Source organism: Littorina saxatilis, linkage group LG1, assembly GCF_037325665.1.
Source record: "Littorina saxatilis isolate snail1 linkage group LG1, US_GU_Lsax_2.0, whole genome shotgun sequence".
NCBI lineage: Eukaryota > Metazoa > Mollusca > Gastropoda > Littorinimorpha > Littorinidae > Littorina > Littorina saxatilis.
Genome location: NC_090245.1, coordinates 57796034 through 57846813, shown reverse-complemented (window position 1 = coordinate 57846813; position 50780 = coordinate 57796034). Strand labels below are relative to the sequence as shown.

General features: G+C 42.1%; 3 protein-coding genes across 4 annotated transcripts in view; all 3 read left to right on the top strand.

Annotated features, from left to right (window-relative positions):
* LOC138975152 (ubiquitin-conjugating enzyme E2 Q1-like) overlaps nucleotides 1-13435 on the top strand; it is an 18052-nt gene extending 4617 nt beyond the window's left edge. The window contains exons 7-10 of one of the 2 annotated variants that reach the window (XR_011458531.1): nucleotides 532-625; nucleotides 4914-4990; nucleotides 7456-10499; nucleotides 11102-13435. Coding sequence is in view for 1 of the 2 variants with exons in the window: in XM_070347819.1 (XP_070203920.1) it covers nucleotides 532-625; nucleotides 4914-4990; nucleotides 7456-7596 (312 nt within the window). In the remaining variant the exon portion in view is untranslated. Of the gene's footprint in view, nucleotides 1-531; nucleotides 626-4913; nucleotides 4991-7455 lie in introns of both variants that reach the window. The other variant, XM_070347819.1, reaches the window with a different exon arrangement.
* Nucleotides 13436-17583: 4148 nt separating this feature from the next.
* On the top strand, nucleotides 17584-42720 carry LOC138975144 (uncharacterized). Its single transcript, XM_070347808.1, has 11 exons — nucleotides 17584-17652; nucleotides 20537-23038; nucleotides 23496-23646; nucleotides 25443-25660; nucleotides 26094-26198; nucleotides 28583-28691; nucleotides 29223-29387; nucleotides 29937-30132; nucleotides 30626-30774; nucleotides 38061-38446; nucleotides 40331-42720. The coding sequence occupies exons 1-11, from the start codon at nucleotides 17598-17600 to the stop codon at nucleotides 40360-40362; spliced, it is 4068 nt and encodes a 1355-aa protein (XP_070203909.1). The 5' UTR covers nucleotides 17584-17597; the 3' UTR covers nucleotides 40363-42720.
* Nucleotides 42721-43948: 1228 nt separating this feature from the next.
* On the top strand, nucleotides 43949-48539 carry LOC138975135 (transcription factor MafB-like). The gene has a single exon (XM_070347798.1). The coding sequence runs from the start codon at nucleotides 44280-44282 to the stop codon at nucleotides 45336-45338; it is 1059 nt and encodes a 352-aa protein (XP_070203899.1). The 5' UTR covers nucleotides 43949-44279; the 3' UTR covers nucleotides 45339-48539.
* The last annotated feature ends 2241 nt before the right edge of the window (nucleotides 48540-50780 follow it).

Here is a 50780-nt window from a genome sequence, read left to right as displayed (position 1 = left end):
TGAGTACGTAACCTTGAGATTTATGGGTCATTGGGTGTTTTTCCAGGTACCATTTAGCCTGCAGATTCATGATCTTACTGATCTAAGGAACCCACCTTCATTCCTGATGCAAACCTCACCCTTCCCTTTAATGCCCCTGCATTCTTCGATTTTTTGCTCATATCATCAGTAAAGTTGCCTCCATTTTAAGACTTCTTCTCAATCAATCAATCAATATGAGGCTTATATCGTCCCCCGAAAGCGGCGTATGGCTGCCTAAATGGCGGGGTAAAAACGGTCATACACGTGAAATTCCACTCGTGCAAAAACACGAGTGTACGTGGGAGTTTCAGCCCACGAACGCAGAAGAAGAAGGCTTATATCGCGCGTATTCCGTGGGTACAGTTCTAAGCGCAGGGATTTTTTTTTTATAATTTAATTTTTTTTTTAATGCAATTTATATTGCGCAAGACCTGATTTTCTCAGATTTTTTAGGTCTTCAAAGTTGGGGCAACTACTGTGCCACTGATTAATTTCTGCTGACCATTACAGGAATGCATTGAAATGGAAATGCAGTTCCCAGGAGACTACCCTTTCAGCCCTCCTTTCTTGAGAGTCCTCCGACCCAGGTTCAAATTCCTCACTGGTCAGTAGCTACTGCCACTTTAATTACTGTTGTTGGTTTGTTCAGTGTTCTCTGTGAATCTTGTCATCGTAGATTTTATAGTTCAGAGTGTCAGCTTGTATGAGGCATTACATTTTGATTTTTGTCTCTGCTGCGACAGTTTTTTTGGTTCAGTAATTGCAGGCCTGAAAGAAGCGAGTATTTTACTCGCCATGGCGAGTAGAAACATGTACCGTATTTGATGGATTACAAGACGCACCGTTTTATAAGCCGCACCCCCGACCTTTAACAAAAAAATTGGGATGAGCCACGTATAGGCCGTGTCACTATATTAGCCGCCGTCAAAAAAAATTTAATCAGATTGTGTCAATCAATCAAAACAACCAGGCAAACGAAAGTACGGTATTTGGCGAAATCGGCTCCGAGAATAAACAAGTGAAACAAAGAAGAAAAGTGAAAAAGTTTGAAGAAAAATATCACACACACAATTTGTAACCAACACACACATGTAGTCCCGCCCGGAATAAGCTTTTTTGGGATGATTTACGACTTTTGCGCACATTTCGAGCAGACGAAAACACAACATGGCGGCTCTCGCTCCTCCAACTATCGCGAGACACAAAAAAACGAAATCTCGCGCGCGAGATCCTGATACATCCGGTGTTTCTCTGTACGCTATCTTGTCACGACGACTTGTTGACAAACGAAGATTCGCGAAAGAAAGAGAAAAGCGCCGAGTCTTGAGTAGAGAGCTAATAAAGTACCGGTAATCGCTAATCGAGCGAAATGAAAATCCGCGGCGTCTTCCATTAGGTGAATGCTATTCAAGTTTAGGTAACGTTTTAGCCGCATCTTTTTATAAGCCGCAATGCGATTTAAAAATAAAAAAATCTGCGGCTTGTAGTCCGTCAAATACGGTAAATGGCGAGTAGAAATGTTAATCTATTTGCCAAATGCGAGTAAAGTTGCTGAAACAAATGGTTGGTTTGGCGAGTAAAATTTGCTCTCTGGCTAGTAAATTATGAGAAGTACTAGCCAAAGGCCAGTGCCCCATTTTGTGGACTTTCAGCGCTGAATTGGTCAGTGTGTCCCACAAGACTTTTAACATATACATTTCTGACTCTGTATTTACGACGGCTTGGTAAGAATTTGAGTCATGAATGGTACTTTCTGCAATGCTGGTCTCATTTTGGAGTCCTTCTGTTTCATGCTCCTCAATTTCACACAAAAACTGAATAACGCATTGTTGGTTGCGACCTGCTCAAGAATTTTCATCGATGTTGAAGATGTGTGATAAAAGATATGCCCCAAAATGGGGAAAAATCATGCAGAGTGGTTACCTTGAATGGTAGTCAAGTACGATAGTAAATTGTAAAAGCTTGACTAAATGTAAAAATTAAACAACAGTTCTGCATAGCATGTTTTGCTCACATCAACTGACTCTGTGTTAAGCTATAGCTGTGCATCAAAATACCAACAATGTTTTTGTTTGAAAAAGGGATATTGGTGTTTGAAATGAGAAAAATCCACACAATAGGCGCTTCTGGGGTACTGGGCGCAAGTCAAAGAAAGTACATGTAAACAGAATGGAAATACATTTTCTCGTGCGGTGAGATCAAACAGTCTGCATTCTGAGAGCTGTTTGGCCTTGTGACCTCTGGTCAATGACCATGTTTTTAGCTGAGACCAGCTGCCTGCCCTAGTTCACAGACACTGCCCTTCTGACCCCGGGTCAGTGACCTAGTTTTAACTATGACACCGACGCCTTTGTGTCTGAGAAAAAAAATTATGGGCTGGTCACAGAAGCAGAAACATGAATATTACTAGAGTGGGACGGTTCCCTTTCTTTGTACATGTATAGCTATAGCGATGTTGGTACATCTGTACTCTTCTTTAGCCATACACAAGGCGATACCGGTCAATTAGGCGCAGGGGTCTGGAGCAAATTTTTGATTAGTGCTTTTGTGAACAAGAAACAATTGACAAGTGGCTCTATCCCATCTCCCCCCTTTCCCCGTCGCGATATAACCTTCGTGGTTGAAAACGACGTTTAACACCAAATAAATAAATAAATAGGTGCAGGGGTATAAGTTGAGGAAAAATGTTTCGCCTTATAGTCCCGAAAGTACGGTAAGGCTGCGTCATGCAAGTTTGAAGGTTGAGAAAATAAATAAAATAATAAAACAAATCTACATGATAAATAAAGTTAGAACAGTTAAAGTGAAATCAATGCAACGTTATATTTCCTTATAATTATGGTGTCACAAATGTCACACCCATTATGCTGTAAATATTTATGTCATAACACCAACTCATGTGCAGTAAAACCCGGCCCACTGTTGATGTATCGCTGCTAACAGCATCAACAATTAAAGCAGCAAAGTTTTTGTACGTAAATGCTTGGTTGGAAGAGAAACTATTTTTGTTTTACATCTGCTGCCCATGCAATGAAAACGACAGTTATCCTGTCGCAACTGTTATGGTTCATAGACAAAGAAAATTAATGATGACTTTTTTACGAATGTTAATGAGTCTTAAAACTGAAACTTCGCACACTTTTAGTGTTTGATGATGTCCAGATAATATTATGGCGCAAGTCTTATTGACCTAGCTCAAGTTTTGAGGTCAATGTAGGGTTGATTTCAGGTTAAAAAAAATGTTTTGAAGCTAGTGTTTTGAAACTTCACACGCTGAAACTACATTTAAAATAGTCTGTTTAACAGCAACAACATTTTTTCACTTTTTATATTTAGTCAAGTTTTGACTAAATATTTTAACATCGAGGGGGAATCGAAACGAGGGTCGTGGTGTATGTGCGTGTGTGCGTGCGTGTGTGTGTGTGTGTGTGTGTGTGTGTGTGTGTGTGTGTGTAGAGCGATTCAGACTAAACTACTGGACCGATCTTTATGAAATTTGACATGAGAGTTCCTGGGTATGAAATCCCCGAACGTTTTTTTCATTTTTTTGAGTCACTTGAGAAAAAGTGACTCTATGTAATCGGTCAGTGTTAGTCTGTCCGGCCGTCCGGCCGGCCGGCCGTAGACACCACCTTAACGTTGGACTTTTCTCGGAAACTATCAAAGCGATCGGGCTCATATTTTGTTTAGTCGTGACCTCCAATGACCTCTACACTTTAACGATGGTTTCGTTGACCTTTGACCTTTTTCAAGGTCACAGGTCAGCGTCAAAGGAAAAATTAGACATTTTATATCTTTGACAAAGTTCATCGGATGTGATTGAAACTTTGTAGGATTATTCTTTACATCAAAGTATATACATCTGTAGCCTTTTACGAACGTTATCAGAAAAACAAGGGAGATAACTAGCCTTTTCTGTTCGGCAACACACAACTTAACGTTGGGCTTTTCTCGGAAACTATAAAAGTGACCGGGCTCAAATTTTATGTGAACGTGACTCATTGTGTTGTGAATAGCAATTTCTTCCTGTCCATCTGATGCCTCATATAATATTCAGAACTGCGAAAGTGACTCGATCGAGCGTTTGCTCTTCTTGTTGATAAATGTCTTTGATGACGTCATATCCGGCTTTTCGTGAAAGTTGAGGCGGCACTGTCACGCCCTCATTTTTCAACCAAATTGGTTGAAATTTTGGTCAAGTAATCTTCGACGAAGCCCGGGGTTCGGTATTGCATTTCAGCTTGGTGGCTTAAAAATTAATTAATGACTTTAGTCATTAAAAATCTGAAAATTGTAAAAAAAAATAAAAATTTATAAAACGATCCAAATTTACGTTTATCTTATTCTCCATCATTTGCTGATTCCAAAAACATATAAATATGTTATATTCGGATTAAAAACAAGCTCTGAAAATTAAATATATACAAATTATTATCAAAATTAAATTGTCCAAATCAATTTAAAAACACTTTCATCTTATTCCTTGTCGGTTCCTGATTCCAAAAACATATAGATATGATATGTTTGGATTAAAAACACGCTCAGAAAGTTAAAACAAAGAGAGGTACAGAAAAGCGTGCTATCCTTCTTAGCGCAACTACTACCCCGCTCTTCTTGTCAATTTCACTGCCTTTGCCATGAGCGGTGGCCTGATGATGCTACGAGTAAAATGGCATTGCGTTTCATTCTGTGAGTTCGACAGCTACTTGACTAAATATTGTATTTTCGCCTTACGCGACTTGTTTGTTACTCTTTTCACAAAAGGGGACCAGCTTAGTAGAAAGTGTAATATGTAAACAAAACTTGCTTTTTTTTTGTAAATGTGTTTATGTTTATTTGCTGTGTACTGCATGATTAATTTTGTCTGATAGGTTGATTGGTTGATTGTGCAGGCCATGTAACAATTGGAGGCAGTATATGTATGGAGATGCTGACCAAGTCTGGCTGGAGGCCCTGCAATGATATTGAGGTGGGTGTCAATTGTGACCCTCCACCACGAAATGAGTCGCATGTCACCTCGCGCGGTTCTGCGCTAGGCTTAATACAAGTCCGGGGAGTGTCTTGTAACAGTGTGAGGGTCACCTTAGTCACAGGCATATAAGTCAAACAGTTTTCGCTCTTTTCTAAAACGGTTTTCACCACTGGATAGAGCATAAAAAACTCTTTAGGAAAATGTAAAAATATGAAAATCATGCAAAGGTGACATGCGACACACTTCGTGGTGGAGGGTCACAATTTGTGTGTATTGTGTGTGAAGGGGAGGGAAGAGAGAGAGAGACAGAAAGCGTTTGCTTATACAAAGTTATAGCTGATTATGTAAAAACGTTTGATGATCCAGGGAGTTTTATTATAGCATCTCAGGGCAAATGCAACAATGAAGTATCTATGCTCATTTTCCCTTTTAAAAAAAAGAAGAAATCCTTGTAGCTAGAAGAGCATGGGTTGTACAGGAAAGAGACTTGGTAGTACATGTACTGTAGATGCAAATATTACCCCAAACTGCTATTTTTGACTCCCCTGAGTAATCTGGCCGGCTGTGCATGGACAATAAACTTAACATTAAAGTTATCTCGGATGTTTTTGAAGCTAGAGCTTTGAAACTTTGCACACTTCTAGGGTTTGATGATCTCCTGACATGACCCTAATTTGGTTGACCCTCATCAAATTGAGGGGTCACAGCAGGGTCATGTTTGATTAATAAATGCTTAATATTGAGGATTTCTCTGATGTTTTGAAGTTACTGGGCCTCAACATTTTATACATTTGTAGGTTTTGGTGATCTTTAGAAATTACATAAATTTGGCTTGTTTTCGTCAAATGTATCACTACTACAGTAGACTCCGCTTAATAAGGTCACCTTGGTGCAGGACAAAAGTGGCTATATTAAGCGGGTGGATTTAATAAAAGGAACTCATGGTTTTCAGGCAAACAGAGCCTTAAAACAAAGGAGAGACATTCTGTGTGCATCTCTTTTATTAAACAGAAAAACATCCTTACAAAAGCTAATAAAATAGCATTAGAGAGACAACTTGGCGATTTTGATAAACAGCTTATTCATGAAGCAAATAAAGCAAAAAGCGCTCAAATCCGTTCTTGAGAAAAGTTTATAGCAGAGGGAGAGAAAAATACGAGATATGGTACATGTATGGTCACAGATTTGTCAGCATCCCACGTGAAACTCCCAGAATTACAGCACCTTCCCTGATAGAGACAGACGGCAGAGCTTTAAACTTTTCTAGGATTGCGATCTTTTCTACAGGGGTCATGTCTGTTCTCTTGCGTTTGGTGGCCATGGTTACTGGTGTCCAGATTCAGACAAAACACTTGTTGGCAGTGTATGTGACAGAAATGCGATCATAAACAATCATGCACATGAACAAAAGCTCAGAAGTATGCTTCTGTTGGAAGTTGTTTATGACCACTGACTTGCACTTAACGTGATTTCAAACTCACAAGAGGCTGGCCAAAACGTCTCAGGTTGTTTGAAAACCAGTCATGCATTAGCTGCGGGTGATCAGACAGCGATTACAGACTCACTGTTACGGCTTTTCACACCTAACGCAAGCGGGTGATTTTAAGCATAAAACATAAGGAAAAAAATCCGTGCAGTCAGAAATTGGCCTCAAAAAGCGGGTGGCTTTATTAAACATGGCCTTATTAAGCGGATTCTACTGTATTACTACTAAAACTATCCGCTGAACTATCAAGGTAACAAGTCTCTAATTTATCCAAATATGATGTCATTGTTAGATTTGAGGTCACAGGGATGGGGGGTCTTAAAAGGGAGGGAGTATTCTATGGGGGGGGGGGGGGGGGGGGGGGGGCTGTAATTGGACATGACGAAGGGGGGTCGTATAATGCAGTTGCTTTTCTTGTTGTGAAAGTAAGTGGGAAAAAACACCCATATTTTTGCAACATATTATGTAAGAATTGTTCTGAACAAGGAGAGTTTGTTCCCATGTCTGCACAATTGCAAATGTTAAGATATGATTCACCGGCTTTGACTAATGTGAATAAAGGAATAAGACAGCAAAACAAGTTGGATCAAACATTATGAATACAGAATGGGGACATTGTTTCAAGCTTCAGTGGCTTGCACAGATTACTTTCATGCAGACTTTTGTTTTAGAAAGCTTGCGTCAACTAGGAATTTACAGTTTTTTTACCAGAACATTCCTCAAAACACTGGAAATGCAATTGGTAACCAGTCATACATACTGGTTGTTACTTCTTTTCCTTGGTTCCTTCCTGGCAAGCATAATATAATCTCTGTGTTTTAGACTTGGTTTTCATGGTCAGCTTAACAGAGTGACCTTTTTTTGTGAGAGCCGTGATTCGTGTAAAGTAATACCAGTTTTGGGTATTGGCTAGCACAATCACTAGTTATATTTCAGAGTGCAACGATAATATAATCACATTTGTTCTTTTCTTCAGGGGATCCTGGTACAGGTGAGGAGTGAGATTCTGAGCGACCCCAAGGCGTCATTACACCAAACCTTGGCGGACTCATTGTACACTGAGGCAGAAGCCAAGGATGCCTTTCAGCGCATGGTGGAACGATACGGCTGGAAGTAGCGGATCTCAATCAAAGTTGCTGAAGGCTATTTCTCTAAGACTTTTGTTTTACCACGAAGGGTGCCAACTGTGTAGAGAAAATATATGAAAAAGAAACTGGGGAGAAAGGTCTAGAGTGGTAAGGGGAGGTGGTGGAGGTATATCAAGTCTGAAACGTTCTGGTTAGAAAACAAATTAGACGGTCTGTAAGCTATATCTTTCTTAACTTCTCTCTTTCTTACTTTCTGTCTGTGTTTTTTTTAACTTTCTGTCTGTCTGTCTGTATCTTTTTCTCTCTGTCTTTCTTTCTTCTTTCTTTTTGAGTGAGCATGGGTTGGTTCTTTTTTGTAAAATCTTAGTCTTCTAATTGTATGATTGTCCAATCTTTGGGTTCTCTTTTAAAGTATACAACTCCTGGCAATCAAAGGGTTAGGCCTTAGAGTGTGTTCTTGTTCATGCGCTTCAGAATGAGAAAAGGACATTTCCGGTATAGCCCGTCAATTTTGTAAGGGGGAGGGGGGGGGGTATGGAAGGCGAAAAGGGTCAAATGATCGATGAAAAGGATCGATTCTTTTCGCGTTTGACCCTTTCCGCCCGACACGCGGAAAGGGTCAAATGATCGGTCAAATGATCGATCAAAAGGATCGATCCTTTCGCGTTTGACCCTTTCCGTCCGACGCGCGGAAAGGGTCAAATGATCGAGTAAAAGGATCGTGCAAAAGGATCGATCCTTTTAAACGATACTTTTGAACGAGCAGTTTCATCGCGCTGCCGTTTCGGAAAATCATGGAACGGATTAGCACAAAGAACGAATCTAGAAAGTAAAGTAAGTAGATTACGTGTTCTGGTGCGGCGTGAAGGAGCATGAAATATCAAGAGAAATAAACAAAAAGTTCTTCTTGTTTTAGCGAGTACATTTAGGGGTGTGTAGTTAAAATTACTGTGTGAAAAGTGTTTGGCGCGAAGCGTTCGTCTGCAACAGATCTAGATGTGCCACTTTCAGCACATATACAGGAACGTGTACGGGTAACCTCATCAAATCTAGTTTTTACGTCACGCGTTTGAGCCGAGATCTGCAGTTTTGGTAAACAACATATGATTTGGAACATTGGAGAGAAAAAGTGAGTCACGGGTGACGGAATATCTACACTTACACGTACAGGTCTTTGCTACACGTTCGATCATCTAGAACACTGGACGCACGTACACGCGAACTGAAATCTGAAGTCAGTTTGCCACCAAAATGTGAACTCCAGACTGTGTGCCGGTAAAATTCCGGTTCCACTTTTTGTCGGCACCGGATCCAGTAAAAGGATCGATCGTTTGACCCTTTCCGCGCAAATTGTGAAAAGTGTTATCCAAGGATTTCTGTGAGGTACATGTACTTTCTCTGTCCACAGATACTTAAGTGATTTAGAAATTTCGTGACAGCTGATTGTGTGAAAGAGGTGTTTGTGTGCAGAGTGTCAATTACAACGGCTCACCAACAGAATCTGAATTTATACTATTTAATTATGTGTAGTGAAATGTTATAACGTGCTGTCATCTGTCTTCTTTTACTTCAACATCAGCCCAAGGGCGGGGATGTAGCTCAGTCGGTAGTGCGCTGGATTTGTATCCAGTTGGCCGCTGTCAGCGTGAGTTCATCCCCACGTTCGGCGAGAGATTTATTTCTCAGAGTCAACTTTGTGTGCAGACTCTCCTCGGTGTCCGACACCCCCGTGTGTACACGCAAGCACAAGACCAAGTGCGCACGAAAAAGATCCTGTAATCCATGTCAGAGTTCGGTGGGTTATAGAAACATGAAAATACCCAGCATGCTTCCTCCGAAAACGGCGTATGGCTGCCTAAATGGCGGGGGAAAAAACGGTCATACACGTAAAATTCCACTCGTGCAAAAAACACGAGTGTACGTGGGAGTTTCAGCCCACGAACGCAGAAGAAGAAGAAGAACATCAGCCCAGAATCAACTGAGCTCTGTCTTCTTAATATGACCAAACTTCAGATATTGTTCACATTTTTGTATACCGGTTTGTTCACAAGCACATGATCTTACCAGCCCCCAACCACCATTACCTTCAGTCTACGCGAGGTGATACATATATGCCCTTTCACCTCTTCTACAAATAGACAGGGACGCCCCGCGGGTTAGGGGGAAGAATTTACCCGATGCTCCCCAGCATGCCGTACGAGGCGACTAACAGATTCTGTTTCTCCTTTTACCCTTGTTAAGTGTTTCTTGTATAGAATATAGTCAATGTTTGTAAAGATTTTAGTCAAGCAGTATGTAAGAAATGTTAAGTCCTTTGTACTGGAAACTTGCATTCTCCCAGTAAGGTCATATATTGTACTACGTTGCAAGCCCCTGGAGCAATTTTTGATCAGTGCTTTTGTGAACAAGAAACAATTAACAAGTGGCTCTATCCCATCTCCCCCCTTTCCCCGTCGCGATATAACCTTGAACGGTTGAAAACGACGTTAAACACCAAATAAAGAAAGAAAGAAAGAAATAGACAGGGGGTATCCCGGACTAAAAATAGTATACGGGATTGTGGGACAGCTGTTCTAGGGCAGTTATGTACTAAATTAGATTTTCAATACACCACGCTAAGCCTTTGGAATAAATTAAAATGAATAAAATACGAGAATTAGAGAATTACGAGTTCTGAATATTAAAAAAAAGTTGAAAAATGAAAAAACAGTTTTATATATTTTTGCCAGTTATTAAATGATTCGAACCCGTCAGTGTGCAAGCGCTATCTATACCAATGAGCCAACCCGCCACACAGTTCTATGAGATAAAAATAGAAAGTTGAATTTCGAACATTACACGTGAGTTCTCGAGCATGTGTCGACTCGTCGGTTTCCGAGTATCTCCGTTTGTATTTGTGTGCAGTACGTTCGTGTCAATCTCGCTGTTCGAGGTAAGTTCAGTTGATAACTGACCCTTTGCTACCTTTCACTTTTTATGTTTGGAAAAGCAATCTCAAGTAGCATTCATGTAAAGTGTGACCGACATTGCAGTTCGGCTCCGAAATGCATTGATCAATCGCTGAAAGGCACTGACGTTATTGCATGAAAGGATTTCCCTACCCAGAATTCCAAATGGTTTTTGAGGTTTTGAAGATTTAGTTGGGGACGACGACGATCTATGGTTGGTTTACTATATAAAGGGAAGCAAGCGGTTAAAAACAGGCGGCGACAGAGCCAATGCAGGGGGATATGAACTTGTAGATAATATACCTGTGGTTTGTCATGATTGCTGATTCAAAAAGCTCAACATTAATAAGTGCATGCGCTCTGTGTCTGCACTTGTGAACAATGGCTTGAGTGACCAGTGTGTACAAATTGTAAATCTCGGATGAGTACAATACAAAGTCTTTCAAGCTGGTGTGCATGTGGGTAAACAATAAGAGAGTACCAAGGTATAATGATGATGAGTGAATCTATTTTTGGTTTGAATGAGGAATTCATGTATTTTTTCAATAAAAACTAAATCTGTTCAAATATACGATTGTCTGTGCAGGTAACAAAAATTGTGTTCTCTGTATACTTGGTGTGAAGGTAAGAGTGAAGTCTACGCTTAGGCACGTTTCTGTATGCTTTGTGTGTTTTGGTTATTGACTGTACATTTCCGTCCACCTGAAAATACATGTATGTTGAAATGTGTGTGGCTAAAGGGAGCTTCTCCTGCATATACTTTGATGTCGACTCAGGTTAACATGTGTAAACACAAGTGTTCCGATTTGACTTGTTCAGAACTTGTTTTGTTTGTTTTGAAGGCGAGTCGTGTAAGTGTTTGCTTTTCTTGTTTACATCTACATGTATCATATGTGATTGATTTGAGTCATTTGTGCATTTGTTCAAAGTGTGGCATTGTTTGTAGTTTTAGATTTCTGCAGTTACATATATGTGAGATGCGTCATTTGTAAAAAGTGTGGCATTGTTTGTTGTGTTTTAGATTTCTGCAGTTACATATATATATGTGAGATGCGTCATTTGTTCCAAGTGTGGCATTGTTTGTTGTGTTGTAGATTTCTGCAGTTACATATATGTGAAATACGTCATTTGTTCAAAGTGTGGCATTTTTATTTTTGTTCATTAGTTTTTTTGCATTCTTCTGTATGTCAAACGGGTGTTTCCTTATTATTTTGTCACCCGGCACACTTTTATCTTTTGTTTTCACAGGATTGAAGGATGGTGTTTGCGATCTTTTTATTTTAATCTGCATGACATTTGTTTTGCTCTGTCTCGCTTTTAAGAGGTGTGTTTCTTTGCTAAGGAGTTTTTGTACAAAATGCTTTGTACAGAATACCTTGTCAATGTTGCCTCTTTTACTCAATTTTTGTGTGTGTTTTTTTGCGAGTGACTGTCTTTTTTGGTTTGTCGACTCCAGATGTACTTTTGTGTGTGTGTGTGTGCATTTTTCTGTGTTTTATAAAGCCTACTGGACAGTAATTATATTATATATGTTCACTTGAAATGAAAAAAAAAGTATACAAATTACAATCTTTTATTAAAGACAGCAACTGGTGGGCTGGACAAAACTTTGTTACAAAAAGATGCTGATGGAATTGCAGTGTTTTAAGAAAGATTTTGGAAGTTGCCCATTGCTTTTTTTTTTTTTACATTTAGTCAAGTTTTGACTAAATGTTTTAACATAGAGGGGGAATCGAGACGAGGGTCGTGGTGTATGTGTGTGTGTGTGTGTGTGTGTCTATCTGTGCATGTGTGTGTGTAGAGCGATTCAGAGTAAACTACTGGACCAATCTTTATGACATTTTACATGAGAGTTCCTGGGTATGATATCCCCAGACAGTTTTTTCATTTTTTGGATGCAAATGTCTTTGATGACACCCCCTGCGGGTTAGGGGGAAGAATTTACCCGATGCTCCCCAGCATGTCGTAAGATGCGACTAACGGATTCTGTTTTTCCTTTTACCCTTGTTAAGTGTTTCTTGTATGGAATATAGTCAATGTTTGTAAAGATTTTAGTCAAGCAGTATGTAAGAAATGTTAAGTCCTTTGTACTGGAAACTTGCATTCTCCCAGTATCATATATTGTACTACGTTGCAAGCCCCTGGAGCAATTTTTTGATTAGTGCTTTTGTGAACAAGAAACAATTAACAAGTGGCTCTATCCCATCTCCCCCCTTTCCCCGTCGCGATATAACCTTGAACGGTTGAAAACGATGTTAAACACCAATTAAAGTAAAGACAGGTCCATTTGGGACCATAATCCTCCTTGTATATTTTTGAGTGCTTCCTAAGGTCACATTTTTGAAACACAGGAATGTGTGTAATCTTTAGCTGGGTTTGATGGGGGTAAAAATAGGTAGCACCACACCATGGCAGCTGATTGTCATTATTCCTTACAGTGCTCCCATACAAACATTCATAAATGTGTACAGAGCTTGCCCACATTTTGTGAATGAATTGCCACTGTATGCATGTTTCATACATTAAAGTTTGTTTATAATGGTCAAACTATCAGAGGATTACTACTTGACCAAGGAATTGTTCAGGCAAGTTTGACTTGCGCATGTGTGCAGAATGTCGGTCAGGCAGACTTATGCATGAGTTTAGAATTAAGACATGGGCTCATGTGGCTGCATGGGCTGGAATCTGCAATTCAGATGATTTCGTAGTTGTTCTGGCAAGGAAAATAAAAAACGCAATGGCCATTCCAGGATATTGGGAGCTCCTAAAAATGTTCAGGCAGACTTTGCATGCTTCTCATGAAATACATTCTGCAACTGTTGCTTCATGAGTTGAATGTCAATTCAAAAATGAAATTGAAAAAAATGTTGATTCAGAATGTTTTTATATTTTTCTTTGAATAAAGACTTGTCTAAGTATTTGTAACTTGGTTGCATTGTATGTCTGTGCGAGATTGATTTACTTTATACTTGGGTTGAGCAGAGTTCTCGAACATGCTTGTGTTTGTGCATGGCAAACATATAAAGTATGCTAGCCTTTCTGTTTCAGATTAAGACAAATGTTCATACGCACACACATGTTTTAGAGGCCTTTATGCATTTTCGGCAAAACGCAGCCGATTTTGCGTAATGGGCGGGCGTTTGGGCACAACATAATTATAACATATTTAAGAACAAAAATTGATTTTCATGTAGGCTCATGCAGCCAAACCTTGAAGACAAACACACAACAGCTAGAATCCATTTTATAAGTTACAAGTGATGAGAAAGAACTTCATAATCAGTGGTATTCATCATATTAGTTACAAGAAATGTTTTCTGGTCACTGTTAATCAAATATTCAAAGGCAACATGAGAAAGTAAAAATGTATGCTGGCCTTTCAGATTAAACATTTTTATTCATACACACACACACACACACACACACACTCACACACACACACACACAACATTGTATGATTTTCATGTAAGTGCAGCCAATTCTTGAAGACACACCACAAACAAATATATACTTGTTATAGTACACATTTAGGAACATAGTCAATAGTTATGTAATACACAAAGATAGTATTTGAACTTTCAAGGGTATTGAAAGGAGCCTCAGTTAATAACCTGAGCAGCACAGCGATACAGAGAAACTTTGCTGCAGCTATCCCAAGGTGTTGAAGCAAAGTTTGCATGGGGCACTCTGTTGGCGTTATAAACACCTTGAGTGCTTTAGAATCTGCCCAATGCCTTTATTTTGACAGAAGGTGCTACATGTAGATCTTTGACACTAAAATACAAACATTACTCAGAGAAGAGAGAGAAAGAGAGAGCGGGACAAACAGACAGACAAAATGACAGAAAGACAGACAAACAGAAGATAGACAGGCAGGCACACAGGCAGGAAGGCAGACAGACAGTCATTCAGACAGACCTACAGACATTCAGACAGACAGACAGACGGACGGACCCTGCCTGCAGGTCGGCACACACACACACACACAAAATACACACACACACACACACACACACACAAAATACACACACACACACACACACAAAATACACACACACACACACACACAAAATACACACACACACACACACTCGCACACACAGACAAACACGCACACACACACACACACACGTACGGTGCAGAGAAACAAGTGTACGGCCTGGTTAGCATGTTCTACCTACCCGGCTGGCGAGTTGTTTCGGCTGTATTTATTTTAGGCAAATAGAATACACACAAATAAAATAACAAACGATTAAAAAAAAAGTTTAAAAAAAATAAAGAACAGAACAAATTAAAACAATGCATTCGAGCACAGAAAGAAGAAAGAAGAAACAAGTCGCGTAAGGCGAAAATACAACATTTAGTCAAGCTGTCGAACTCACAGAATGAAACTGAACGCAATGCAATTTTTCAGCAAGACCGTATACTCGTAGCATCGTCAGTCCACCGCTCATGGCAAAGGCAGTGAAATTGACAAGAAGAGCGGGGTAGTAGTTGCGCTGAGAAGGATAGCACGCTTTTCTGTACCTCTCTTCGTTTTAACTTTCTGAGCGTGTTTTTAATCCAAACATATCATATGTATATGTTTTTGGAATCAGGAACCGACAAGGAATAAGATGAAAATGTTTTTAAATTGATTTCGAAAATTTAATTTTGATCATAATTTTTATATTTTTAATTTTCAGAGCTTGTTTTTAATCCAAATATAACATATTTATATGTTTTTGGAATCAGAAAATGATGAAGAATAAAATGAACGTCATTTTGGATCGTTTTATAAAAATTTTTTTTTTTTACAATTTTCAGATTTTTAATGACCAAAGTCATTAATTAATTTTTAAGCCACCAAGCTGAAATGCAATACCGAAGTCTGGCCTTCGTCGAAGATTGCTTGGCCAAAATTTCAATCAATTTGATTGAAAAATGAGGGTGTGACAGTGCCGCCTCAACTTTTACAAAAAGCCGGATATGACGTCATCAAAGGTATTTATCGAAAAAAATAAAAAAAATGTCCGGGGATATCATTCCCAGGAACTCTCATGTAAAATTTCATAAAGATCGGTCCAGTAGTTTGGTCTGAATCGCTCTACACACACACACACGCACAGACACACACACACACATACACCACGACCCTCGTCTCGATTCCCTTCTATGTTAAAACATTTAGTCAAAACTTGACCAAATGTAAAAAGGAATGAAAGAAAGAAAGATTAGAAAGAAAGAATTCAGTATAGAATGAATGAATGAATGAATGAAAAGGAAGAATGAATCTTCTTCTTTTCGTCCATGGGCTGAAACTCTCACGTTCACTCATGTTTTTGCAAGAATGAGTTTTTATGTGTATGACCGTTTTACCCCGCCATTTAATGTGCAAAATAATTGCTACATTTAGTCAAGCTGTGGAACTCATAGAATGAAACTGAACGTCGTCCGCCGCTAGTGCAAAAGGCAGTGAAAGTGATGAGCCTGTTTGGCGCGGTAGCGATTGCGCTGTGCTTCATAGCACGCTTTACTGTACCTCTCTTCGTTTTAATTTTCTGAGCGTGTTTTTAATCCATATCATATCTATATGTTTTTGGAATCAGGAACCGACAAGGAATAAGATGAAAATGTTTTTAAATTGATTTCGAAAATTTAATTTTTATCATAATTTTTAATGTATTTAATTGTCAGAGCTTGTTTTTAATCCAAATATAACATATTTATATGTTTTTGGAATCAGAAAAAGATGAAGAATAAGATTAACGTAAATTTGGATCGTTTTAGATTTTGTATTATTTTTTTCTTACCATTTTCAGATTTTTAATGACCAAAGTCATTAATTTATTTTTAAGCCACCAAGCTGAAATGCAATACCAAAGTCCGGCCTTTGTCGAAGATTGCTTGGCCAAAATTTCAATCAATTTGATTAAAAAATGAGGGTGTGACAGTGCCGCCTCAAGTTTTACAAAAAGCCGGATATGACGTCATCAAAGACATTTATCGAAAAAATGAAAAAAGCATCCGGGGATATCATACCCAGGAACTCTCATGTCAAATTTCATAAAGATCGGTCCAGTAGTTTAGTCTGAATCGCTCTACACACACACACGCACACACACACACATACACCATGACCCTCCTCTCGATTCCCCCTCTTTGTTAAAACATTTAGTCAAAACTTGACTTCTTCTTCTTCTTCGTACGACGGTTGTGTCAGACTCGGAATCTGGAGGATGCCATGAACATGGACGTTCTTTCCAGGTCCTCCAGTGCTCCCCACATTTTGGTCCTCAGATCTGTTGGGTCAGGCCATGTCTGGATCCGCAGTTGGTGGAGGAGGGGACATGCTTGGAGAACATGTTCTGGAGTCTGATCTCCCTCTCCACAGTCACATGTGGCAGACTCTGCTACACCTATCCTCCTTAGGTGTGCTTTGAGGCAGCAGTGTCCTGTGCGGAGGCGGAAGATGATAGCCTGCTCAGCACGGCTTAGGAGATGGAGGGGGTCTTGGTGTGGCTTGTAGCCAGAGGTTTTGTTGGTAAATTTCTCTTTCCATCTGTGTTTTATGAGGGTCTTTGCCTCTCGATATGACTGGCAGTGGTTTGGCTGTTCCATCTTGCTGCCATTCTTGGCGAGCTTGTCTGCCTTCTCGTTACCAGAGATTCCGCAGTGTGCTGGTATCCACTGAAGGACTTGACTTGACTAAATGTAATGATCGATGAAAGTCTACCAGCAAAGAAAAAAGGAAACTATTGCCGAGGACTTTTATATTAACCCATAGTCTCAGTTGACTCATTTGCGTGTTCTTGACTGGCATCCAGAAGAGGAAAATGTACAGGCCCCTGACATTGACTGTTTTGCAGGTGCCTGTTCAGGACCTCTGGCTAAGATGATTTACACGGTGAAAAACCTGAACGTTTCAGAAACACATTTGATTTTAATACGCATAGTGAAAGCAACAGCTGCTTTGCCAGTCATCAACTCGAGAGCAATTATCAAAAGTTCCTTACATGGTAATACAATAATAGCGGTCTAAGCGACTTCGGCAGTTTTTAGTTTTGTTTGAAGCGATGAAACCGGAAGTGTACAGAATCAACATGGCCGAAGAACTCGAAAAACAACAACTGTTGAAAGACATACGGTTTTTAACTGGTAAGAATCTGGTATCAGCACATTTCTTTGTACATTTATTGAGAGTGCTTTAAAAAACATATTCTTTCGGAGAAATTTGAATGCAAAACTTGTATTCTGTGCGACTTGTGATAAACTGACCCGACCGTTAGAAACTTCGTTGTAAATGTAATGAAGTATGAACCCAATTTTCGCCTGCCTTTCACTGTTTCCGTTATCTAATTGCCTCCAATACGTGTTTGGAACATCTACCAAGCATTGTCGGTTGTGGTCATTTTAGTCTGAATGTGGTAATCTTGAACTTTAGCGTTGTAAATTCAGGGAAGTTGTGATACAATCTTAAAGCCCCAGTCTGCCTCAAATAGTTTACAGAACAATTTAAATCTTCTCATGAAAAAAGCAGTTCTAACCTTATGGACCACACTTGCAATAGCATTAAATGACACAGTTTGTTTGAATGGCTATTTAGCTCGCGTAAACCACACCCCAGTTTTCGTGGTTTATCTAACCCCTGAGCCATCGTGGACCAGTTTGTTCCACTTTCCTTTTTTCACCATTTAGTCGTCAGTTTGTGATTTCAATGTGACTGGCTGTATCTGCAATAGCACATTATTGTGTAACTCTGAATCTAAAACGCAAAAAACGGCTGCTAGTCACACTTACTTATCGGTGGCGGTTGGCTTCAAAGAGGCATGCAAGCGCTATGCAGAAAATGTGTCTGGTTCAGTCATTGGCCTCGGGTGAGAAGGTCAGTGTTTGTAACCTGGGTCAGCTATAGGTGGGAAGAGGACAGCGGTATAGGCCACTGGACTTACACGCACTACTGACTACAGACTGACCCCTGACTCTTAATGCGTTACTAATGGAGTGCGTGTTCCGCGTGTGTTGGGTAATTACGAACTTTGACACTCACTGGTAAAAAGGTTAAAGTCGTTATTGTCCGTATGTTGGTAGGTTGGTCGTCGAAAAAAGGAGGGCGTCGTTCTTGGGAGGTTAGTTACAGTGTGAAAGGCATCCGTGCCGAGAAATTCAGTCGGCAAAAGGAGGGGGTCGTTCTTGGGAGAGGTCGTTACGGGAGGTTCCACTGTAGCTTTATCATATATACCGAGCAACAAAAGAAACGCGAAAAAATTCGTCATTGTTTGATTGACAAAATCTCCAACAATTATAGAGTTAGAATTATTAAACCACAAAAGTTTAATGAAGGCATGTTTGACCTTACTTTTGTGTGATTATTTTGATGCTGTGACTGTTTTAACACACGAGACAAGCAGGTTTATCGTTAAACACATAATGCGCGCTCGCAGCAAGTGCAAGTAGAGCAGGAGAAATCTGATGTGTGAGATGTGTTTACTAATGCATTAGCAATCAAAAGAGACCATGGCACGCTTGCTGCCAGTCTCACTTTTGAAACAGCCAGGATGCCAAGATTGATACCACCAAAATTCCAGGTCGATTTAAAGCTGGGGGTGATCCAGAAGCGCTGGCATGTGCTTTAAACGTGCATATTCCAACAGTTTATCACCTTCTGCAATGTTCTGGTGACATTGGAAGCACTGCAGTTATGCAACGCGGTGGATTTTTTCGCATTACCCCAATAAGACAAGATCGCAATTTCCTGCCACAACGTCTTCGACATCGATTCAATTCAGCCGCTGACACTACCAGGAACATCATTGGAAGCAACCAGTGTCCGATCAGTGGCCAGAGAGCGTGATGAAGGCTGACTGAGCGAGACCTCCAAAACTTCGTTAACGTTAAACCTACTTGTCCCGTGTATTAAAACAGTCGCAGCATCAAAATAATCATGCAACAGCTAGGTCAAACATGCCTTCATGAAAATTTTGTGGTTTGATAATTCTAACTCCACAATTGTTCGAGATTTTGTCAATCAAACATTGCAGAATTTTTTCGCGTTTCTTTTGTTGCTCGGTATATATATGACTACATTTGTGTAGTACAGGACCTACTGTGTCTTTTGATTCCAAAATTATCAATATATATTGATGAAGCAGGAAGAAAAAGACAATGGGACATTTGTCCCCCTCAACCAAATTCTGATGGGACATTACAATTTACATAGTCGAAGGCAAAAAACTCAAAGCAGGCTTTGTCGAAAGGTGCAAAATAGTTCTATTTGGTACCATATGATGATATGCGAATGTTAGTGTGTGTGTGTGTGTGAGAGAGAGAGAGAAACAAGACAAAATAGAAGCTAGTTGTTCGACACTTTCACCCCCATCTTCTTCTGTTGTTTCAATGTGAACATCATCTGAGGTTGATGGGCGAGGCAGTTGAAAGGATATCATTCCTTGACCAGGAAGTAACTTTACTTTTTTCTTTGGAGGCATTGCTTTTTTACGTGGGTCTGTGTTTTGATCGATATCGCTTGTGTTGACAGTTTCCACAGAGGTAAACGCGCAAGCGGCACAGATCGGTCCCACACAATACTTAGCAGGATTGGTTGAATACTAATGAATTATATTTTAAAAGCCAATCACAGCGCGTTTCACAAACTCGCAAGTTTCCCGTTTTTGCATAGGTCTTTCCGAACACTGTACTCCCGTGAAAAGTGTGCAGTGGTACGGAATCTCAGTGCGCCCTTTGACGCACTGAAGGGAATTCCAATGGGACATTTTGAGATGTTATGGGCCAATGGCACAAGGCGCACTAGTAAATGAAACCCTATTGAAGAATTAAGAGAGTTATAGATGTTTTAAGTTGAAAATCAGAGAGAGAGAGAGAGAGAGAGAGAGTTTAAAATAAAAAGTCGTGTGTATAAGAGAGGAAGTCTGGAATTTCTAAAAACTACCATAGTTTAAATGAGCATTTAAGGCTAGGTCATCCAGTCAGTTGTTTTTGTGGCTCGAAGTCATATTTACATTCTGAATTTTCTATTCAACAGATCTAATTAAGAGTGCCAAGCAAAAAGATGCTGGGAGTGCTGTCAGCAACAGGGGTCCACAGCACTCTTCATCAGGAAACACCCGTCGGCAGAATCTGTGCCACACACAGTGCCAGGGCAGTGGCATTTCTACTTCAAGCTGTAAAAAGGGTTTACCACATTTGGCATCTCCCCACAAACAGGTACAGAACGGACCACAACCACAGTCATCAAAGTCTGTGACCAGCCATAGCAGTACAACTGCATCCATAAACCAGAAATTACCACCAAAGTGTTTGAACAAAAGCAGTTCTTTGCAAAATGCTATGCCAGGAAGCATTTCAGAAAGCTCAGCTTCCACTTCTCAAAAAGCTCATTTCAAAAATTCAAAGGCAGCTATTGCTCATGGAATAAACCACAGTACTTGCTCAAATATGACAGTGCCTATATGTCTGAAAAGCAAATTGTCTGCAACCGTAGCAGGCAGCATCAAGAACAGAGCTGAGACATCAGATAAAACTATACTTCAAACAAGCATTGCATCTCCAGCCACCACTATGGGAGCTAAGGTGCAGTCTTCTGTCAGAAATGTAAATGTCTGGGATGCTCCATCTGTGAAAGGGAACAGTTCCTTGTTATTACAGACACTCTCTGCTCATCCTTCAAATTCCAGTGTTCCAGCCTACTCGCATTCTTCTCGTAAGGTCGAACTGATCTCAAAATCATCACAAGTCATGGCAGCAAGAGAAATCATGCAGAATAAGCTTGACGGCTTGAAATTACATTTGGCAAAACTTGAGGCTGCAAAAAAGAAACAAGCTCTTGCCACTGGTAGTCATCCCTCTGGCAAGAAAAATGATATCAAAACAAAAGGACATTCCAAGTCAAATGAGGATAATAGGAAACAGGACACTGAAGATGGAGAGAAAGGAGTTGATAGGCACACAAAAAAAACTGACACGACACAGAATGGCATGGCGTTTTCGAACAAATGTCAGCTGCAGCCGAGCAATGAACATTTGAAACCTACCGAGAGAGAAAGTTCAGAATTCTTGTCAGCTAGTGCAGTTACAGCGTTTGAGAAAGAAAAGCAAAGCGCTAAACAGCACCCTGCAATGGTTGGGCAGAAATCTGACCCACAAAACACATTCAAAGCAGCACAGTCAAAAATGTCACTATTGCCGTATTCAAAACCTTCCTGCAGCACTTTTTCAGATAGATCAGAGCCAGTCGCAGCTGTTCATGTTGGAGAAACTGAAAAATCTGCTTGTCAAAGCCCTTCAAAGGTTTCAGCTAAGGTGGCAAACCTAGAGAAGGAACTTAAAGCAACTGAAGTCAAATTGTCTGACATGAGGAAAAAGATAGGGGTGATGTTGAAGGAATCTCCACAGAAATCTCGCCAGCTGAAGAGCAGTCTAGCGGCAGCAAGCCAGCAACAAAGGACTGACCTGCTTACAATCTCAGTGCCAGCTGCGAAACAAGGATGTGTGCCAAAAGAGGGTACTTATGCTGTCTGTCGCTCTATGCCACAGGAATCTCAACCTGTGACTGATAACGGACAGAGGCCCTTCCCCAACCGTACATCTTTGAGGTGGACACCTCAGACTTCTCCGCTTCGAACATCTTCGTCTGAGACGTTGCTTGTAGTCGGCAGCTCACCCTCTGTCAGGATTCCTCACAAGTCATCATACAAAGTTGACTCGTCAAAGTTGAAGCAGTCTGAAACCAGGACCAGTCATTCCAGTCAGCCACACTCGGGACAAAAGAGGAACAGCCTTGTTGTAAAGAAGTCTCGTTTCTGCCTCAGAAGAACTCCCAGTGGAGCAACCAGCAGCACACCAAAAGAATACCCACCAGCCAGTAAGCTTTTACCTGTTCAAAACAGCCTTCAAAGTGGTGGTGCAAAGCCTTTTGTTGGCAGATACAAACTTCAGCGCCTCAACAGAGGCTCTCCAAAAGCAGCAATTAGTGGTAAGAATCCACAAGGAAAATTCACTGTGACATCTCGCTACAAACTGATAAAGTCTGGCAGCAGGGAAATGCCTTCCACGCAGCAGGTGAGCAGGAGTTTCACAATACCTCGAACAGCCTCACAAAGAGCTGCTAGGGTCATCAAGAGCAAGTACAAGATAAGGACGGTTCTGCTGCCTGTTTCTCCTGCATATCACTCTCTTCCCAAGAAACAGCTGCAGTACTCTTCAAATTACCACAAAGACAGAAGCTACAACAGTTGCCAGCCTTTCGCATGGAAAACAAAGATGGACAAATATAACAACATGCGCTACTCTTATGTGACTGCTCAGAGATTTCCATTCCAAAGTACTTCCACTTTTGCCCTTGCTGCTGCTATCAAGGGTCAGTATCCGTTCAGGCGGAATACGGGAGGAAACAGTGCTATGTTTTTCTATGGAGGGCCATGGAGCGGAAGGAAGACTGACTATTATTCTTCAAAGCAGTGGTGGACAAATCCATACCAGAGGACCTCCTCATATCAACAGTCACACAGAGCCAAGGCAGTTGCAGGTTGGTAAAGGCTGCTGAAATTCCAGTTGTATTCCTAGTCTGCGCCATCATTTAGAAGAGAGAAAAATTATACACACATGCACAGCAGTTTCTAGTTTGCAACATAAAATGCAGTTTTGGTGCATTTGACACAACACTACTTATATATCATTTTAGTTCTACTCTTTGTCACCAATGGTCACATATATATTTTATATTAGTTTAGCTGATCTGGTAGAAAGGTGGATAAAGTAAAAGAAGAGAATTTGAAATGAAGAGATCAGCTTTGTGTTGTTCTGAAATGATATTGATGCAAGCAGTTTACACCTGTACGTGTTGAATTAACAAGACTTGAAAGTAATATTCTGGTTCTGTATGCAAACACTGCACTCTGGAGACATCACAAATGTGGTGTGTATAGTTCAACACCAGCTAATGCAAACTCTGAGTCTGAGGATTTCAGTTCTTTTCTGTTTAGCGTGGAAGAGGCAACAGAAGATGAATGCACTTGCAGCTGGACTCCCGCATAACCACTGGCAAACCAAGGTGTTTGAAGCAAAGAGGGAACAACAGCGGAAGAGACTTCTCTTGAAGAGACTGCAGTGGATGAAGAAGTACAATCTGACAAGGTAAGCATGCCGGACAGCGCAGTGATGTATTGCCGAGAAAGGTCACTTTGGGCAGATTAGTAATATCATGTCCATATTGTTTACAGTGGAGTCCAGCTATAACGAACCTGGGTATAACAAAATCCCGCTTTTAACGAACTGCCATTGATTTCCCAACAGACAGCCTTCTATTTCTTACTTGTTACTTTCCGACTACAACGAACCTTTTGAACTCATTTGCATAACGAACCCCTCTTATAACAAACACGTTTTCATCGCCCCAGAGCCGTTTTGTCTCTAAAAGTCACAAGGCTACAACGAACTGATGTCAATAATTGTCTCCAAAGACAAAAATACACAAACACAAGTGCACATCGCGTGATGAGCGAACTCTGAACAAACCGCGGGAGGTGCACGGAACAGCCACAGCCACTGTGTTTTCACTATTCCAATCAGCTGCTAAGCTATGACTGTGCTCAGTACACACCAGTACACATCGGGCACAAACACGTTTTCATCGCCCCAGAGCCGCTTTGTCTCTAAAAGTCACAAGGCTACAACGATCTGCGTGTGCGGCGAGATCACAGGGCAGCTGGGTGGCCTTGTTTATAGACACTCAGCGACCTTCTTCCCAGTGGTCATTGACCTAGTTTTAGCTATGAGAGGTGGTTCTCCTTTCATATATGGCTGGGGGAAGGGAGAGAGAGAGAGGGGGGTAGCTGGCTAAACTCAGTGGGGTGTCTGGTGTCACTGTCAGCAGGAAGATCATTGGAGAGAAATAGAGAGGTGCACTCTTCCACACAGTTTCCAAGCATAAGTTGTCACGGCTTTAGGGTAGGCAGCGAGGGAGAGTGAGATCGGTGTTGTGTTTAGTGTATTTCCTACTGAAGAGTGAAAAGTCACAGCCACAAGATCGGCATGCAGTCAATAAAGCCAGACAAAAAGAAAATAAATAACTTGATTATGACATGCAGCTCTATGCTGCTTTTTATTCAAACTGGTTTTCAAGGTTATTCTCGCAAAGCATCTGCACATGTGCCTCTGTGCTGTGTTTGTGTGGCTGCTTTCGTATGTCAGTGCATGGTGAGTGCGGTCACTGCCTTGAGGATTTATTTTATCTCTTCTTTTCAACACCATTCATACAAATCATTTTTTACAGAACGTTTAAAGAAATATTAGGAGTTTGTTGTTATTGTTTAGTAGCCACAAGAAGTGGTTAGCATAGACTCAATCCTGTTGTTTGTGTGTCTCTGTGTGAGTGTATGGGGATTGGATTGGATTGGATAAGATTTACAGTCCAGTGAGGTTACCCTCATGGAAATTCGGGCTGCTTTCTTCCCGGGGAAAGCGAGCTGCCATACATACGGCGCTACCCATATTTTTTTTTTCCTGCATGCGTGTATTCATGTTTCCTGAGACTTAATGCCGTGTGAGATGGATGTGGTCACCCCTCTCGTGAGGTTGAAAACTCTACAGCGAATTACTGATATAACGAACTAAAATGCATCTCCCTTGAGATTCGTTGTACCCGGACTCCACTGTACATCTCTTAGTCTTAGAAGACAGTTTGGAAAGCTGACTCATGTAAAGAGCCAGTAAGAGCAAGAACAGGATGAGATACAAGCCTTGCTCCCAGTCCCAATAAAAAATAGAAAGAAATTTAAAATAAAATGTTGGGCAAATCAGAGGAGAGGAGGTGAAGAGATGCATACATAAATCTGCTCTGAGGGCTTCTTCCCACTTTACAACTTGATCATTTTGTTAAAACAGAACTTTATTGTTTTTCATGCAGTGAACTTTTTTTTCTTCATTTTCAGAAAAAGGTTGAACAGAAGAGAGAGCAGCCCTACAAAGAGCAGTCTACAGGACAGTAAACAGGAAAACCTTGTGATGATCAACGGCATTTTGTACAAATCCAGCTCCAGGCGCCTGACTAAAGCCTCTTCATCTGCCACTAAGTTTAGAGCTTCTGCGTCTGCCTCTGCATTTGGCTCTGCCTCTCAAACGAAGCTGAGCAGTGCTGTTGTTGTCAGAAGTAAGCTAATAAACTAAATGTTTTAAAGGTGTTTCTGCCAAACTTCATGTTTGTATTTATATTTTGTACTCAGAAATTAAATGCTCCTTACTTGTGAACAACTTGTATGTTGTTCATTGCATGACAATGCATGGTAAAACGTAATTTTGATTTTGAGGTGAACACTTGTTTGTAGTTGTTGTTTAGTTTTATTTCTGACTGTTAAGGTAGTTACCCTGCATGCCAATTGACAGGCCTTGTTGGTTTTGCTCTTGCATTACACACACAGCTTCTCATTGTGTAGAATCATTTTGATGGAAGCATATGATACAGTTTTTTTCATGCAACCTTTGTTTTTGTTTTTCATTATACTCCTCAACCAGCTGTAGAATGTGCTTGCAGTTGAACACTGACACAAAACAAAAACTTTTATGGCTGCTTGTTGTTGCAACAGATGTGAAGCAGCACAAGATGCAGACTGTGACTGTGAGAGGCATCAGCTTCACAATGGACAGCAGGGGTACCAAGTTACGCCGAGTCCAGTCCAGCAATGAACAAGGTAAGACTAGACAGGGCTTGAATCCACAGACGCTACACCTTTTTTTTCTTCTTTTTTTTTGCTTAACGCCCAGCCGACCACGAAGGGCCATATCAGGGCGGTGCTGCTTTGATATTTAACGTGCGCCACACACAAGACAGAAGTCGCAGCACAGGCTTCATGTCTCACCCAGTCACATTATTCTGACACCGGACCAACCAGTCCTAGCACTAACCCCATAATGCCAGACGCCAGGCGGAGCAGCCACTAGATTGCCAATTTTAAAGTCTTAGGTATGACCCGGCCGGGGTTCGAACCCACGACCTCCCGCTCACTGGGCGGACGCCACTAGGCCACCGTGTTGCGGTTACGCTACACCTAGAGGGTCCCGAGACTCCCAACTTTGATGTATAGCAGGATCCTTTGACTCCCTCAGTGGAACTTAAAAGAGGATCCGAAGACCAGGGTAGTCATATTCTTGCTTTCGGAAGGCATATTACTCACCGACACATGATCTTTAGGAGCGCTTATGTCAATGTGATGCCACATTTTGGACATTCTCTGAGCCCTTCACAAAAACATTATCGTTATCAGTTAAATAAAATTTGTGTTGATACAGATCTGGCAGAACATTTTCTGATATTGATAATGACTGCACAATTTGGTAGAAACTGGTCTGTCCTTAGTAGTTAATAATATGCTCTATCCAGGCTCCTCTTCGTTGAAGAACTGCTGCAACACGAACGTTGAAATTGTCCATGACTTGTCCAATCATGTCAGCTGGTATGCGCCTGATTTCCCTTCTGATGCTATTCTTCAGAGCTGCCAGGGTCTGGGGCTTGCCGTATATCCTGTCCTTGAGGTACCCCCACAGAAAGTAGTCGGGTGGGTTGAGATCAGGGGAGTAGGGTGGCCAAGGGAAGTCAGTGCGTAATGAAATGAGTCCATCACCAGGGAAATATCGGTGGAGGAATTCTAAAGTAAAGATCTGTTTGAACAATGGGGCGGTGCACCATCTTGTTGGTAGGTAACTGTGTTCATACTATTTCCCCTTTTCCTCCTTAGAGCAGGAATGAACTTGGTCTGCATGAGTGCAATTGTCAGTGTTCAGTGTCACCTGATTCCCATCCCCATCCTCAAAGAAGTCCGTCCCGATGATGCCATTTCGGCCTATGGCACACCACACAGTCACATTCTCCTTGGTAAGTGGGCGATGGGTATGTTCATGGGGCTGTTTCTGAGCCCAGAATCGCATGTTCTGCCTATTGATGTGCCCACAGTCAGCTTTGTCGCTGAAGAAAATAATCAGTTCTTCAACGAAGAGCAGCTTGGATAGAGCATATTATCAACTACTAAGGACAGACCTGTTTCTACCAAATTTGCAAGACAATCTCCCATCATTCTGCTATTGTTTGGTGAACACATTTTGTAAATCTCTCTTCGCAGTCAAAAATGAGATCAAGAAGAAAATAGGGCGCTTTTTTTGGACCTCCCTGTATATGTTGTGCGTCTCAGGAATGGCTCTTTCAGGTTTAGTGCGTCATGAGACCCTATCCATGAATTTCTGGTATGTTTTTTCGGCTTCTTGTGGGTACAGAATACAGGGACGCACATTTTGGGGAGCCCTGCTAGATGACACTGCACTGTTGTCCGAGCATATCCCTGCTGGCACCCCACTCTTTCTGACTACAGTTTTAAAACCTTTTAAATCCTCCCCCTTTTAAGATTTTGCTTTCTCAGATTTTCTGTTCATAACTTCTGTAGCTTTACCTCAATTTTAAGCCTCCATACTTTTTAAGGCCAGAGTGTCTTTTACCTTCACCGTGCTTCGTGGGTCTTGGACGACCCAGAGCCTCACAAAATCGTCTTTATCTCTGAAACTATTTGGAATTTTTAATTGAGACTTCATGTAATCTCCAATCACCATACGACCGTCCTATTGCCCAACTTTTGACAAATTATCTTTGTAAACAAACAAATAAATGATGACGTAATTTGAACTATACAGTCCGGATGGTGTGGGTCGTGGACGACCCACATGGAATTACGTAGGGAATTTTACGCTGTTTATCCTTATGCGGATGGCTTGGGTCGTGTACGACCCATACTTTTTACGTATTCCTTCTTTGGAAAGTATGGGTCGTACACGACCCACATCATCCGGACTGTGTAGTCCAAAGCGTGATCCGGTGAAGGTTAAAGGGGGGTTCCACTGTAATGTTCTTGCAATAGATGCGTTTTGCAGAAGAAAAGTGTTTTGAAAATGAAATGATAATTTCCAGACGACAGAACCATGAATACCTATTAACTTCCAAATGATAGAACCATGAATTCCCTAAAGTTATGTCATTCTTGTTCTCACTTGATATTTGTTTTACATAGACATGCATGCTCTTTGCTTTCAGACAAGTCTGCGGCTGTTTCGAGAGTGGATGTTGGTGGAACAACCTACATTCAGAACAAGGAGGGAATTCTGGAGAAGATTTCTGACAACCAGTCACGCAGTGTTATCAAGTACGAATTATATTTTAGTAACGCATTAAAACAGGTTCAAGGAAAACTATTTTGGATACAGCTGCTGTTTGCCTCCATGTTTGCCTGCCTGGTTTGGGGGCTGGACCAGTATATCACGAGTTGTGACAAAATTAACATATCCAACCCTACCTTCTGATTTATTTACTGTCTCAGCAAAACTGTGGCTTATTTGACAGCCTGTCAGTCACTCCGTGTTTGATTTTGCCAGCATAATGCAACACTGCAAAAGAAAACTGAGTTAAGTCGAAGTTGGCTTTCTGTCAGGATAGTAGAGATAAATGACTGGGAAAAAAGATTAATTATTAATTTTGAAACGTGAAAAAATCAGGACAAATCTAGAGAAAAGGGAATATGTTGTATATATATATATATGTAAAAAGAGTAAAATGCCAACAAAGGTACAATTCAATTTCTGAAATACTTCTTTAGACCCTAGTAATTACTTTTGTTTGTACCATTCAGTCATTCGTGAGACAAAATAATTGCATGTCCACATTTCCTGCATTTCAGTCGTGTGAAACAGCGCAGCATTGCGAGAGTGGCAGCCAAGTTCAAGAAAGACAACACCAAGAGCAAGAAAAAGAACTGCCTGTTTTACTCCAGGTTTGGGAAATGCAGCCGAGGAGATAGCTGTCCTTTCTTGCACGATCCAGAAAAGATAGCCGTTTGTACAAGGTAATCAATGTTCAGTGCTCATAACAGCATCAAGAATTTGAGAGTTCTCTTGCATTTGAGAAGCATGGGAAATAGAGGCAGTAAATTCTTTGTGAAAAAATTGTCTTTGGAAAATGTTGCTTGTTGCACACACAAAAATCACAACTTTTATACAATGTAATGAAATGGCTGATAGATGCCTCTAAGCATGACCAGCTATAAAGTGTGTTGTTTCAGTCACAGTCATGGGAAGAGGCTTTTGATTATGAGGCAAAGTTGCTGGGTAACTATTTGCAGAACTTTGTGTAAAAACAACTGAGAGAGAATATGACAACCTTTGTCCAACCAGATGCCTGATTGCCAACAAAAGCTTCAAAGACCTTGCTGAATGCATCAGTACTGTAAATGAACTGTTATGTTCCTTGTGAATGCCCATTATCTAGTAAACGCCCACTCACCCCTACTTTTAGTCAAAGTTGGAAATAGTCATCGGCGCCAAGTAAACGCTACACCCACCCCCCCTCAATATTATTATGCTCATCTGACATTCAGTTTTTCACTTTTGTGCAGGTTTCTGCGAGGAACGTGCAAGGTAGAGAACTGCCCTTTCTCTCACAAAGTCAGCAAGGAGAAGATGCCAGTTTGTGCCTTCTTCCTGAGAGGGGTGTGCACGCGTGAAAACTGTCCCTACTTGCACGTCAAGGTCAGCCAGGGGGCAGAGATTTGCAAGGACTTCGTCAATGGATTTTGTCCTCTTGCTGAGAAGGTGGGTTGTTATGCATATGTTCATGTTTAATTCAGGACAAAAGAACACATTCACTTGCATCTTTAAAAATAAAAATTGTCCTTTCTTTTTGATTGTCATTTAGTCCTGCCTTTCCTGTGGCAGCTACTCGCTACATCTTTTTAGGAAGCAATTTGTCCTGTCCTTTTGAAATTGATAATGTTTAGCTCCAACTTCCCTTTTGCAGCTACCTACTACATCTTTTTAGAAAAGTGTCTTTCCTTTTGTTTGTACACTGGAACCCCCCTTTTAAGACCCCCCTGATTTCAGACTCCCTTCCTTTTAAGACCCTGTTTTCTCAAATGTTCTGTTCATAACCTCAGTAAATTTACCGCAATTTTAAGACTCCCTCCTTTATTAAGACCTGATTTTCTCAAATTTGTTGGTCTTAAAAACAGGGTTTCACTGTAATTAATCCAACTCTCTTTCTGTGTCCAACCAAAGTGTACATACACTCTGATAATGTGTATTTCAGTGCCAGAAAATGCACACCTTGACATGCCCACACTTTGCCAAGACTGGGGTCTGCCCTGAGGGGAAAAAGTGCCGCCTTCTGCACAGAAAGGTCAACAGGCGGCAGAAGCAAAGGGCCACATCTCCAGGCAGCACAACTTCTGACATAATGTAAGAAAGACAAACAAATAGAGAGAGAGAGAGAGAGAGAGAGAGAGAGAGAGAGAGAGAGAGAGAGAGAGAGAGAGAGAGAGAGAGAGAGAGAGAGAGAGAGAGAGAGAGAGAGAGAGAGAGAGGAGAAGAGAGGAGAATAGAGAGAGAGAGAGAGGGAGAGATGGTTTCCAGTATTCTTCCTTCTGTTTCCCAACATTTAATGATCATAGCACACAAAAGTAACTAAATAAGGGTCAACCTTTAAAAAGGGTTTTGAAATTTTATGTAAGATTTTAGATTAAATTACATATTCTTTACCCAATTCTCATAAATGCATTGACTTTGATCTCACATGCTAGATGTCAAAAAACTACTCAAATTACCTGCCCTTGTAGGGTGGTAACCAAGCTAAAAAAGACGCCATAGCCGTTGCTATGGCCTGACCCAGCCTGGTTACCCACAATACCCCGCGCGCCACGTGGGCGGCAGCATCCTGAAGAAGCATTCTCGACTTTCGACTACTCACGGTCGGAGCTGATTGGATTTACTACTCTCGTGGCCTTCTCTTACTGGCCTGTCTGTTGGACTAGCTGGTTTCTTGGGGGCCTTACCTGTTCGCCGTTTTGGTGAGACCTTTCCTTGTTTGGTTGTAATTGTATTTTTTGCTTGCTTTAACAGACACGTGCAGATATTTTTTCTGTGTGACTGTTTGTTGACTTAGTCAAGCCATTATGGCCGATAGCAAGCTCAGTGCGAAGCAGGAAGGCGACTTGGCTCTTAGCCCTGTAAGAAAGGGTAAAGGTAAAGGAAAGTCAAAAGAAAAGAAGGAGGTTGACCTTCCGCTATGTGGGTTGAAGACCCTGCTAACAGTACTACTTTTCTGGTACCCATTCCCCCTCAGCACGCATCTCCTCTTAAAGATAATCTGCCTGGGCCTTCGGCCCTAGACTCGCTTAAGGATGAACTTTGTGTTTTTATCACTAAGCAGCTGGCGTCACGGGAGACGGGGCTTGCTTACCACATCTCTTACCACATGGCTCAGCTTTTGGCTAGACCCGCACCTCAGGGTAGCGGAATCCCGCCTACCCCCTTCCCTCTCCTGCATGCACATGGGCCTGCGCCGCCTGCGGCTGGCCCATGGTTGGCCTCGGGTTTGCAGGCCACGTCTTTTTCGCCGTTAGTTCAGAAACGGCTGGAGTGGAATGCCAGACCTCGTAACCTGATTCAAACATTCTCCCTTCCTAGGGCCACTTTTCCGATTACGCCGGAACTGGTCTCGCTTCTTCCTAAGCCACCCACAGGGAAAGCGGGTCTCTCGCTCAGTGATAACTCTCTCTCCTCTCTGGAGGAGGTGGGCAGGTATGGTCTAGAGTTAGCGTCTATTGCGGAAACTCTCCTCCGTGCGCTCACACGAGCTATCTCGGCTTCTCTCGAACCTTTTTCATTCAGGGATGACGCTTGGGCGCTGGCAATGGTCAATTCTGAGAGAATGAGCTCTTCTTCAGAGCTCTATGCTTTCGCTGTTTTTTCCGGCGTGATCTTCTGCTTTCTCAGGCTGGGTTTTCTCAGCAGTCGACCGTAGATTCTCTGCGGTCGTCCCCGTTTGTTGAAGGCTCCCTCCTGGGGAGTGTGGCCCTTGATGACCGGCAGAAGGAGCTGCAGGAGGCAAGAGACAGGCATTTGGCGGGGTTTTCGGCAAAGCCCCCCCAGAAGTCTCAGTTTTATCCTTCGTCCAAAAACAAGAAGCAGCACAGTTCCCAACGCCCGAAAGAACAGGCGAACAAGGCGGCACCCTCTCGGGGGGCCCCTTATCCGAAAAAGCCGTCGTTCGGAAAGGGCAGGGGGGAGGGCTCGTAAGCCCAACCCCCAATGATGCCCTCCCGGTCGCACCACCCCCTCACACTTGTTGTGGCTGGGGGCCCCTCCAGGGCTCTATCCCATTGGCAGGCGTCGGTGCACAGCCAGTGGATAGTAGGGGTGGTGCGGTCGGGCTTCAGGCTTTTGTGGGAGGAAGACAAGGCCCCCTTAACCAGGGAGCCTCCTCCCTTTCGTTTCCCGGCCAGTCCGGAGGCCAAGTCTGTCTTACAGGCGGAGATCGATTCGCTGCTGGCCAAAGCTACTGTGGAGGAGATTGTCATTCACACCCCCGAGGGTTCTATGGACGGCTGTTCATAGTTCCCAAGGCTTCGGGCAGGTGGAGGCCTGTTCTGGATCTTTCCCGGCTCAACACGTTCCTCAGAAAGATCAAATTCCGTATGGAAACCCCGGCCTCAGGCAGGGAAGCCCTTCGCCCGGGCGACTGGGCCACCTCGGTGGATTTGACGGACGCCTACTTTCACGTCCTCATGCACCCCACCGACAGAAAGTGGCTTCACTTTCGCTGGGGTCATCAGATTTTTCAGTTCAGGGCTCTGCCCTTTGGCCTATCGCTGGCACCTTAGGTGTTTACTATGGTGATCAGGCAGCTGTGTGTGCTGATCAGACAGAGAGGTATTCGTCTCAGGACGTACCTCGACGACTGGTTGGTGTTGAATCAGAGTCAGGCAGTGTGCCAGTTGCACACTCAGATCGTGTTGAACCAGGCTTCTTTTCTGGGGTTCTCAGTCAATAGGGCAAAATCGGAACTCACCCCTTCCCAGAGGTTTGTTTACCTAGGCATGATGTTCGACACGGTCTCGTGGACGGTTCGGCCTACTCGGGAGAGAATAGAGCGACTTCAGGCTCTCATTTCGGCCTTGGTGGCAGGAGAGCACGCCTCAGTGAGGGTCTTGACCTCTGTCCTGGGCCAAATGGAATCAATGGCCACGTTGGTTCCTTTGGGGAGGGTTTTCAAGAGACCCTTTCAGTCTTCCCTCAAGTCCCTTTGGGACCCGTCTTCTCAGGATTGGGACAAGATTGTCTCCCTCCAAGGTTGGTTCAGTCAGACGACGAGTCGTTGGGATTCAGATTGGATTGCTCAAGGGGTTCCCATCGCTCTTCCTTCCCCGGACTTAGATCTTTTCACGGACGCCTCTCTGTCCGGATGGGGGGCCCACATCGGAGATCATACAATCTCGGGGCTCTGGACTGGAACACAACTTCTTTGGCACATCAATCGCCTGGAGTTGGAAGCGGTTGCTCTCTGTCTGCAGGCTTTTCACCATCTACTTGTGGGCAGGCATGTCAGGTTGCATACCGACAATACCACAGTGGCAGCCTATGTCAACAAACAGGGGGGAGCATGTTCGCGCCCCCTGTCAGACAGAGCTTGCGAGATACTGATTTGGTGCCACTCTTTGTGTCCCCTTTTCCGGACACTCAGGCTTGGCAAGTCAACGCCCTGGAGATCTCGTGGACAGGCCTTCAGGCCTATGCGTTCCCCCTCTTTCCTCTGCTCGGCAGAGTGGTGCGGAAAGCCGAGATGGAGCGCCCTGCTCTTCTGCTGATAGCTCCCATGTGGCCAGCACAGCATTGGTTCCCCGATCTGTTGGGTCTGGCCAAAGGACCTCCCATTCCTCTAAATCTAGTACGGGGAGATCTGGTTCAACCAAGGACAGGCATCCCGCACCACGCCCCGCAGGCCCTTTGCCTTCACGGCTGGAGGTTGTGAGGTCAGCGTTACAGAAATCAGATGCTTCTGATCTGACACTGGACTTGGTGCAGAAGGCACACAGGACCTCTACCAGGGATGAAAATTGCCTTGTTAAAAAAAAACTGAAATCGGCATTCAGAAAAAGTTATAATTAAGGAAAAAGAAGGTGGGGGTCTGGGGGCCTTCTGCGACGCCCCCAGAAGCTGAAGGTTTTTAGTGTTTTAGACACATAAAAATGGCCCTGAAATGCATATTTCAGCTTAATCATAGCCCCCCCCCCCTTTTCTCTTCCTTCCCATGTTTCTCAAATTAATTTTACACTAAGACTCAAAATAAGGAGGAGAAAGAGAGAGAGAGAAGAGAGAGAGAGAGAGAGAGAGAGAGAGAGAGAGAGAGAGAGAGAGAGAGAGAGAGAGAGAGAGAGAGAGAGAGAGAGAGAGAGAGAGGCGGGGTGTGACGGTGTGGTTTCAATGTTCTTACCTTGTCGGTGCCAAACGACCCTAGTGACTGGTTAACCGACTGGGTTTTCAGGATAGTCAGGTGCTTGTTGCTTTTCAAGTGTCTTTTGAGGGCAGTCTTTCCATTGGAGCCGTAGTTGATAACATCGTTGCACAAAGTGCACTGAGCTTTTCCCGGCAAGTTGATTTTAGCAAAAGCATCGCCAACTTTCAGTTTCACGTCTTGTGTCTTCTGGCCTTTCTCGTCTTTCCAGCTCAATGATACAACTTCATCGAGCCAGTCGAATCTCCAGAGATTTTTCTTGTACTTCTGCTGGTCAATTTCCCGGGCTAGAACGGTTTCGTCTCGCTTTAGCTTCCTCATCATTTTGGCAGGTGGCTCGAAGCGATGTAAAAATGGCACCGAATCATTCTCATACGGTATGCTTATACTGAATCCCCGATAGCTACGTTGAAACGGTGACTGTAGGAGACAAAGAGCGCGTTCCCATGCGGATCGACCAGCAACAGTCTGACCGTTTTAGGAACCAACCGTTCAAGAATAGTATGGAATGGAGCGTCGCGATCAGTGGACCGGCCGAAAAACTTGGGTCTATACCTACATATAGGTCCAATTCATTCTTCTTACTCGGCGTGACGTTATCAAATGGATCGGCTAGCTTTAGCCCTAAGGGGCACAACTCCGCTCATACTCTCTTCGCGCCGCCATATTGGATGCCGTCTTTGTTAGTTTTCTTCATTGCACTCTTGTTCTTTTTGCGTATTTCACTGTGTATGCAGACAAAATGAAGAAAACTGTGCATGCATGAGTCCAAAGGGGATCTGCCTTTTTAACACAACAGCACAACATAAAAAGTAAAGCAAGAATACATTATTATATTCATTTATTTATTCTTTATCTCAAATTACCATGCAGACAGTGCACCAAAATTCACAAGATAAAGCTCTCAAGACAGGCAAATGAGGTACAATGCAGCTCAGGTAACTACTGCAAAGTATAATTTTCAAAGCATCCTATCACAGTGTTCACTCTAAAGGCACAACCGATGGACAATTGTTGATTAGCGCACTGCACACAGCAAAAAATAACCAGTTATAATCGTCTTCTCCGCTCAGTAACTTCCTTCCAGTTGTCACCCTGATGGTAAACAACTTTAGGGATCCTAAAGTGTGCCTGCTGACTGCAGTTTTTGGCCACACAACGTGTCATTTTCACTTTTGTCGAGTCGCCACCCAACGCTCAAGCACTGTCAGAGATCGTGCAAGGCATCCAACATGGCGGCGGATGACCAATTCCAGAGAGTTACGACCCGTGATTCTCATACCGCGCGCGCCGAGTAGAAATGCTGTTGATAACTTGAGTTTCTGCAATGGGCCTATACCCCAACATTTTCTCAGCGGATTTGCACGAATCTCAAGAATGATCCCTGGAGCCTAAAAATTTACGGAATTCCGTAAATTTACGGAAGAATCCCATCGTGAGCCAAAAAACGGAATCGCACAAATAAATCGGATGGCCCATTAAAAATAATCGGAAAAGTCAAAAAAAACGGAGAATTTTCATCCCTGTCTACTTCTTCGGTTTATGCGTCGCATTGGTCGGCCTGGTCAAAGTGGTGTATGGAGCACGGGGTCAACGCGGTAGTGCCTCGCTCTATACAGGTGGCTAATCACCTCTCTTCTTTGTCGGCTAGGGGCAGCTCAGCCTCTTCTCTGAGGGTCAGGCGTTCGGCTATCTCAGCTACCCTGAAACAGATTGGCCGCTCCATTAGCGTTCATGGTGTGATCGCGGGCGTCATCAGAGGGGCCTCTTTGAAGGAATCCAAGCGGCGGACCCCTGTTCCTGCTTGGGATTTATTTTTGGTCTTGGAGTTCTTGCGGTCCTCTGCGTTTGAGCCTTTACAGACTTCCAGTTTGCTTAACCTTACTCATAAGGCTTTGTTGCTCTTGCTCCTGGCCACGGCCCGCAGGGGCAGTGAGATACATGCGCTTTCTGGGTTATCGGAGGACGTGTCGTTTGAGCGTAACGGTTCCGTTTCTCTGCATTTTCGGCCAGATTTTCTGGCAAAGAACCAGAAGCTGGGTTCATGAATCCAGAGCCTGGGCGTCGTCCTTGGCGGTGTTGCGTTCAGGTCGTCTTGATGAAGTCATGCAAACTGCCTATTGGAGGTCGGATGACGTGTTCATCAATTTTTACCTTCGGGATATTGCCTGCACGCGGCTGGATGGTGCTTACGCATTGCCGTCTTTAGTCGCGGCAGGACAAGTTCTTTCTGGGACATAAGTTCCCTCCACCTTTTGGGGGAATCTGCATTTATGAGAATTGGGTAAAGAATATGTAATTTAATCGAAAATTTCAAGAGTAAATTTTCATTTGATTAATATACTTACCCAATTCTCATAGTTAATACCCTCCCATCCATCCCCGCTACTTAATTGTCTGGTTTTTTTTTAGAGTCTCGAATGATTCTACAGGATGCTGCCGCCCACGTGGCGCGCGGGGTATTGTGGGTAACCAGGCTGGGTCAGGCCATAGCAACGGCTATGGCGTCTTTTTTAGCTTGGTTACCACCCTACAAGGGCAGGTAATTTGAGTAGTTTTTCGACATCTAGCATGTGAGATCAAAGTCAATGCATTTATGAGAATTGGGTAAGTATATTAATCAAATGAAAATTTACTCTTGAAATTTTCAATTTTCTACCATGCAATAATCATAAAGTTTAACTCATACAGCAAAATTTCTCTCTAAAAAAAACGTAAACGAAAACCCAAGTCAGTTAACGTGGACATTAAAAATCAGCTTTGAAACTTTGTAGTATCTTGCAAAGTGCATATCATGTGTTTAATCTGTTTGTTTTATTTGTTGTTAATACTCTGCCTTTGCTCAAACCAGTTGTGGTTTCGAATGAAAGTGTATATGAAATGCACAGTTTTTAGGAGCACAGTACATTGTGTTGTTTTTGCTACATGTACATTTATTATACCACTTACTTGTATATGCAGCAGCATGATTGTCAACTCTCTGCTTAGATACTTTACACAGACATGAAAAGCATATATGTAATCAGTTTTGAAAGGTAGCAGTCTCGACTTTTTAGGGCTGAAATATAGCACCATTTAAAAAAATCATGTTTAAAAAGCAAGCCTGCTATTCTCTTTCGCTGTCTTGTTTAAGCAGATTCTGGACCTGTTCTCTGTGAATTTGCTAACCTTGACTTATTGTTTGCCAACTGTATGGTGTTGTCTGCAAAACTTTTTACTTTGTATTTTACAGCAGCATAGACAATGCCAGCATGAACACAAAGAGGCCTACAGACTCAAACGAGGGCAGGCAAGCAGCCCAGGTCATGGTGCCTCCACAGAAGCGTCTTAAACCGAATCCAGAGAGCAACAGTGAAGCACAGGCATGTGACAGTTGCAGTACGGCAGGGATATCAGCAGAGGCACACACTGCTTCTGATGTGGAAGAAGAGTTGCCTGCAACTGATGAAGACAGGTTCAAGTCTTCACACCTGGATGAGGAGCAGAGGGACAGACCTCCACAGAAACCAGCCAAACTGCCAGCGTTTATCTCACTAGCCGACTACAGTTTGGAAGAATCTCCAATTGTGAAACTCCAAGCCCGCAAAAAGACTCAAAGTATTTCCGGGCAAAAGAAAGGTGAGTCAGGAAATATCACCTCCCCCCCCCCCCCCCCAAAAAAAAAATGTTGGTCTTATTTCCTCCAAGAACATAGTTTAGAGTTATCCCATGAACAGCTTCTTTGTCTCTGTTATCGTGAGTAGGTGAATACACTGTGTATTCCATGTTTACTGGAGCATATTTTATAGTTACCCAGCCTTGTTTACGTAATTTGCCGAGAACAGTTGCAAAAATAATACGAATTCATCTGCCAACACGATGCGTCGCCTTTCTAAATCTAATTGATAAAACACCTTTATTTTTATTTTACATATAAGTGACGAAATGCCATACTATTTCAAAGTATCTCTGGTTGTCTAAGCCCCTGTCGTACGTTTACAGTCACGCGTTCAGCTCATTTCAAGTCATTCAGAGACAATCCTGTTAGTTCAAGTACTGCTGACAAGTTTCAGCATTTGTTCATTATTCAAAATTTGCCGTGGAAGCACTTCAACTACTTGAAGCGGTCAAAGGTCACCGTGTAGGGTTCTAGGCAAGTAACTCACAAACAAAATGACCTGTGGCTGCTATTGTGATACACATGTAAAATTGTACTATTATAGTGGCAGTACAGAACAAAACTGGATGTGTTCAGATGTAAGCAAATTTGCTTTTAAAGGGGCAGTGCATGAGTCACAACATTGCTGAAGCAACAATTTGTCTTTTTCTCGCAGATTACGATATAAACAGTCAGAAACTTTACACAACTATCTCACAGATGCCTACACATACCGTTAAGTGTTGCCAGCCAAACGAAACATTATGCGGTTTGTCAGTCCTGCCAAAATGTAATTAACATTTCCTGTGATCACGTTCTGGGTCTGAGGGCTGTGTGTGGTATGCCAAAATGGACCCACATACCATCATTTACAATTTTCTTATGTACTCAAACACAATGTCTTGATGTAAAGTACCCAAAATAGAAAGAATTCTCCCTCTCACCGAGACTAATAGACTTCCATGTAGGCTTTTGATGTAATTAGTTCACATGCGGGACTTGATGTGAGCCTGGTCGAAGGCCAAGCATTCCTGCCCGAAGACAGACCAAATTTAATTCGTAAAAAAATGTGCCGTTTTTGACTCCTGGCATGAAAGTCAATGAAACTTGGTATTTTGTCAAAGGGATTGCTGCCTAAGGCATAACTGAAAGCCCTAGGGGCTCCGTGCACCTGGACATGACAAGTTCAGTAACTTTGCCATCCTTCCAGGATACATGATCATGTTGACCCCCACAGATGCTTTTCACTTTGGCACTTACAAAGAATCATCAGCATGGCTGCTTTGGTTCCGGAGTGAGATTATTTTTGCTGGATGATTCTTCTTTGTTCATGGGCTGAAACTCCCACGATCTTTCACATGTAGGACCGTTTTTACACTCCCATTCAGGCACCCATACGCCGCTTTCAGGGAAAGCATGCTGGGTATTTCTATAACAGACCGAACTCCAACATGGATTACAGGATCTTTTTCGTGCGCACTTGGTCGTTTGCTTGCGGGTACGAAGCGAAGTAAGGAACTTGCAGGTCTGCAAGTTGACCTGGGAGATCAGAAAAATCTCCACCCTTAACCAACCAGGCGCGGCCGGGATTCGAACCTGCGTCCTTCCCCATGGGAGGCCAGCATCTTCTCCACTAGGCCAGTGCGGGTCAGTTTACTGGATTTATTTAGCAGATTAACACTGGTGTCACTCACGAACTTAATTGAACAAAAAGTCACACTCTGTTGATTTTTATTGAAGGGTGTTCTTATCTCCCATAAAAGCTTGAACACAGCACCGAATCTACACGTACCTTTCAAGCTTGAAGCTTGTGTTCAGTGTTCTCATTGAAGTAACTGTTTAAAATGTCAATGTCTTTGTTTCAGGACCAAGTCTTCAAATTAAGCCTCGTCTTTAATCTACCAGCTCCTGCAAGTACTGACAAGTATGAGGATGATGCAGCATCCTGAAAGCTGCATCCTTTGTGATACACTGTATTTAACACTGTCTTCGTCTTTCTGTGTTATTCTTCAATGCCATACACACAAGTGCATTTATACCATGGTTACTGAACAGGGGAAACAAGATATATTTCTCCTTAACACGAAGGCAGCGCTCGATGTGTGTGTGTGTGTGTGTGTGTGTAAGCATGCGTGAATGCACTTTATTTTGTTTGATTAAAAAAAAATAGATTGACAATTGCAGTGTCATATTTTGCATTGTTTATTTAACTTTATTTTTGGTTTGAAATAAACACTTCGTTTTTTAACAGGTTTGATTTATGCTTGATGGAGTGAGTGTGAAAAGGCGATGTTGATGAATGCATCATACAGCAAATACTGTGCAGAAAATAACTGGTGAAATTAGAGAGATCTTTGTGCTTTTCATTTTTTTTGTTCTTTTGTGTGTGTAAGCCCTGCACCAATTTTCTCGGTGTGGTAAACTATTCACACACAAATTCCAAGTTCTCTTTCTTTTTGCCTGCCTTTTTGTTCAACTTTATCCATTTGCTGGAGTGTAAACTAGTATTGAAATGGTAGTACATGTAGCTTCTCTTTCTGCCTAATTTTCTCTCCCTCTAGTAGTTTAATGTCTCTGTACTCTTCATCAACTGATCTTTCTTACAGTAATACACACAGCTGTGCATATAATGATATATACTAATTTACTCTATCTTTCCTTTGTATCAGCATCTGAATTCCTTACTGGCTGCCTCACACTGTTTTTATTGTACATGTACACTGCTTTTCTATTTGGTTTTCAAAATTGTTGAGCTGCTTGTCTTGTGAGTGAAAGACTACAGCTAGGGACTGCAACAGTGTTCAACCATGGTGTACTGTACATGTATTTCTAATCATACCACACATGATTTTATAACACCAGGGAAACATCAGGCTACAGAAACATTGTCTCCAGCTCCTAGCCTAAGTAGACATCAAAGCTCCCCTGGCATGGGCAACCACCTCTCCATAACAACTACCGTACTTTTCGGACTATAAGGCGATACTTTTTTTTTTTCACTTAAAATCGTGGGGTCGCCTTATACACGCCGTCGCCTTTTTCTCGGATAAAATAGGTTTCACGAGCACTGTGAACTTGAAATCAGATCTCTCTGGATTTTCTGGGAGTGAGAGTGACGACGACAACGACAATGAGTGACGATTGAGGTACCGCTGATCTTCTTCCCTGACTTTCTGTTTGAAACAGTAATGTTTTTCCTCATTTTTTTCTTTCTGTTTTTTTCTTTCATGCCGTCGCCTTATGCACGACACCATCGCCTTATCCATGACATCGCCTTATTCTAGGATTTTTTCAGTTTTATTTTTAAAAGTAGGGGGTGCGCCCTATACACGGCAGCACCTTATAGTCCGAAAAGTACGGTACCTGCCCACATCGACCACCCAAATGGATCCCAGACTAGTGTTTTTTCAATTAAATTCACCTTTCCATAGCAACTACCTGTCTATAACAATCACTTGATGTCAGTCCCTTGGGTGGTTGTAGACAGGTTCAACTGTATCAGCAAGTGCAGTTATTATTCAGAGAGGAATATTTAGAGCAAACGGAAGGTTTGGATTTCAATTCAGAATTGCCTGCTGCCGTATTTCACCAGATCTGCTACTGAAATCATAAGAATATTCATACATGTACATGCAGCCAGGGCATGCTACAGCCACAGGCCTTGAATATTTCAGGATATTTTCAGGTGACAGAATCATGAGAATGACTATTGTGCGACAAGAACTGAAACATTACCGACTCTTGGAGTTCGAGACAGAATTAACAACCCTTCCCCAACCTAATAAATTACCTAATAACAACAACACTAATTTGAAACGAAACACAGAATTATGGATTCGGAGATTTCAGCTACCTGCCTGAACTGCAATTAATTCCACTTAGATGTAATTACACACTTAAGGCACTACATAATAAACAGAAAATAACAACTGTGCAGTTAAGTTTGGAAAGGTACTGCCAAACACTGTACATAAGGTTCCCATTGTAGTTTCTTTGGTACTGCTTCCCAAGTCAGTCACAGAAACTTCTCTTTCCAACAGCTGCTGGTTTCATGTGTTTCTGATCAATTGGGTAATAAGGAAAAAAATATTTAGAGATCAGTCTATCATAATCAGTTGACAGGTAGGTTCATAGTGACTGAAGTCTTCATAACCACCACACACAGTTGGCTTTTGTGCCAGCATGTCTGTCACACAACCAACTAAATAATAATCATGTATTTGAATATAATTTCTAAGAAGACAGTCGATCGATGGCTATAATGCTGTCACTACTCTGGCCTCACTTGCCACAGATTCGGGACCTAAGTTTTTCTGAAGCTCCTAAATGCTAAGAACAGAGTTGACCGTCACAATGTCAAACTTAGCGTAAACAACCCCCACCTCTCGCCCCCACCCCACCACTCCTTGTCCTGAATCTACGACCACTACCCCCCCGGCTGATCACCCATCCACCACGCACCTCTCGATCAGCTGTGAAACGACCTTGACCTGCAACGAGGTCAACTCGCACGATCAATGCTCGTAGGCGTTGTTCACACCAAAAGCGACCACAAACCGACATGAAACTGCGCAGATCGACTTATTAAACGATGATGTTTGCAAAAGGATACTTTTATGCGACTGTCGTAGCTTTTTTTTACGATAAAAACCGGCTCAAAACGGACCGGCCGGCTTCTGTGCTTCGCGGAACATCAGCTGCAGCTGATCTTTACGTCAGATCCTGCGATGTTAAAAATAGAAGGTACACGGCTCAAGTTCAAACCTGGAAATATCGAAAAGAACGTTCGATCTATGGTCCCTTGCCCTATGAAACTCTAAACCAACCCTTTCTGGTATATGCACAAGCTCTCACTTCTTTTGTTGCAGTTATATCGGTGATAGAAAATAATCTGAAAGTTCGAGTCAAGTCATGCTTCCAAGTTTGTCACCTTCCAACGAGGCTAGATTTCCTTTCGAGAATCAATGTAGTTTTGAATAAAATCGTGTGTATTGTGGAGGGATCATTTGTATATTTATCGTGTTATACTTAGGGGCGAAAAGTTTGATAAAATGAGACATTGATTGTACACATGCCGAAAAACAAGCAAAACCACAAGCCACCCATCTTTGCAAACCCCGAGAAGCAGCTGGTTGATGCACTTCGTACTTTTTCGAGCAAAGTTTTTTGGGAAAGAGAAGGGGGCCAATGCTCAAAATGCACAGAAAGATTCTATGTTTATTGCAGAAGACATATTGACCATTCGATCATTTTGTGCATTGGAGGTTTAGACGCTTTGAAAAATTTCACGGTGCACTGCACCACCGACATACGGCCGGTAGATCGATTGACAAGTAGCCTCCATGTGGAAGAGCCTCGTTCTCAAGTCGCCACCAAGTTACTTAAAATAGTATTTTGGTCGTATTCCATTGGCTTACAGCTCTTCGGGATTCCGTTTTCCGTGTTCACGTCACAAGGGGTATTTAAACAGGTGGTATATCCCGACACACTTGTTGTTGCCTGCTCTTTCCACCAGTTCACGTCGTCGTGGTCGGGCTGTCGGTCCACGTACGATTTGGAAATCTATATCTCATGACACTGTAGTTTTCTTCGTTCCTGGAGGTAGGACGTCACCCAAGGACTGTAGTTTAGCAGCTACAGAAGCGTTTGCGAGTTTTGTGAATGTCTTTCGAAGTACAAGCCTAAAAGCCGGTCGTCTGCAAAAGGTTTCTGAGGCCTCGAGTTGAGCATTGACCTAGATCGGGAGAGCAAGGCAACCACCAGGCTCAATCTTACTTGAACCTTTTCTCTATCCTAGGTCAGTGCATCGCCAACATGGATCAGTATCTGGCACAGCAGTTCATCGAAGACTTCGACATAGCGCAGCTTGGGTTTGATTTCCCCCCGATTGTGAAACAAGAGAGCGAAACGAGGGCCGAAGCCACGTGCAGTATGGCAGCTCAGCCTGCACCACCAGTGCCTACCAGCCCGGCCGGGACTTGTGCTAGCATTTCATCGTCGAATCCCAGCTCTCCAGGGACTGAATTTAGCACACCGGCATCTCCAGATGTGATAGTGAAAGAAGAATTACCGAGCCCTGACTGCGACAACTCGCAGAGAACTATTTTGGACGATCTAACCTGGTTGAAATTGAGTGCTGCTCGGGCGTTGTGTCCCGAAGCCGGCGCCATGTCGGCCGAACGAGTGTTGGAGGAATTGATGAAGTCTGTGGTGAAAGAAGAGGCTTTTAGTCCCCTCTCCGATAGCAACAGCAGCGTTTCTGTTCCTCGTCGCTGTGCGGATGATTTGGATGAATCTGACATTGAAATTGATATGGAGGATTCATTTTTGGATACGTACGATTACGACAGTTCCTCGCCCCTACCCAGTGAATGCGGCACGATCGACACCCCTCCCGATACCCCGACCAGCCCTACGTCCCCCTCCTCTGTGACCAACCCTGGCACCAAAAGAAGCAAGAGAGGGTTCTCCCGATCTCACTCCATCAACCTCACTGATCTCGACCTTGTGACCCTGCCAGTCCGCGAGCTGAACCGTCGTCTGCAAGGCCACCCGAAAGAGGAGGTGTTGAAGCTAAAACAGAAGCGGCGCACGCTGAAGAATCGGGGCTACGCGCAAAACTGCCGATCCAAACGCATGATCCAGAAACACGAACTAGAAAGCACGAACAAAACCCTACAGCAGCAAATTGCCATGCTCAAAAGACAGTTGACGGCGACGACACGGGAGCGTGATTTTTACAAGCAGCGTTGCGAGATGTTGCGGTCGGGTGTCGCGCAAGCGGTCAAGGCAGGTGGGGGGTCGCGGCTGTGCAACCTGCCTGCCCTGGACTTATTGAAAATGAAAATGAAAGATGCCGCTGCCTCCCCCTAGACTTTTTCCCCCTGCAGCAAACTGTTACTATCATCAAGGGATCTGCTGCAAGTGCTACCACTACCATCTTCAAGGCCAAGGGATCTGCAGCTAACACTATCACCATCAAAGAATCTGCAGCAACTCTACCACCATGGATCAGCAGATCTAGTTTTATTACCTACGTCTCTTCGACTGCCACCACCACCACGTTGAGTCAGGGATGAGAGAGAATGTGTAAAAGTGTTTTCCCCTCTTCTCATTCTCTACTTTTTGCGTCTTGATTTTCGTTTGAACTGATAATACATGTATGTATTGTATTGTGTATCGGTTTTATTCTATCCCTTTTTGTTTTTAGCCAGTTCAACTGAGCTAGTTGTACCAGGTATATTAGTTGTCTTTCTCACTTCTGCTCCCACCACTTTTACGTCTTTCTGTCTTCGGAGTCATCTAAATCTAAATGTTTTACACTAGAAAAGTAATAATTGCTATTTTTTTATATCTTGTAGTTCCACTGTAAATAAGCAGTTGCCTTGCCGGCAGTGATCATACGTGTACAATTTGCTCCAGTCTTTCTGAACATGATTATTTGTACAGCAACAGACATTGTGATTTTGAATTTCAGACAATTGTTAATCCTGCACCAAAGGATTACTTTTTTACCCTCCTCCACAGTTGCACTCACTGTGCTGCATACAGCTAAAGTTTTCTAGTTAGAGGTATTTGTAAAAGTATTAGCTAGAACTCCATTGAACCTGCCCCTAACTTGTGATAAGTCAACTGTTTTGCAAGACAAAGTGTACAGTCTTCAGAGATTTCAGGATACCTGTTATCTGGTACCTCAGTTAGTTACTGTGTTAAGATTTGTTTCTTTTTGATTACATCTTGCTGTCCAATACTGTATTACTACTATTAGGCACTCGCTTGTTTATGGTAACACATGGCTGTTGTGGCTATTTTTAATGTAGCAGTTATGATTGTGTTCAGATGAATCAGGTTGTAGAGGATAATGCTCAGAATAACATGTTCTCTTCTGTGCATTACAATTCATAAATCAGTCTGTTGTTACTTGTGTAGCTCATGTCAATGAGTTTGCTAGTGTCACTGTCTTGGTGCAACATATTTGTATTACAAAACTGTAGATTGCTTTCTTTTTCCTGTGCATACTTTTCATTTGTTGGATCTTTGGTGTTGGACTAAACAGTTTAGTAATAGTATGGCTTTTCATCACATTGGTAGCCGTAAACATAGATAGTTTTCGACATCAATGCAAAGAAAAACTTTTTGTCTTTCAAGTTTCATTCATACTCATAGTCAACTGATTACAGTGTGTAATGCAACTCTTATTTTAAAGTTCAATAGAACTGTGATTGGTAAGAGCAGACAAGGAAAGCCTGTGCCTATAGCTTTGTATGTACACGGAATGCCTGCATCTGAAAAGAATCTGTCAGCATCTCTGTACATTTGAGTCACATTTTTAGTATTGATTTTTTTGTGCAGGTTGTAATTTGTATGCAATATGTCCAGAGTACTTCAGTTACTGACATTGTCCTCTTTGAAGTTGAAAGGTACTGTTTTTGCAGCAGGGATAAGTGTTGTCAGCTAAAAGGATCCCTTTTGGCATTTTGCAGTTGTTGCAAGCATGATGGTGTGCAGACAATTTAAAAAAAAAGGTCTTAGCGACTGGCATGGCGAAATAGTAGTTGTATTACGCCGTTGTTGGTGTTTTTACTACTGTAACACTGGGCTGACTCTAAAATTAAACATATTATTTACAGTTTCTGTATGTTTGTTGCTAGTAGCTAGAACTCTGAATTGACAGAATTGTCTACATGGTGCCATGCTTGTAACATCTTCCAAAACTTGCATGGATCATAATGAGATTGGCTTGTGCTAGTCCTGCTGGAAATGGAGTCCACTCGTGGTACATGATTCTGATAGTATACCATAGTCCATACATTGAAGAAATTATAGATTTTCTATTTTTGTACAAAGTTTGACCATACAATGCACGAAACCCCTGTTTGAAAGTACTTTCTGTGATTTACACTCATGCTGCTAATCATAAAAGAAAAACATAACATATTCAAACATATCTTTTTCCTGTTTGATTTTTTCTCAGTCTTTGACAATGAGAAAACATAAACAAGTCGCGTAAGGCGAAATTACTGCATTTAGTCAAGCTGTGGAACTCGCAGAATGAAACTGAACGTAGTCCGCCGCTTGTGCAAAAGGCAGTGAAAGTGACGAGCCTGTTTGGCGCGGTTGCGCTGTGCTTCATAGCACGCTTTACTGTACCTCTCTTCGTTTTAACTTTCTGAGCGTGTTTTTAATCCAAACATATCATATCTATATGTTTTTGGAATCAGGAACCGACAAGAAATAAGAGGAAATAGTTTTTAAAACGATTTCGGAAATTTAATTTTAATCATAATTTTTATATTTTTAATTTTCAGAGCTTGTTTTTAATCCGAATATAACATAGTTATATGTTTTTGGAATCAGAACATGATGAAGAATAAAATAAAAGTAATTTTGGATCGTTTTATAAAAAAAATAATTTTAATTACAATTTTCAGATTTTTAATGACCAAAGTCATTAATTAATTTGTAAGCCTCCATGCTGAAATGCAATACCGAATTCCGGCCTTCGTCGAAGATTGCCTGACCAAAATTTCAATCAATTTGATTGAAAATTAAAGGTGTGACAGTGCCGCCTCAACTTTTACAAAAAGCCGGATATGACGTCATAAAAGACATTTATCGAAAAAATGAAAAAAACGTCTGGGGATATCATACCCAGGAACTCTCATGTAAAATTTCATAAAGATTGGTCCAGTAGTTTACTCTGAATCGCTCTACACACACACACACACGCACAGACACACACACACACACCACGACCCTCATCTCGATTCCCCCTCTATGTTAAAACATTTAGTGGCGGGGATGTAGCTCAGTCGGTAGCGCGCTGGATTTGTATCCAGCTGGCCGCTGTCAGCGTGAGTTCGTCCCCACGTTCGGCGAGAGATTTGTTTCTCAGAGTCAACTTTGTGTGCAGACTCTCCTCGGTGTCCGAACACCCCCGTGTGTACACCCAAGCACAAGACCAAGTGCGCACGAAAAAGATCCTGTAATCCATGTCAGAGTTCGGTGGGTTATAGAAACACGAAAATACCCAGCATGCTTCCTCCGAAAGCGGCGTATGGCTGCCTAAATGGCGGGGTAAAAACGGTCATACACGTAAAAGCCGTGGGAGTTTCAGCCCATGAACGAACAAACAAACAAACAAACAAACAAAACATTTAGTCAAAACTTGACTAAATGTAAAGAGAACTAAGCTTGGTGTCTGCAGTGTGTGTTTTTTTCTTCTTCCTGATACTAATAGTAAGTTTGCTACTGTTGACAGTACATTGCTGTTACTGATGAAGTGTGAAAAAGACTTTGATTATGGTCATATTTATATATAATATGTTGATGGTACAAGGGTTTATTTGCATTCACACTCACAACTTCCTAAAAGTTGAGCTGCTACCGGATGTTGATTTTGAAATTGGAATGTGATGCTAAATTCAAGCTTGTGATATTTTGTCCTGCTTCCCAGAGTCTTTGATGAATGGAATTACATACATGTTGAAACGTTTTTTAACTTGAAGATTAAGGCCATGATTTGATAGTTCTCGCAGTCATTTCTGGGTTTTAGTGCTTCCTTTTAATGATCAAATTTTTCTTCCCTATCTTTTCCTCTTTCTACCCAACTCCTCCCCACTCTTTTAGGTGAATTTTAAAATGTCAGTCAATTGTTCAACAGCCAAGTATACAGGCAGACAAGATGTCAGTAAATCAGAACGCGCAGACCCTAATCAGTTTTCCCTGTGGCAATTTTTTCTGTTTGCATCACTTTCACTTTATACGTGTATAGAAAGAGGATAAAACTGTTATACCTGAAGTCATCTTTATTCATGGAGATAATCTGAGTACTGACCACACCGTAGGGCGTTACTTTGTGATAATGATAGTGTATGCAGTTTTCTCTTGTCTTCTAAAGTTTTGAATCTCTCCAGAGTTTGTAATGTGATACAGCGCTGGCTGGCTAAAGTTTTGAAGTATTTTTGTGCGTGTCAGGATCAAGACATGCAACAATAACAGTAACTTTTAGGCCGTGTTGAAGTGTTTGTGTTTCCAGTGTCCTGGTTTTTCTGCGGTCAGATTTGAGAGCCTGACGGCACTCAGATGACTGGGCATGAAGTCATAACGCTTCGTGTTGCAACTCACAACTTAGCCCTGCTGTGATAACCATACTATGTTTTCCACACATGCTTGTGAAGGAAATGGTTTGCAATCAAAATAAGATTTGAAGTCTAGATATATCTCATCCCTCCTACGCAAGCATTTCTTGATCGCCTGTGCTTGAGAATCAGCATTTGTCTGTTACGCAATATAAAGATGCAAGGCCGTTGATTAGTGGCTTTCTGTTGTTTTTGTTTGTTTTGTTTTTTAAAGCAGATGCCCCCGCGGTTTAGGGGGAAGAATTTACCGGATGCTCCCCAGCATGTCGTAAGAGGCGACTAACGGATTCTGTTTCTCTTTTTACCCTTGTTAAGTGTTTCTTGTATAGAATATAGTCAATGTTTGTAAAGATTTTAGTCAAGCAGTATGTAAGAAATGTTAAGTCCTTTGTACTGGAAACTTGCATTCTCCCAGTAAGGTCATATATTGTACTACGTTGCCAGCCCCTGGAGCAAGTTTTTGATTAGTGCTTTTGTGAACAAGAAACAATTAACAAGTGGCTCTATCCCATCTCCCCCCCCCCCCCCCCCCCCCCCCCCCCCTTTCCCCGTCGCGATATAACCTTCGTGATTGAAAACAACGTTAAACACCAAATAAAGAAAGAAAGTGATCAACTCCACAGACAAACAAAATGGTCAGTGATTTCTTTTATGTTCACAGTTTGTCTGCTCCGAAGTCTATTATTTTATTTTCAATTTCTGTGTATGGAGTTGTGGTACACATACTGGAAATTGTCCATTTCGATTGCACTTTAGTCTGTACATGTAGCTGGAGAGCTCATACAGTTCTATGATTTTCTTCTATAGTTGATAATATTTTTTTCTCGAAGTTGGAAAGTTTGTGATTGATCCAAGTATATAGGGTTCACATGTTGTCTTATAAGTGTATTACATACAGTACACATCCAAGAACACTGTCTTTATTTTCCCCCCTTCCAATACTGTGCATTTAATTACTGCTTGTTTAACGACCGAACACTTTCAATTTTTCTACAGCTGACATATGAAGTATGTGATTTGTAGAACTGTGTTGATGTAGAGTTTCTAAGCAGGAATGCACAAGTGTACAGTACAGATTTCTGGGCTCAGGTCAGGCACTATTACTTACTCCGCTTTAAATAATCCACTGTTGCAGTCTGCATCCACTTTCATGTTTGGAAGCTGGTCAGGAAAG

Excerpts from the sequence above, each read along its gene's own strand:
- LOC138975144 (XM_070347808.1), top strand. The coding sequence starts at position 17,598 with ATGGCCGAAGAACTCGAAAAACAACAACTGTTGAAAGACATACGGTTT. Across the intron at positions 23,039-23,495 it reads CAGAGCCAAGGCAGTTGCAG|CGTGGAAGAGGCAACAGAAG; the intron begins GTTGGTAAAGGC and ends TTTTCTGTTTAG. Across the intron at positions 28,692-29,222 it reads CAGTCACGCAGTGTTATCAA|TCGTGTGAAACAGCGCAGCA; the intron begins GTACGAATTATA and ends CCTGCATTTCAG.
- LOC138975135 (XM_070347798.1), top strand. The coding sequence starts at position 44,280 with ATGGATCAGTATCTGGCACAGCAGTTCATCGAAGACTTCGACATAGCG.